The sequence below is a fragment of the Lytechinus variegatus genome, chromosome 17 (genome assembly GCF_018143015.1).
Source record: "Lytechinus variegatus isolate NC3 chromosome 17, Lvar_3.0, whole genome shotgun sequence".
Taxonomy (NCBI): Eukaryota; Metazoa; Echinodermata; class Echinoidea; order Temnopleuroida; family Toxopneustidae; genus Lytechinus; species Lytechinus variegatus.
This window is the reverse complement of record NC_054756.1, coordinates 3,228,595-3,298,961: the sequence shown is the minus strand read 5'-3', so window position 1 is coordinate 3,298,961 and position 70,367 is coordinate 3,228,595. Positions and strand designations below refer to the sequence as shown.

The window sequence follows — 70,367 nt, the reverse complement described above, 5'->3', positions numbered from 1 at the left end:
CCATTATTTTAACATTTTGTGCTTCAGGCAAGGAGGTCCTAATCGTTAAATTCGTAAAAATTGAAATATTGTATAATTCAAACAATACAAAACAAAAGAAATAGTGAGTGAGTGACATCATCAACTCTCTCATTTAGATGTAACTGGCTCAATCATATAACTTTTTTGTTGAAAATAAGCGAAACTTTGAAATGTCATAACTTTCTTATTTTACATCCAATTTTGATGAAATCTTCAGCATTGTGCTTGTCTGATTTTTCTCTATTGATTCAAATCAACATTTTTCTGAGGTGGACTTGACCTTTAAAAAGAAGTAACGGTGAAAAAGAGATTTCGGTTTAAACATCTAAGTTGAAATGAAAATCAATGAGAACGAGCATAGGACTTTTATGCTTAAGAACTACTCCCTGTACTACCCACCCCCCCCCCCCAACCGCGTAGCCAGGATTTCATTTTGGAGGGGGCGGTAAATGCACGCGAAGCGTGCCAACACTTACAGAGCGCGCGAAGCGCGCTCCCTAGGGGGTGGGTGCAGGGAGGGGGAGTTTCCCCCTCCCGCGCGAAGCGCGAAGCTTTTAGTGTTTCATAAATTAAAATGAAAAGGAGCCGTTTCTCTTGTCTCTAGTACCTCCAATTCGGTTGACTATATTGCGATTTTGAACCTTGTTTTCAAAAGTGATTGTGAACGCACAAAAGAGGTATACAATGGAGGAAATAAAATGATAATAACTCCGCGCGAAGCGCGGAAGCTAAAGTGTTTTATCAATTTTTCTTGCCATAAAAAGGGTCCCGAGAAAAGGGTATTCTCAAAGATATATTGAAACTTTCTTTGGAAAGATCAGATTTGATTACAAACAATTTAGCATCAGTGCATATTTTTAACTCGCAAAACAGAGAAGATTGGTAGAGGAAGATATTCCTCCCCGCGCAGAGCAATGAAACTCTGAAATTTCAAAGGGCGGACGTTTCATCAAATGTAGATATCTCTAATATCCAATCGTCTCTAATTTAATTGATTTTCTAAGATTATTGAACTTCATTACAAAGAAAATAGTGCGCATAAAGTTGAAACTTCTTGAAACTATTTATCTATATAATAAACTTTATTATATAGATAGATAGTTTCAAGAAGTTTCAACTTTATGCGCACTATTTTCTTTCAAGGATGATTAATTTTTTTGACTCATCCTGAAGCGCTTCATTTTGAATATAAAGAAACTTAAGTGTCATTCAAAATTTCAAACTGAGGGCGCAGGACAGGAGATGAATGTATACAGGGAAATGACATGAAGTTTAATACAATTTGATAAAAAAAAAATTGTACTTTTTTATTTAATACGACACGAATTCCATACCTTCCTCTTTAGGAATTAGGAATCTGTTTGCCCCAAATTATGGTTGTTTATAGTAATGAGCTGAAAAGCGGGAGAAGCTGACTTTATGGAGGTGACGGCAGAAACTGATATAAAGATTTTACCCGCTCGGAGCCGACCAGACCAGAAGTTGCGCGATCAATTGAAAAAAAAAGATAACTTCATATATTTACTTCGGAATAACCTTACTCAAATTCATGCCCTAATGTATACAATTTTAACTTTAACTGGCAAGAAGCACATAGCTGAGGTGGAAAAACAGGGTTAGAGAAAAGGTGGGGGAACAATGGAGAACTTCAATATTGTCATTTGACCGCGCGCAGCGCGGAAGCAAAATTCATATATGAATTTAGAGCAAGAAGAGTGAAGGAGTTTCTCTTTTGAGAAAAATAAAGAATAAAAAGAAAAAAACACAAAGCTACCTTTCTTCCCTTTCCTCCCTTCCCTTTTCCTTTTCTCCTCTCTTTTTTCCCTTCTTTTTTTTCTTTTTGGGGACGTTTTTTTTTTTGGGGGGGGGCGACCGCCCCCACCGCCCCCCCCCCTGGCTACGCGCCTGCCCCCCCAAAAAAAACACTCCATATTAAAGGGAAAGTTCACCTTGAAGAAAACTTTGTTGTAAAAATAGCAGAGAAAATAGTAAAAAAATTTGGTGAAGGTTTGAGGAAAATCCGCTAAAGAGTAAGAAAGTTATTAGGGTTCAAAATTTTGTATTTGTGACGTCATAAACGAGCAGCTGCCCCATGTGTTTATGTAATATAAAATGTATGAAATTCAAATTTTGTATGGCTCCTGATGACTTAATTTTGTTTTCTTTTCATAATCGGGTGTGAAATGATTTATCTATTGATATACAAAAGTTACAGTGAAAACCATTTTCAATTTTCTGAGAAAATGACATTTCATTGATTTTTTACCATTCGCTATGTAGGAATGCTGCTCGCATATGACGTCACAAATCAAATAATTGAAATTCTAATAACTTTTTAATTATTTGATGAATTTTTCTCAAACCTTCGGCAATATTTTCTATTATTTTTCTGCTATTTTTACAACAAAGTTTTCTTCAGGGTGAACTTCCCCTTTAATGCACTCAAATTTACCCAATTTATGAACAGTGATGTAGAAAGAAGGATACCAATACTTGAGATAAAAAGCACCAATGCTATCAAATAATAATCTCATAATTTCTAAAGAGACATACATTTAGATTTAGCAAACCATGAGTACAAATATCTACTTCTATTTATATCTTCTATAATAATCGCGGGCAGAGTATACTTATGTTTCCCTCTTATACTTATGTTTCCCTCTATTATCCCGAGTTGTTACAGGAAATAAAATATTAATTACATCGATCGAATTGGCAACTCAATGCACTTCAAGACTGAAGATCATGAATACGGATTGATACTGTATAACTGGAAATGTAAATATTTTTTTCTGTTGGATTTACAAAGTATTTCCACTTTCCACTTAAATATGCTTCATTCTATATTACTTTCTTTAATGTCAGTCATTAGATTTGTAACTGATTTACTTTCTATTACGATTAAAATAGAAATAAGATAAAGAATTAAATTGAATTGAAGTAAAACATAAAACTTTCAATTCATTTTTTTATTGTCATGTCATTTTGATTAAAAAAACACACAAATATTTTCGTCTATAAAAAGTGCATGGGAAAGAAGTATACATCATAATAATACATGTAAATATAAATATACAAACATACTCTGTTTGCGTGCACATGAGCACCCACATCGCGCACATCGTGTAAAATCAACCCTACCCTTAACAAGTATTGGAAACAAAACGATACTCTTGGCAATATTCCCTGAAATGAACCCCTAAACAAGTACAGGAATGTTTCGACCCTAAACACGTAATTTTCCTTGCGAAATAGATACCCTTTTTTCATTATTTTTGTGTTTTGACACCCTTATCACGTTACGTACGTAACGTGCCCTATCGTGAAAAAGACATCCTTTTTACGTGTTTTTTGGGTCGCGTATGGTATCCACTCGTCAATGTAAGTGCCCCCCCCCCGGGATGCAAACCATCAAGGAAATGAAAGTGGAAGTAGACCCTAACAAAAATTTGACTGTAAAAATAGTAGAAAAAATATTGAAGGTTAGAGGAATATCCATCAAAGATATAAAAGTTTATATACCAGCTGATTTTTTTTCTTTCTGACATATGCGGGCAGACTCCCCATAAAGGGTGCAGTAAAAAAAATCAATGAAATGTCATTTTTTCAAAAATTAGATTTTTTTTACTGTAGCTTTAGACAAATCATTTACCCCCCCCCCTGAAAGAGCAAAAACTCTCCCAAAAGTAGTCATCATTAACCATGAAGAAATTTATGAATTTAATGGTTCAGCTGCTGATTTGTAACGTCACAAAAACAAAATTTTAAAAAACTTTCTTAATCTTTGATCAGTTTTGCTCAAACCTTCACCAATATTTTTCATCATTTTGTCTGGTATTTTTTACAACAAATCTTTTTGTCAGAGTGAACTTCCCCTTTAATGACCTCGTAATTTGTCAGCTCATATGTAACTTTATGTTTGGTCGAACAGTCCCGCAGATCCTTAAATAAACATATTCAATGCAGTTTTGCTCCCAAATGATAAATCACATTTTCAAAAGAAAAAGAGGTCTTTCATTACCATTCCCCCGGTTACACTTCGTAATTCTGAAGGTTAGTAATTCCGAAACACGTAAATTGCCTATACCTCGATGTTCGTTAATCCGAAAACGTAAAAGGGTTCGTTAATCCAAAAACGAAATAAGGTTTGTTGTTCCGAAAGTTCTTTAATCCGAAAACGAAATAAGATTCGTCGGTCCGAAGGTTCGTTAGTCCGAAAAAGAAATAAGGTTCGTAAATCATTTCGTTTTCGGACTAACGAACCTTCGTAATTACGAACTTCATTTCGTTTTCGGATTAACAAACCTTCGGAATTACGAACCTCATTTCGTATTCGGACTAACGAACCTACGGAATTACGAACCTTCGGAAATACGAGCCTTCGGAATAACGAAGCTTCGGAATTACGAATGTATGCGCATCCCTCCTCCCTTTGATTACTCATTTCAACCAATCATCACTTTTTGTTTGATGGTGCATAATATTTGTCAACACTTTCATTCATTTTGAAGGGACAAAACATGGCATATACAAGGCAAATCTTCTAAAAATTCAAGTATTTAATCACACTCCAGTAGAAATATGACTTTATTCTCTCCATTAAAAATACACCAACGATTTTGGAAAAGTAACAAACTTGATGTTTTTATCACACCCATCCGGTTATAATCTTTATGGTTTAGTTTACCTGGTTATTCAACATGTACTTCTCAGAGAAAATTATGTGATGTATGCATAATAGACCATAAGCATAGTATTACATGTATTCCCTTCTCATTAATAATCTAAAGGCCTCTGAAAAAAAAATTGTTTTAAAGTCACTGACTCTTTGGTAGCATAGGTTAGAAAAGACTGTCTTTTAATCGTAGTATTTCACAATTCATATATATATACTAGTCATGATATTGGCTAATGACATCAATTTGGAATAATAATGACCACTGATATGGATTCGAATTTCATATATTTTAAACAAATAAATTACTACCACTACTATGCTGTATACAGGTGATGAGCAAGCAATTATTTAATTGACTCATCATTTCATTGGTAGTCAAATATTGCATTCTTTGAGAATTGTGTGACCAAAAAAATATTTTCCCTAAAAAATCACAAATTCTAAAATTGAAATGAAAATGTATACAATCATATACTCACAAAAAACAACAATGATCTTTGCTTGATTTATAAAAGCAGAAATTTTGTACAAATCCATAGAACACAATCAAACATTTGAGGCATCACAATAAATTGACAGAAAAAGACCTGCACGTGTTCAAAATTTAGAGAAAAAATAATTGACTTTGCATCACTTTCAAGTGTATTTATATACAAAAATAATACTGAAAACAACAATAAACATAATTATGGCGATGCCAATAGTAGTTACACACATGAATTACAGAAGAAATACCCCTACCGTTTTATTCAAACATAAACAAGACTAGGTAAATATATATATCAGCTATTAGTGTAGGCACTGTTATCGGAAAAAAAGTGAGAGGAGATAGGCAGAAAAATGAAATCAATATCTTAAAATACACAAGAACATTAATATTACAGAAAGAAATCAAATGACATTTAAAAAATGATATTCACCAGTCAGTCTACATTTGGCAAAAACAAAAAGAAAAGAAAAACGGTACACATAAATAGAATTTGAAAAGTAATAAACATGGGTCAAAATGAAATTTATCCACAAACTAAACATTGAAATCTTTCATGAAACTCTTTATTAGCTTTATAAGCTGAAAGACGTAGACAACATTGAAAGGCATCGTACACAATAATATTAAAACAGCAGGTTGGAAGTTCCTTCTGAACATTTGAGTTATGAGTGTTCTTCCTATAGGCGTAGAATCTTGACAAATTTAATTAAGAACCTGTGTGATATTCATTCCTAAGCATTACATGTATACATTATAGTCTGCATAAACCAACCTTCAATAAATTGAATGACTAGGTAGAAGCAATTCTTCAGACCGTCTTTCAGGGGGTGTGGAACAGTTTTAAAAAGGGGAGAGGGGGGGGGAGGACCATTTTAGAAATCATAATCAGATGCTCATTTTTATGTTTTTGTACACGATTTTGGAAAAAAGTGTGGGGGCTGTAGCCCTCGTACCCCCCCCCCTCCTCCGCTGTTTTCGCGACCCCTGTATGATGCAAAGCGTGTTCATTTATACCTCTTCATGGGGGAGTTTCTCCGAGGTTGTTCTTATTTGTTTGGTTCAAATTGATAGGCATTTGAAATAAACAGAATAACAGATAAGGAGCACTGACTATACATGTAGGTCAGTCTATGATCGACTGTTGAAGAAATGGTTTTTGTTTTGAACTACATGTACACGTGAAGAGGAATACAGTTCTCATATATATCCACTGTAGTATTCACAAGAAGATAAAGAGCTTTGGATATAAACAGTTGTACATATATATGGGTCTGTCGTACATAAGGTTTATTTCTTTTTTGACTGCTACACTTTCAGTGTAATACTCTACGGTCTCTGTTTGATTTATGTCATGTTTTTACTATATATATATATTGTTTTTATCCTGAGAAAAATAAATGTAACTGAATTAACTTTACAGGGTTTGATGTTTACAGCCTCTCTATGTCTCATTCTCCTAATGAGTTCTCCTGATTATGCAAATGGACGAGCTACAATTTACATGTCCTTATCGCTACTGATTTCAGGTAGATTAAAATTGTTGAATTTAACAATAAAAAAGGCAGTTATCATTCATTTTACATGTGATGCAACGATTCATAGACAGACTTTTTAAAGTGAAGGAATACATGCATATGTGACCAGTCACCCCCCAAACCAAAAATAAGTTGCCCCAAATGAAATTTTGAGAATTTCATCAACCTGGGAAAAGCAAATCTGAAGTTTTAAAATTGATATACAACTTGTAAAAAAAAATGATCAACAATAATCCAAACAAGCACTTGATTGAATGCAAAAGAAATTCAGAGGGAGAAAACTAGCCTTGAAAAATGGAGTTCCCTCAAGCATGAGATGTGAACACTGTGGAATCCAAGTAGACCGAAAAAATGGCTTTAAAGAAAGTCTTGTATCTTTTCACTTATTTAACTTTGAATTTTTACTTTAAGAAGAAGAAATACTCTTTCACATGACTTAATTTCCCAATTATTGCTTTTTAGAGACCAAATTTCTATTTGGGGCTATTTACAGACAACCTTCTTTATTGTTGGATTTGTGGTGGCTGGCCATATACAATTTCTTTGTGCTCTGAGCAGTGATTTCATATTACCCTGCAAATTCTTTCATTGTGACTTAAACAAAAAATATTCATCAACCTGAACCTGATCCCGCCTCCCCAACAAAAACAGAAAATTTTACGTTCTTTTTCCGGCAGGTTAGCAAGACATATTTGAGCTATTTTTTAGAAACTGGATCTTAGGAATACTTCCAAACTTGAATGATTGATTGATCAGAAACTAATGGACACATTCATCTTAGTGTCACTCCTACTAACATACATTTCTACATTTCTCTCACAAAATTTGACATGGATTGAGTGCAAAACAAGAACAAGTGGAATGCCTCTGGCCGTCTCACCTGCATCACGCGGTTCAATATAGCAGCAGTGCTGACTTTGAATACTACTCTAACTCGCACAAGATGTTCAGTGATACATGGTTACTCTTATGTCCACTTTTTATGAACTAGACCAATAAACTTACAGAGATTCACAAAAAAAACCCAACATGGCCAAAGTTCATTGACCTTACATGACCTTTGACCTTGATCATGTGACCTGAAACTCAAACAGGATATTCAGTGATACTTGATTACTCTTATGTACAAGTTTCATGAATCAGATCCATAAACTTTCAAAGTTATGATGGTAATTCAACAGATACACCCAATTCGGCCAAAGTTCATTGACCTTTGACCTTGGTCATGTGACCTGAAACGTGCACAGGATGTTCAGTGATACTTGATTACTCTAATGTCCAAGTTTAATGAACTAGACCAATAAACTATCAAAGTTATGATGGTAATTCAACAGATACCCCTGATTCGGCCAAAGTTCATTGACCCTAAATGACCTTTGACCTTAATCATGAGACCTGAAACTTGCACAAAATTTTCAGTGATGCTTGATGACTATTATGTCCAAGTTTCATGAATCAGCTCCATAAACTTTCAAAGTTATGATGGGAATTCAACAGATATCCCCAGTTCGGCCAAAGTTCATTGACCCTAAATGACCTTTGACCTTGGTCATGTGACGTGAAACTCATGCAGGATGTTCAGTGATACTTGATTAACCTTATGTCCAAGTTTCATGAACTAGGTCTATATATTTTCTAAGTTATGATGACATTTCAAAAACTTAACCACAGGTTAAGATTTCGATGTTGATTCCTCCAACATGGTCTAAGTTCATTGACCCTAAATGACCTTTGACCTCGGTCATGTGACATGAAACTCTAATAGGATGTTCAGTAATACTTGATTAACCTTATGGCCAAGTTTCATGAACTAGGTCCATATACTTTCTAAGTTATGATGTCATTTCAAAAACTTAACCTCAGGTTAAGATTTGATGTTGACGCCGCCGCCGCCGCCGTCGCCGCCGCCGTCGGAAAAGCGGCGCCTATAGTCTCACTTTGCTTCGCAGGTGAGACAAAAACTATTGGTTTTTAAGTACATGTAAATTATCAACTCAAACAACAAGTTTGTGTAGTAGTAAATAAACCTGAATGCAGCCTGGAATAATTAGAATTTTCATCATTGATGGAAATATCATCTTCTTAGTATTATCAGAACTCTTTTTGTTTCTTATTGCACGTTGGTCAGTTGATCTTCGTTGTGATTTTGTTTTCCTTCACTAATCTCAAGTTTACAACTACATTTATTTATTTCTCAATATCTTTTCAACATCCCTTGAACTGTCATACTTACACATGTACTAAATTGCTATTAAAGTGATTGGTTAACATTGGTTTGACTTTAAAAAAATCTGAGCTAGAAGGTGACACTTGTCACCTGTGTCTGTGATATGTTACAAAAATGAAGCCCAGAAAAAATTGCGTTCGAAAATGATTATTTAGTGCTTCAAAAATTGAAATATAAAGTGACCGGAAACACCATCTTAATTTTATCCCATACACTTATGTGTACTATTTAGGTGTCTATAAGACGCCTATTTACAAAATCGGGATTTGCCTTGTAATTTTAGCTTTTCATTCTCAATAATGGTTGTTTTCAGGGTTTATTAGTTCTAATACATGCACTTGTACACATGTTTCATCTTGGTTTGAGAATTTTTAAAATCAGCTGCTCACAAAGTTAAACAATACCTTTAAGTTGGAGGATGTGTCTAATTATGTAACAATTACACTCCACACACAAAGCCTTGCTGCCCAGGGGCCCGTTTCATGAAAGTTGTCAGCACTGACAAAAATGTCGTTCTCCGACAGTTACCATAACAGTCAGAGGCCCGAGCTTCTGAGCCGATCAAAACCTAGGATTTCATTGACATTGTCAGTGTTGACAATTTACACAGTGCCGACAATTTACATGAAGCAACCCCAGCAAGTCATAGGTGAATCACATAGCGAAGATTCACCTGTCGAAACAACCTGTGACGTGTTCCGTTACACTGACCTCTCATCTATTAAATCTAACAGGTTCAACTCGTGAAAAATATAAGGGATTATGGGTAAAATAAATTATGTTGCACTGTGTATTATCTTTGGTATAAAGTGCACTGCATTGTGTATCACTTGCAGTAAGAGTTCATTGCATGGTTCACTGTACCACTCACAAGAGCACTATAACAAACTAAAATGAGAATCAATAAAGATGCACTGTATGTGCATATAAGCCATGATGCCCGATGTACGCATGTGAGTACTAAAACACTTTTTTTTGTTTTTTTCAAGTAAATTTGCTCACTCAGGAGGGATTGGAATGATAATCTTTCGGGAAATCGGCCATACAGTTAAGATCAAAAGTGTGCATGCACCCAGGTAATAATTCATTTTCTAAAATTGCAGTCTACAAATCTTCAGAAATAGAAGTCCTATCGTAACAAGTGCAAGAAAATGCAATGCAAGATTTAATTTGCATTTATCCTCGATTTAGATTTGATAAATCGCCCCAAAGGGAATTTCATTATTTTAATTCATTCCTACCAGTGGCGGACCGTGACCCGGAGGACACAAAGCATTGGAGGGGCACTGTATTTTTTGTGAACAATGCTGTGCCCCTCCAATGCTTTGTCTCCTCCGTGTCAGGGTCCGCCACTGATTCCTACATTATATGATTACCGGTATGCATGCCCTGGGATAGGCAGGGTGTTAGGAGTATGAAAAAGAAAGGTCTGTTAATAATGGATAATTTTTGCAATTTGACATGAAAATTTATTTTGATCGGGTGTCAGATTGAAATAGAATATCTCATCTCTTCTCGTTGATACAAGCCCATTCCTTAAGCATGAACAAACTAATATTGAAAATTTAAGAATAAATTCCGCATTTATATAGTGCTTAATACATCGGGACGACGTCTTTAAATGCGTATTACCCCGATCATAGGATTCTTGCATGCCTGATACAATGTTTGCACCTTCTCCACTCCCTGGGGAGCATTCCAACAAGAATTCCAAGACTCAAGGGTAGCCAATTCATACGATTGCTATGTCTTTATGCTTTGTCTCTGATACCAAATCAACACATTTGTAGGATAAATATAGACAAGGGCACATGGGGCCATTTTTAAAGAAAATACAGAAATAATTACAATGAGAGGGCATTAGATATATCATACCAAATCAATCAAAATTGAAATTAAAAACACAAGTTGTAAAAGATCAAATGACCACTGCACAATTGTGAAATTGGAATGTTAGATGAATATGCATGTAAGTCACATTATATAGCCAACACAGACCTTACTGCTGGTCTGCAACCCGAGTTTGGAATAAAACGACATAGAATTTGGTGCTAACATTGAGACATGGAATATCTTACTATGCAATGTGCTATATCTTCATACCAAAACCTACGTTCAAATCTGTGACTATGCTATCATCCTTATTGGAATATAATTTAATATCTAGCCGTAATGAAGTCATAGCAATCGTACGACTGGCAACAATTTGAAACTTTTTTGGCCTTTACTCAAAAATAAAAGCTTGCAATCATCCAAAATCTGATCATAGACCAATGATGTGCAGTGCCTTTAGACCGTTTACCAAAAGCTTGAGACAGGCTTAAGAGTAAACTAAGCACTTGCTACATTTAGAAAAATATGCATATGTGAAAATTCAAAACAGTTGTCTCACATTTCTCCTTGAATTACAGAAACAATAGGAATCCTCAGGATATTGTTTCAAGACATCACCAAATATTTTGACTATGTAATTTGTCTTTGGTGGAGTGACTGTGACTAACCACTTATGTCTAGTCACTCTCGTGACTGGACACTCGACTCAATGACTGCCTTTGGCCATGTGTCACTGACTAACCAATGAGTCACTCTTGTGAGTGACCATGTTTGACTGTGACTCACTTCTGTCTAGTCATTCTCATGACAAGACATTGGTGACTAAGTGATTGTCTTTGGTCAATTGGATGAGACCAACTTTTTCTGGTCGTTCTCATGCATGGTATATTTTGCAGAGTAACAGAGACAAACCACTAGTCACTCTAAGTAGTCATTATATGGATTGCCTGTGGTTGAGTGACTACATGTGACCACTTTCAGTTAGTCATGTTCTACATATACCATCAATATCATACCTTCTATATAAATATTAGTCACCAAACCATTTTCAAAATTCAAAAAATGTACAAAAACAAAATCAAATTTGCAAAATGCAGCTCTCCTATAGTGCAACCCAGGCTATTCATCAATCACCCTCTTCTGATGAGAAAGAAAAGCCACGAAGAATAATCCATTGCTGCGTAAACGGTGCATAATAATCTGTGAGGTCCAATCGTTCTGGGAGTCAATATTCCAGTCAATAGTCTATTCTTTGACTCTGTCTTTTCATGATGACTATATATGTATCACCATGACTACGTGGTATAGCATCAGATAGCATCCCCGTTCTCTTCATTATCCACATTCATAGCCTGGAAGCTTAGAACCGGCTCCTCCATCTCATCAAGCTGTTTGCGAGGTCTGAATATATTTCCCGCTCTGCTTGGAGATCTGGGAGAACATGAACAAAAATATCACATACTAGTACCCAATTCGAATATCAATACATTTCAATGAAAAGAAATATGTTAACTGGAGGCGCGATAGCTCAGTCGGTAGAGTAGGGGATTCGTATTCCGGTGACCCGGGTTCGATTCCCACTTGGTGCGCTAGTGCCCTTTGGTAAGGCATTAATCCTCAGTACCAGGTCCTTCGGAGGGGACCTTAAGCCGTCGGTCCTCTGTGTTGCTTACAAGCATTCATGCTTTCTTAGCAATCAGGTAAAAAAATCACCAATCACCAATATGAGTCACAGCCAAAAGCTGAATAATAACTGGCTTAATGGGATATGAAACTTGACTCTACTTATGCAGCTTCATTTCTTTGGAACAGTCTCCCCCTACAAATTCGCAATTCCTTTATACTTCATTTTCCTTTCTCTCAAGTGCTTAGAGGCAATTTTGAAGTATATAAAATTGTTATTATTATTAATTGGATATTAAAAAAAACAAGTTCTACCCATAGAAAGTATATGATTTCTACTTTTCTTAATAATAAATTGAAAATTATTTTTAATAAGGCAAACGCCAAGCGTTGTCTCGCCTGCATATTGCAGTCATGAAGAGAATGTATGTCAAAACTATGCTATATGACTTCCGAGGCTGTCAGCAGTTTAGGGGGTGAATTGTGGTTCTGACAGTTTACATATGCAATAATGCTATAGGCCTACTTTATCCCTAGGAAATGAGATAACACTAAGAATGCTGTTAATACTATGAAGCTATAATGATTTCCATGGAAGGAAATGAATGTTAGTGAAAAAGAAAGTAATTCATAATGTGAGTGAAATAGTAAAATTGAATTAATTAAGGTGTTATGGCAAACTTATTGTCATGGAAAGTTCATTGACCTTTGACCTTAATCAAATTCAACTCACATTCGAACTTGACCTGCACCTTCAAAAGATGGACCTCTTGTATGAATTTGGCAATCCTACCTCGAAGCTGTAGAAAGTTATTGGGTGTACAACACAGCACAGTGCCAGTCATGGAAAGTTCATTGACCTTTGACCTCATTCAAATTCGACTCATATTCGAACTTGACCTGTGCCTTCAGGAGATGGACCTCTGGTATGAATTTGGTGATCCCACCTCGAAGCTGTAGAAAGTTATTGGGTGTACAACACAGCACAGTGCCAGTCATGGAAAGTTTATTGACCTTTGACCTTATTCAAATTCGACTCATATTCGAACTTGACCTGTGCCTTCAGGAGATGGACCTCTGGTATGAATTTGGTGATCCCACCTCGAAGCTATAGAAAGTTATTGGGTGTACAACATAGCACAGTGCCAGTCATGGAAAGTTCATTGACCTTTGACCTTATTCAAATTCAACTCATATTTGAACTTGACCTGTGCTTTCAGGAGATGGACCTCTGGTATGAATTTGGTGATCCCATCTCGAAGCTGTAGAAAGTTATTGGGTGTACAACACATTGTTGATGACGCCGACACCGGAAATAGTAATACATATGTCTCGCTCCGCTACGCAGGCGAGACAAAAATCCAATAAAACAACGATAAAAAAACAAAGCATTTTTTAAAAATCCATTAAATATTTCTTTGAGTATTTCGTGGAACCCAACTCGCAAATTTAATAAGCTGTGACCTTTGACATTCAGACTCTGAATTCGATCTTAGCCTGTATTTTGGTGTCATTTACCTACACACCCAAATTGTTTTTAATCTGTTGAATATTTCATAAGTTATCATGCGGAAACCAACTCGCATATTTCATGAGCTGTGACCTGCGGACTCCGAATTCAAACTTAGCCTGTATTTTAGTGTCATCTACCTACACACACAAAATAAAATAAAAAATTGAGTTATTGCGAGCAAACAAAGTGGGGGGACGGACGGACAGGGGCAACGCTTAAAGCCCCAAAGGACTTCGTCTGCGTGGGCATAAAAAAAAACATAACATAGTGTATGTACAGTGCAACACCATTTCCAAATACTCACGCGGGTCTTGTTGGCCGTTGTCTTATATACCAAATAAATCCAAATGCAATGGCAACAACAATGACTCCTACTATAAGACCAATGAAAAAAACACCAGCTGGGTGGATACCTGTAAGAAAAAGCAAAAAAACAACACCATTACAATAAATAATTCAATTTTTGAAGAAATAACAATCATAATACAACAATCCCACTTGCGAGACTTATCTGAAATGATTTGTTTCTTCTCTCTGCCTCAAAACAAGAGTTGTAAGTTTCTCAAATTAGTATGGCTCGAGGAGTTCAGAGTAAAGAACATGTAAGAATTCCCCCCAAAAGTTGCGTCAACACTGGTAATAACAGCTATCAACTGCATTTTGAACTTGTAAGCTATAAAAAAACGGTTGAAATATCAAGTCGTGGCTAAATTTATTTAATTTATAAAGACGGAGTGGCAAGTTATTTTCCCTTCCTGATAATAAAATGTACACACACAACCTGTTCATAGTAACCTATTGCTCAAAAAGACCATTTCTCTTGTCTCCCTTGCGTAGTCTTTGGTCAAAGATCATTTCTTGTCTCCCTTGCGTAGTCTTTGGTCAAAGATCATTTGTCTTGTCTCCCTTGCATAGTCTTTGGTCAAAGATAATTTCTTGTCTCCCTTGCGTAGTCTTTGGTCAAAGATCATTTCTCGTCTCCCTTGCGTAGTATTTGGTCAAAGATCATTTCTTGTCTCCCTTGCGTAGTCTTTGGTCAAAGATCATTTCTCGTCTGCCTTGCGTAGTCTTTGGCCAAAGATCATTTCTCTTGTCTCCCTTGCGTGGTCTTTGGTCAAAGATCAATTCTCTTGTCTCTCTTGCATTGTCTTTGGTCAAAGATCATTTCTTGTCTCCCTTGCGTATTCTTTGGTCAAAGATCATTTCTCCATTCCATTCCATTCCTTGTTTTATTTGGCAATAAGTCATAATTGACTATTTTTGCCACTCACTGTATAAAGAGTGGGGTAACAATTTTATTGATTGATATTATTTTTCTTTTTTATTTTTTCCCTTTTTTTCAATCATTTCTTGTATTCTCTTGTCTCCCTTGCAGTCTTTGGTCAAAGATCATTTCTCTTGTCTCCCTTGCATAGTCTTTGGTCAAAGATCATTTCTCTTGTCTCCCTTGCGTGGTCTTTGGTCAAAGATCAATTCTCTTGTCTCCCTTGCATAGTCTTTGGTCAAAGATCATTTCTTGTCTCCCTTGCATATTCTTTGGTCAAAGATCATTTCTCCATTCCATTCCATTCCTTGTTTTTATTTGGCAATAAGTCATAATTGACTATTTTTGCCACTCACTGTATAAAGACTGGGGTAACAATTTTATTGATTAATATTATTTTTCTTTTTTCTTTTTCTTTTTTTCCCTTTTTTTCAATCATTTCTTGTATTCTCTTGTCTCCCTTGCAGTCTTTGGTCAAAGATCATTTCTCTTGTCTCCCTTGCATAGTCTTTGGTCAAAGATCATTTCTCTTGTCTCCCTTGCTTAGTCTTTGGCCAAAGATCATTTCTCTTGTCTCCCTTGCATAGTCTTTGGTCAAAGATCATTTCTTGTCTCCCTTGCATAGTCTTTGGTCAAAGATCAATTCTCTTGTCTCCCTTGCATAGTCTTTGGTCAAAGATCATTTCTTGTCTCCCTTGCTTAGTCCTTGGTCAAAGATCATTTCTTGTCTCCCTTGCGTAGTCTTTGGTCAAAGATCAATTCTCTTGTCTCCCTTGTATAGTCTTTGGTCAAAGATCATTTCTTGTCTCCCTTGCTTAGTCCTTGGTCAAAGATCATTTCTCTTGTCTCTCTTGCTTTGTCCTTGGTCAAAGATCATTTCTCTTGTCTTTGGTCAAAGATCATTTCTCTTGTCTCCCTTGCTTAGTCCTTGGTCAAAGATCATTTCTCTTGTCTCCCTTGCTTAGTCCTTGGTCAAAGATCATTTCTCTTGTCTCCGTTGCGTAGTCTTTGGTAGGCCTACATGCTTTACTTACAAGTTATACATAAATCTATATTGATTTTTTTTAAATTAAGATTTCTGCAAATTTATAGAATCCTCTCCAAGAACACAAAAAGATAAGGTATAGATATAGATATATTGTACTTACCACTAGCTTGTTGAGGTTGGGGAATGGGTGTCCCTCCAGTTTTTGAAGCTGTTTGAAAAAAAAATGCAATAATTGAATAAATTTACTTTGTATCTGATGTATATAACACTGTTCTTGTAAGAAGATTTTCCTTTATGGATTTACAAATGTACTATCAGTTTTTGTAATTATTATTTGCTATATGGTGGAGATTGTCTTTATCACTCATGTTATGATTAATAATCGAGGGGGAGGGCATTATGGGAGACCTGCCAACCTCTGGGAATGAAAAATTGTATTCTGTGAAAAAAAAACTGTATTCCCCCAAAAAAGTGTATTTCATAAAAAAATGCGTGGCGCACCAACTCATTGCGGCGCTCAAGCTGCATGCAAGCTAAGATTCACCCTGGTTTTAACAAAATGATTGAAAAAAAAATTATTGTGGAAGTTTTATGAAACAGAGACATATAGAGATGATTTTTTTTTTCAATAAATTACAATTTTATTAAAAAAAAATTTTTTTTTTACAAAAATGTATTTAAAAAAATAACATACTGCCTTTTTATTACTTATGTTGCAAATATGTACTTAATACGCCAAAAAACGTACTGGTTGGCATTTCTGTTATGGTACACTCTTTGACCGTTCTTATGGTAATTCAATTTTTTTTAAGTCTTGCACAATATTTCATACAAATTTAAACAATATTCTAAAGTTACACAGGCAAACATTTAAAGTGCAAGTCAGGTCTAGCCTAACTGTCTAAATTGTGGTTTATTTACAAATTTCAATTGAAGCACTTCTAAGCAAAATGTATAAATGCATAAATTTATAAAATGTTAATGTATAAATTTACTGAGTACATTGCAAAACAAATTACATGTAAGTTCACGTTGTTAATGATCGGCATACGGATGTTGATGATTTAAAAAAAGACAAAAATAAAAAAACATAAGAATACATGTAGACATACAAATTAAATAAAAATACAATAGTGTATGAACAAAATGATATAATAATTTTTTTTTTTTGAGGGGGGAATGTACATTTATTCAGACAAAGTTGTTAGGGCTTGAAATAGGCACAAGCAGAGCTGCCAACCTGAAAAAGAACATTTCAGTATTTTTTTAAAGTTGAAATTCATTTTTTTTTAAGTTAAAAATCATTATTTCGGTGAGGAAATCAGTATTTGAAAAAAAAACACAGGACAACACATCAAGCTGAAACTTTAGAAATCAGCATTTACATTAAACTATCAGCATTTTTCTCACTTTTCAGTACTAAATACTGTAAATCAGTACTACTTGGCAGCTCTGCACAAGTCTCCATATGTGAACTTAACTTACGTTTACATGTTGGTATACCAGCACTCCATTCACATACACCCAAACATTCCATGAACGAAACCCCATCTAACTCATAGCCATCGTCACACGTGAATGAGATTTTACTGTGAAGTCCATACTGCTGTCTTCTTGGTGACCATGTACCGTACTGGAGGTAGTGGGGTGGATCACACCAATCTGGTCAAGGACAAGAAAAAGTAGAACTAGGATTATATTTTATATACAGATCAATGCTCAATTGACAGGTGAATGGGGGGGGGGGTGGATTACAGTTGGCATGTGCACTTTTTATACCTTATGGTACAAATTTATAAACAATTGGAACCCTTTTTTTATTGTTTACAAATTTTCGGCATTACTCCTATTTGTTTACGATCAGTAAGCTCGATCTGTAATGAAAATCACAAGTCAGAAAAAAATTGGAACCAGTGGGATTCGAACCTGCCATCTACTGCTTTCCGGGCAGCGACAAAACAAAAACAAAAACAAATAGTAATGCCAAAAATTTGTAAACAAATTATGATTTCCTCCTATTAAAGCCTCTTCATTTACTAATTAGAACCCTGTGATGAGTTGCACCCATTTTGCCCCTTGGTTATTGTTTTAGTTTGATTTTCTCATTATTAAAAACGATTTCCCAATTTCTTCTGTTTTGATATTCTGAGAAGGGATATACATCAGGGAGTAACAACCACCTCAATTTTTCTGTTTGATTTTTTCCCAACCAATTATTGGTTCCTTTTTTGGCACAAAACCATTATTTTCATTCCTTGTCAAAAGATTTTTTTTCCAACAAAAAGGATCTATATTCTCTGCAACCCCAAAATATGAATTCCTGGATATGCTCCTGACATGTCATAGATGGACATACAATGTAGTCTTCCAGAGACCAAAGTTTCATACAATCAAGGGACTGCCTGTATTATTCATTTAAAAATGCATGTTTTCTTTGCACAAGGAAGCACAAAATTGAAATTATTTCGAACTTGATTTTCATATCATATCATTTCAATTCAATTCAATTTATCTTCCAACAATTCAATAAAATACGAAACATATTATACTCCAGATATTCATTTTATTAAAAAAGCGAAAAGGTTTAGATAAATTTGAAAATACCCACTTTTGCATGTGACTGCCGCTTCAAAGTTGTACGAAGCACACGGGAAGGAACCCCAAGACTTTTGGCAATCTCGTAGTCTGTCCTCTTTCCCTGTGCAGTTCATAGAATGCCAGTGCATCGTTGTCCTCTCCTCGATCTTAGGTTCCCAGCCCCGACGGGTGGAAATGAGGCCGCAGTAGCCCAGCTGACGGCAGGTGACCCGTCCTTCCTCCGTGCCCCAGTCATAGCCACAGATCAACCCCCAGTCACCGTCTACAAGAACTTCAACAGCGCCCTCTGATGGCACAGATCCACCAATCAGTCTGATATCTGTAATGTATCAAACGATAAAGGAAAATACATGTATGATTCCCCCTATTGTCCACTACAACTGGATGATCCAGATTCATTATTTAATGGGACCAAGGAATAAAATTATGGGGGCTTGGAGTGACTTCACCCCCCGAAAGCTCAAAAGAGACCTGAAAAATTCCCATTCACCCTAATGCCCAAGTTTATCCAATGTTGATTTACACAGTAAGTTGTGAAAAGCAGCGCCCCCCCAAAAAGAATATACAAAAAATAAATAAATAACATATATTTCCCCTGAATGTCCAGACTATCACAAAGTCAAAGAGGTTGATGTTTTAACAAGCCATCCATAACTTCATGCACATTTTTGTGTAAAGCTGAAATATGAAAATGAAAAGCCTATGAAATGAAATGTCTGTAAACATTCCTATCTATTATTTGGTAAAACTATTCAGCTTCTACTGGGGTTGATGATAATCTGCAATATTATAGAATCTACATGTATAAGTACTTCTAGCTCATATAATAATATAAATATTGAACATCCCATTTGGCTTTCCATATTCCAGTTGATTATACAGTCATGCGTAACTCTTTTTTGACATTTTTGTAAAACATGCCCAAACAAACCTATTCATGGTCAAAGGACCATGGCCAGGGGTTAGTTACACAATCTCTTTACAATCAAATAAAAATCCTAAATATTTGCCTCTGATTGGTGGAAAACCAGATAAAACTTTCTAGCAAGTATACAGAGGCATTTGACTAAAATGAAACATGGACCCAAAGTCCTAGCAAGTTTTGCCCAACGGAAGATAAAATCATCTGATTAAGTAGACCATATTAAAGTGGTGATAACCTGACCTTAATACAATCCCAGCAAATTCTAAGCATAAAGTCCCATTTTTTTGGTTTCTAAAATAGGGATTCTAATTCCCTTGGTAACATGTATAAACCATGATAAAATAAAATGCTCATAGTAAAAATCTTTAGAACAGCACAAAGTTTCATTATCATTATATCCTGTACATGCATTTCATTATGCAGATATATGTTGACAAAGACTGCAAACAGGTTTAATCGACAAATATAACTATGAATACTCCATTAAAAAAATGATTTCCACTGTATATCTTTTACTGTAATTTTTTTTTTGGGGTGGGGGGGCCTAAAAAGTTCTGGGAAATTCTTTGTTCTGACTTCAGTGTTGTGAAAGCCTGAAGACTGTTGCTAAGCATATTAAAGCAAGATGCACTAAAAATTATATTAGAAGACAGTATATCCATTGACTAAACTACAGATAGAGAAAGAATTTACTATTCAATGATGCATATGAGAAAGCATTACAAACAACATGCACATAACAGGAGATGTATTGGTTTTTCTGAAATCAAAACAAAACGTAAAGAAGATTTTGACAAATAATATTACCATAATGTAATTCAGACTTCAGAGGAAAGATACATATAGTTAACAGACATCGATGGAAGGGGGGGGGGGTGTGGTGGAATGTGTGGGTGCACCTGTTAAATTTGAAACTCTAATGGTGCAGCAAGAAGAATCCATTAATTCTGCACCGTGTAAAATGAATGATAACAATTTTTTTTTGTTTTTTGCTTTTCAAACTTTATAAGTACATCATTTTGTACTCTGTCGAAGTCAGACTCTGGAATGCTTTCAAGCAAGGAATAACGGAAAACATGTTGCTTCTAGCGAAAACTATGATTATATGTGTACATGTATTCCAAACATGTAAAACGAATCTAAAATTGTATAGAAAAAAATAAAATAAAGGAGAAAAACAAGGTATTTGAGAGAGAGAGAGGGGGGGGGGGGTTCATGAGGAGCATCAGAGCAAATGTGGTATCAAGAACAAACTGAATAAAGAGAGACGTCAGTGGGCTGATAACATTTTCTCAAAATTTAAAAGTTTTGAAGGCAGGTCAGAAAAAGCTGTATTTCATAATTATTATTGTCTCCAATATTTGCAAAGAAATATACATAAAACAAGAGAATGTTGCCAATTATGTATTAAAAAAGTTTCTAAGCCATCCCTATTTTCTTTTCAAATTTTGAGATACAGTGTATGTGGGCCCATCTTACAATGAGTTATGATTAATCTGATCAAACACTATGAAAAGTCAGCAACGTCATCATATGCATGTTTGTTAAAAGAAATCTACATGTAGATATGATGTATAATCATACATTAATTTTCTTGAAAATTCAGTGTCCTCCTTGCTCTATGTTTACAAAGGACACTGTGCAAATTTCCTGGAGGAAAAATTATTACATTGTTGGATTTTCATATAGTTGACGTTGATTTGATCAATCACAGCTCTTTGTAAGAGGGGATCAAGTTTTAACAGCCCATCCTAATATGTATTTTACAAACTACTTTTAGGAAAGCAGAGGCACTAACACTGGCTAAAACTGAAAATAATAAATCCCAGTGGATAAAACAAGAATATATTTGAAGTGTGTACACAAGTTTCACCGCATACTAAATGCCGTTTTTAAAACTGATGAGACTAAACATTGAAAAGAAGTGGACACTGACTGACTCAATTATAAAGTGTAGATGATATTCTTCAAGAAAAATAACATATTGCAATATGATATCTAAATCTAAACAGTCAAATCTATATTGAATACAGGAGTGAATATATTCAGGGGTGGATCCAGGATTTCCAAAGGGGGCAGGCACTTTTTCCCGAGGAAATATTTCATAAACCCCACCCCTCCAAAAAGTTTCCAACCAAAAATAATAACATGTCATCCACGCATCAATTTGACAAGCAAAAAAAAAAAGAAAAGAAAAATATCACTGTCAAAATTGGGGGGGGGGGCACACTTCTGTTTTAACAGCATGTTTACATAACAAATTTTAATTGAGCCCCCCCCCCACCAGATCCGCCAATGAATATAGACAAATATATCATTATATCACATTATAATACTTTGCAATGTCTAGAGAAAGTTTAAGAAAAATGAAACTGTTAGATAATAAACATATTTTTAGTATTATAGCTTCTAAAACTTTGCAGTCATTAGCACAAGGTGGAAACATCTATTAAAGCTTCTTTTCTTTTAACATGGTTGTGAGATCTTGGCAATTAGTTATTACATGTACACGTAACTGTACTTCAAAATTGGATAAAGAAACAGTTGACTTAATTGTGGAATAGAAACAGATGGAGACTTACTAGGAATGCAAAAGGGAACAATCGTCCATTGCAAAAAATACTAATTATACAAACTACACAAGAGACAATAAAAAAGAAAACTAAAGGGAAAAACAGAGAGAAACAGAAAAATACACTCAGCAAAGAAAGACATGAACATGTACTGTGCAGCACAGAAATGAGGCACTTTTATGCCTCTAGTTCACAAATTCAACACAAATGTACATGTATTGTTTGGAGGAAAATAATAATTTGGTCCACCTTTTGAGAGGAGAAAAGGCAGAAACCACAGCAGATATTGTACATTTTGGGGAGTTTACTTTTGAAGGAAACATGCATCAGTAAAATAAATTAATAATTCACATACTGCATTCTGAAAATTTGTTAAGTAAAAAAAAATTATTTTCAGGATTAATAACAGGAAGATGCGTTGTGTCACTAACAATATTAAGAGGGAAGGAAATAGTACAAATGCATTTCTCATGTACATGTAAATCAAGGAATAAAAAATTAGCTATCATAGTTCCATTAAATTTGCATGTTGCTTTACTTGAGTATCATGATGTGAATTATAATGTAATAAAAACAAAATCAATTTTTTTTTCTCTGTGTAAGATGTTATTTTCAAATCATTAAATATTTTTTGTTCTTGAAATAAGTATCGTGTCATATCTTGCGAAAGTTTTTTATCCCTGGAAAAAAGTAACAATGGGATACACAAGGCTGGATATTAATAAGAATAGAAAAAAGGAAAAAAAAACCCAAAGAGACAAAGATAAAGCATATCATCAACATGTAGGACTGTTTCACAAAACTTGTTATCGATGACATGTTAGAAGCGAATTTGTCATTGAATACTGATACTGATAGTGAGTTTTATGAAACAGCCCTTCGGTGTAAGTGCAGAATTCACCGCAAGCAGAACCACTTTTCAAAAAGAAGGTGTTACAGAAATACTTAGACACTTGCCCCCCCCCCCCCCCACCTCTATCATTAAATCAAAATGTTAGAAATTTGGCAAGTCTACACAAAATAAAGCTTTATGGATTAGAAAACAAAAATAAATCCTATTGGAAGGACTTCCTACATCAAATAATGTGTATTTATTAATAATCCATTCCCCTCCCCCTTTAAAATAGTAAATTGAATCTTTTGCATACATGTACAAGTGTCATCAATATTTTCCACGACATACTAATATAAACCTCCTTGTAGAGCATCAGAATAAAAGTATTTTTCATGGTCTTTGGATGGGTTGATTTTTCTTGCAGTACATGAATTTTCATAACTTTGAAGGAAGGTGAAAATACTCAATTTCCTAAACTGGAAGGGGGCAAGTGATCTAATACCAGCACTTCTGTAACACCTTAGGGGAAACAGGGGGAGTTAGTACTGGATACATATACACTTCAAGGATAGTGGTGCTAACACTACACATCAGTGTTTTACAGAGGACCACATTAAGTATTTTACACCAATGTTAAATTTATAGTGTTCATTCAACTCTGTGACCAATTGGTGTTATCATAACACATTCTGTTTGTTACATGCATTTGAACACTATTTGGTGTCATGGCTAAACCCATGGTGTCTTTGTAACACCGGGAGTGTGGTCCTCTGACTAAACACTGACTGGTGTAATTTCTTAACACCATTTCAGCTAGCTTCATTCAGACAGAAAGGTTACCTTTATCTCTATGATCTGTAAGAGAAATGATCGTGAAACACAAAGAAACATTTCATATCAAAAGGCAGACAAAATGGCGCATATAACAAGAACAGACAATAACACACTTTTGATAAAAAAAATCAGAATCAGATTTAAAACCACCGTACTGTACTGAAATATTTACAGAAATGACAAGTGACAGAAATGGACCAAATTATTGCCATGCATTTGGGAAATATGTATGCAAGGATTTTTTTAAATTGACGCTTATTACATGAAACAGAAATACCGATCATACCTTTGATAGTAGTTTTGTCATATTTCCCTTGATAAGAATGTACAGTGTGCACATAATTGGAGTTGAAAGATTAATAAAGTTTTATTTACTTCTGAATAGTACAATGTGCAAAAAATTGTATTGTGGTAAATGTATAACAGACAGAATATACATGAACATGCATCCATGCATTGTTAGTTTCTCATATTGGATAAGGAGATTCAACTTTGGTATAAATGAGACTTGTGAGAAAGGGCAAAAAAATTAAGAAAAAACTCCTCTAGCCTTTGTACATGTACTTAAAGGTCAAGTCCACCTCAGAAAAATGTTGATTTGAATCAATAGAGAAAAATCAGACAAGCACAATGCTGAAGATTTCATCAAAATCGGATGTAAAATAAGAAAGTTATGACATTTCAAACTTTTGCTTATTTTTAACAAAATAGTTATATGAACGAGCCAGTTACATCCAAATGAGAGAGTTGATGATGTCACTCACTCACTATTTCTTTTGTTTTTTATTGTTTGAATTATACAATATTTCAATTTTTACGAATTTGACGATTAAGACCTCCTTGCCTAAAGCACAAAATGTTAAGATAATGGAATTCCATGTGTTTAGGGAGGAATGAAACTTCATTTCACATGACAGTGACGAGAAAATCAAAATATTTCATATTTCAAACAATAAAAAACAAAAGAAATAGTGAGTGAATGACATCATCAACTCTCTCATTTGGATGTAGCTGGCTCGTTCATATAAATGTTTTTGTGAAATGAAGCGAAACTTTGAAATGTCATAAATTTCTTATTTTACATCCGATTTAGATGAAATTTTCAGTGTTATGCTTGTTGAATTTTTCTCTTTTTATTCAAATCAAGTTTTTGTTGGGGTGGACTTGTCCTTTAAGAATCACCCTGCCTTGCAAAATCAGAACCAAGTTGAAGTATGCATGTACATGTAAATGACGTACATCACAGGAGAGAATTTATGAGACTGCTTTTTGCCTCAAGAAAGAAATTCCGATAAGAAATATACCTGTAACCTGAAATTTTCTTCCATTGTTATAATTGTTTATTGTACTTAATAACATGGGAAAATGCCATTCACCAGCTTTCAAAAGCTCTTATCATACACACGCACACAAAAACAAGCCAACAGAGGTTGAATGTAAGACCAAAGTATTCTCATTTCATTTTCTCCACATTACGCCTAAATTTATCAATTAAAACTTTCCATACCACGAGAGTTATTGAGTGGAAAAGCATGTCAAAAGCACAGTATATAGATAGATGAAAGCTTTTTCACACACACATTTTCCATAAGGTGAATTCAACCCTTTTCTGTTTCAGAACCATGCACAGCCAAAATGAATATCTATCATCGATTGAATAGTGTGTTTTATGCTGCTAAAATATGACATATACAATGTGCTTGAAACAGGCATGAATGTTCAATATTTTGTTGTTAAGACAGGGTTTAGAAATTGTGAAGAAAAGAGCAGCATGAAAAGGAAAGAGATATTGTTTGCCTGCATAAGTAAAAACGTCAGTTTAAAAAGTAATACATTTGGAAAGGGTTCCCCATATTTGCTGTTGGAAATGAGGTGAAAACTTTAGTTAATCTATTAATATACATGCCCTACAAATGCAGGTTGACCTGCAATTCATTCCAAGAATTAAATTTTTTTATCATTACTTTCTTATAACTTAAGTCGACTTACAGTTGATTCCAATTTCTTACAATCAATTATTGGATTAACATGTTAGATTTGAAATATATATTGCCAGAAAAAGAAGCTTACTTTTGCACTGGACAGCGGCTCTGGTAGTGTATGGACAGACAACATTTGATGTTTGGGATGGGCAGTCTGTAAACATCTTCTCCGTCCCGAGGCATCGTAAGTTTGTCAGTCCAGTGTCTTGGTTTGGTTTAGCTGGTACCAGTGTAGCCTGTGCAAATTAAATAAAGATTATGGGAGTCAGGAGTCTGTGTCATACAATTCGCTATCATATAGCAATTGAGTATCTAAGTGTGACGTCAGTTGCCATGGTGTCATGGTGGGCTGGTTCTAAACAGTCGCAGCTGAAGATCGTCTGTACACATTAGTATAACTTTGGCTCATCTGAAAAATAGGTTCCAAGTGATCAAATTCCGACACCAGCCATTTTCTCCTATGAGAAACACACGCTTTCATTCCGCAGGTTCATTTGTTTAGAACCGGGCCACCATGACACCATGGCAACTGGCATCATCGCTACGGTGCTCTATACAGATCTATGGGAAATATTATCTTGGCTGATCAATAAACATAAGGAACCCTGTAAGATTAACCCTGCTGAGCTGCTGCTTCTTCAGTGCTACTTCCCCCTTTCACAACAATCCAACCAGGTACATGTACCTATGCACCTCAGTTGGATAGTATGCAGCACAACATGCATAAACTTCTTGCCTACGGGAAAATGCCATGGCTTGGATCCAACTCAAACCCCATGTTAAGATCAGTAAAGTTACACCATGATATGCCAAGAGGCACTTACACTTTTGGCATCAGTATCATACAGTTGGCTGCAAACGACCTGAGCTGCATGCATATCCCACCCTTTCGGACAGATAGCTTTCCATTGACCATCCAGGAGGACCTCTACACGGCCTTCAAGGGTGTTGGTTGATTCCGTTCCATTCGGGGCGGTCAGTCTGATGTCTGAAACAACCAAAACATATGGTTTTTCAAATAAATTAAATATTGGAGAAAAAAATATTGAAGTTGAAGGGATAAGGGGCGGCAATGGGAAAATAAGACTATGATTCGCCTCTGTTTTTGCTGTATTTCTTCCCATGTGGAAGGCTGTTGAATGATGCCAAGATATTCACAAGATCTCACTGAGACTTACATACCAGGGGCCTGTTGCATAAGGCTTTTGCCATTAAAACAACCCTCTGGCAAATAAACAAAAACTATGGCAAACAAGATTATGCCACTGACACTTATCACATAAGAAAAAAACTCAGGGAAAGAAAAGCCTTTTTTTCTTTTAGGCAAGACTCCCCAAGAGGACCATAACACCAGAATCTTCTGATACATGCTTGCTTCATTTGATTATTTGTTTGTTTGTCCGTCCATCCGTCTATCCATCCATTTACCACTGGGATGGAACACCCTACCAGTAAATGCTGTGTTTCATAGGGGTCCATACATTATTATTCTCACCTGAGCAAATGGCCGAAGAATCCTCATAGTGTTGACAATTGTGCGACTGCCATCCTTCATGTGGGCAGCTTTCAAGGTTGGGTTCAGTTCCTTCGCAGCTGACTCCATCCATTAAGATCTGTCCTGTCCCTGGTCCGTAAGCTTGGCAACATTTAGCCGCGATGGTGGCATAGCCTCCAAGTTGCCTACACACCACCTGCAATGTACAAGCATTACATCTGAATGATTGATTCTCATCAACTCAGCAGGGTTAGGCATGAATCTCTTTGCAGGATATTGCATAATTTAGACTTTATAGTAAAAATGTTCAATTAGCACATCTATCAGCACAGCACTGAAAAATGTATCCATCATTCCAACTATCCATCAATTCGGCCATCCATCACCCATCCATCCATCCATCCATCTATCCACCCATCCATCCATCCATCCATCCTTCCGTCCGTCCATCCATCCACTCACCCACCCATTCATCCATCCATCCATCCACCCACCCATCCATCCATCCATCTATCCTTCCGTCCATCCATCCACTCACCCACCCATTCATCCATCTATCCATCCATCCATCCATCCACCCACCCACCCATCATCCACCCACCCACCCACCCACCCATCATCCATCCATCCTTCGATCCATCCATCCAAACAAGATATTTATTTTGTCTTCGCAAACATGATTAAAAAGAAATTTGTTTTGGTGTAAAACATCCATCCTTCTTACCCTTGCATCATTGATATCCCATCCATCATCACAGATAGTTCCCCATTGTCCATCATAAAATATCTCCACTCTCCCTTCCAATGGACTCTTTCCACCGACAAGACGTAAACCACCTTCAGGTACGAAACAGAGAAGAAGAAAATGTGGTCTTTATATAGACCAATGCAGTTTGGATGCTATTCTTTTATGGAAATTTTTCACTTGGGCCTTCAAGTATACCTAATGATAATAACAATAATATATAGTTCTTGTATAGCGCATACCACATTATGAATAATATCTCTATGCGCTTCCAAAGGACTTGGATATTATTACCCCAGCTGTAGCTTCGCACCCATACAAGCATTTCAAGGAATAAGTTCCTGCCAGGTACCCATTCACCTCACCTGGGTTGAGTGCAGCACAATGTGGATGAATTACATGTACTTGCTAACGGAAACTACGCCGTGGCTGGGATTTGAACCCACGACCCTCTTTTTCAAAGTTCGGAGAATAATCCACTGGGCCACAACGCTCCACTAACAAAAGATAATGCATGCATTGACATAGAAACTCACTTGGCTCATTACATAACCCATTGCAAGTATTTTTATTCTTCTTTGGAAGAACCTCCTTACGGTCAATATCAGTTGCAGAGATTTAAAGTCGCATTCATCTACAGACAGGCAGCCCTTCCCAAGTGGTTTCATTAATCAGTTTTGACTGTATTTTTATTCATAACACGGTTTATTCACCTTTGCATATGACAGTAGCATCTGCCTGGCAATCGTTGATCTCTCTTTCTTCGTGAGTGCACTGAGTCAGACTAGTCTCATTGCCTCTACATTGGAAGTTTGTCATAAAGGCCACACCGGTCCCAGGTGCAAAGCTTCCAACTCCATCAGCAGTGCTGTTGTACAACTGCCTGAAAATAGAGAGAGGGGAAAAAGAGTTGACATTCCTGTACCAGACTATTGCCATAAAAACAGTCCCTCTGGGGTCCGTTGCAGAAATAGTTACAATCAATCGCAACTCTAAAAATTCATGCGCAACTTGATTTTCAACCAATCAACAGCGCGCATTTGGGACTTGCGATTGATTTTTTTGGCTTGCGTTTAAATGCAACTCTTTCTGCAACGGGCCCCAGGTCATACATGCATAATCAAGTAGGAAACATAGAGTTTCTGTTTAATGTAGACGATAGGAAAAAAAAATCTGCTGTACAATAACTCCTATTCACTGAAACCCCCTGGTAGGCCAGGTTGACACTGACTAGCAGAATAAGGTCATGACAGGTCAAACATTGACAAAAAGAGAAGTCAGTTTGTAGAAGTTGGTTTAAGGTTTCAGCTACAATGCTGAGGGACTTCATGTAGTACTTGTATGTAAATGTCCATGGACTTCACATGGAATTTTGAAGACACGAGATGTAGAAACCAGAATAAAAGAGGAGACATAAGACAAGGCAAGAAAGGAAAAATGAGATACATTACCAAGTCAGCACCATGTCTTTTCAGACGGGTTTTCCCTCACATCTCATTATTTTTTTTCTATGATGATATGTAAGGATAAGTGATACATTTGGTAAGAAGCCAAAGAAAACAATACTGGTTGACTGAATAGGCTTTACATGGAATGCAGAAAAAGAGGAAAACTGGGCGTTGTGGCGTGCGCCTGTAATCCAAGCTGTGGGGAAGTTACAAATTGATGCAGAGGTTCGAGCCCTGGTCACGTCTTTCGGATGGTGACGTTAAAGGTCGGTCCCAGACGTAAATAATCATTTCTGATTGATACACGTCTGACAAAACTCAACCACACACAGGAGAAAGAGATGAAGAGCAAAAAGGAGGAGAAAGAGAAAAAGATGCAGAAGCAGAAGGAAGAGAGGAGGATGAGAGGGGGAAGAACAAAAAAGACAAAGAAATAAACAATAAAGAGATGAAGAAAAAAGGGGATATAGGGATGAAGGAACCAAAAAAAAAGACAGAGAAGGAGATATTGGACGTACCTGCAGAGAACATTTGCATCTGCCCTATCCCAGTTGTCTCCGCACACACGTCCCCATCGACCATTGTGAACGACCTCTACACGACCTTTGGGTACGCTGGAGTTGTGATTGTCTGATATCAACCGTAAATCTAGGTAGAGGAAATCCATGTTTGGAAGGAAGCGGGTAAGTGTCTAAGGACCAACATGCTTGATAGAAAAACCAACTATGAACCACAATTAATGACCTTTTCCTGTGGCATATCTAGTGCAATCCATTCAAGCCAGTATTGCATACATAAAATCGAGCACATGTAGCATGTTTCTGACCTTAAATTGGCATTTTAGCTACTCTGTAAGTTGTAGCCTAATATTACCCGACACTCAAAGAATTCCAGATGCAGTCACTATAAGAAATGTCTTCATTAATCTAATTCGTTCATTAATAATCATTTCCTTGAATACGCAATAAACATTTGTCTTCATTCAACTCTGATCATTCCACTAAATCCTGTGATCATGAAGAGGGGGGAGTGGAGAGTCAAGTTTAATTTTACAAAGTGGTTGCCTGGGCAAAAGCCAATGCAATAATAGTTTCACTTTGTATCTTCTGGCAAATAGCATATAACTCAAGGGGCCCCGTCTTACAAAGAGTTGCGATTGATCCTATTAATCGCAACTATGGAAAGCCAGCAAAATCAACATATAAATTGCATGTTTGTTCAAAAAAATTCTAGAAAAGAATGTATATCCATAAATTCATTGATTTCTGAACAATCTGGTGTGTTCTCCTTTGTTAAAAAAGTGCATTTTGCAAATTTCCTGTAGAAAAAAAATATGACACTGATGGATTTCCATAGAGTTAAGATTGATTGGATCAAATGAAACTCTTTGTAATACAGGGCCAAGCTAACATTATCAATATTTTCATTATCATTATTATTATTATCATATCAAAGTATTTAAACAATTGCCTCTATACATACTTCTGCAAGACACCCCGGCTGCCTCACTGGTACCACAGTTATGTGTTCCCCAATCGCTATGGTAACAATCCTCAACCCTGACCTCGTTTCCTTCGCATCCTACATCATCCAGGAGATAGGAGAAACTAGGAGGGCCGTATTTACTCCCGACAGAATGAGATTCCACCTCATAGTTTCCAAGCTGACGACATATCACCTTGGGAGTTATTCACAAATGAGTAGAAACACTCAGAACATTACATGAAGAGTTATCTAAATGCTGTATATCATTAGTATCATTATCATCATTATCGCCATCTCCATTATAATCATTATCGTCATCACTAAAATTCAAAATATGCCTTACATGTACTTAAAGTTCATGTAAAGTAAAAAAAAAATTATCTGGTAAAAAATATATTAAAACATATTGCAAATTTATATTTAATTTCTTTACTTTTGATTCAAATGACCTACATTTACACATATAATGGCTGTATATACATGTATGATTGCAACTGTTTGCACTCCAGCGGCCAGTGTAATCATTCCTTACACCCTTTTCACATTACAAACAGGAATGGTCAATAAAACATGACCTATACTGCTAGGAGCTTTGTCAAAACTTACATGCACAGTACATAACACCTGGCACCCATTACAGAAATTGTCGGGGTCAAACACAATCCAAGAAATCGAATGCAACTTGACTTCCGCTAATAAAATGCTTGTGTCTGGAACTGCATTTATTTTCTTAAGTTTCATTTAAACGCATCTCATCCTGCAATTAGCCACTGATCAAAGTTCATTGAACCCATGACCTTTGACCTGGGTCAGATTCATGCACTGACTCATGGAATCTTACCTTTGCCTCCTCTATGCCCCAATTGTCGTCACATATATTACCCCATTGTCCTCCTCTGGAGATCTCAACGCTCCCCTCTAGATCGTGCCCACCTCCAGAAAGACGAACGGTGACTGAAAAAAAATTAAAGTGTGACCCTCGACATCAAAACCAACAATAATCTAAAACAAAGTTCTGTAATAAGCCAATATGAGCATTTCATGAAAAGATTTGTCAGATGTTTTATCAGACAAATCCCACTTTATCCGAATTACCATTATAGTAACAGTGTTTCTCAGCCAATCAAAATCAAGGAAAGTTGTCAGACGAAAATGTTGATAAAATGATCCTTTGGTCTCAAAAATTTAAAATAAGCTACACCAAAACCAGGAACACTACCCTTCCTTTAGCCAAAGTGGTCATTTGAGGCAATTTGGCCTTTCTTTACTATCAAATATCTGCCAAAAATACAGTAATTTGAGAGATTTTGAAGACGTCAACAAAAGGGAAAGAAACGTGAAAAACAAAATTTCTTCATAATGATATTGGCCATATTGCCCTTTTACTTGCCAAACAACAACGTGTAAACTGCTATGACTGCAAGCATCTCACCTTGGCATTTAGCAGTAGCTGCTTTACAAGAGGTAGGAGGAGATGAGCCTGTGGCAATAGGACAATCCTGAAGCCGTTCCTCATTACCGGTGCACATTAGATTATACAGGGATGGGTTCTGGACAGAGTCTTGGGAAGGCTCACAGCAGGAGTCGTTGGCTAGAGGATACTGCCCGAGTTGACGGCAAACGACCTTGGCATCCTGGGGTCCCCACTGGTCAGCGCAGACTCCACCCCACTGACCATTCATGAAGACCTCCACCTTGCCGTGTAAGAATGAGAAGTCGTTGCTTACGAGACGCACGGCAGCTGTGGGGAAAATATACAGATTTATCGATTATAAACATGGTAAGGTAGCCTTTAAACAAGGCAGAGGCAGTGCTGGTCTTTGCAAGTCTGATGCTGTAACACAAAACGTTAGCAGTATGACTGTGTGACAACCAATCTTGGCTTCTTCGCCCCGCCTATACACTCCTGTACTGCATTGGATGATGCTTTATGTTTAATCAATGGATGTCCGGTAACAATTTTTCTACCTGCACCGAATCCCAGCTGATGAAGAGAAACTCCCTTCCCTCACTAGTAAAACCACTTACATCATTTGTTGCCATTTAACCTGAATCCAGGATATCACACCTAGACTGGCCCCCCCAGATACATCTAAATGAGACTGAAAATAATTTTATATTCTCAAAAATGATAAAATTACGCCCATAAGCTATGATTGATGCAATACCACAATATACTCACGAGCACATCGAACTCCAGCCAAATTGCTTGTTGCATTGAGCAACGTTGGATTTTCATCTGTCGGAGTAAACCTAAAGCAGTCTGCATCACCAGTATTAGTCGACGGACACTCGTCTAATGTTGCTTCTGTTCCCGTACAACCAACACTGGATGCAAGGTAGCTGGCATCTGAATTTCCAAACATCATTCCATTCACAGCTTCAACAACTGCTAAATCTCCAATCTGCCTGTAAAAGAAATATCATAGTAAAATAATTAATCTGTATTTCCCACATGTTTCTTGAGGGACATCTTGCAGGCAGCCAGACAGTCAAAATACTGGTATTCTGCTCATAATACAAAACCCCTTATCCTGTCCCTACAGTGTATTTAAAGCTAAATGAAAGTAGTTGCAGTAAAACACTGATTTTGTGAGAAAGTCTGTAAAACCAAGGTTAAGTATTACTATATCATCATGGATCTAGATCTGCTACAATTACATAAACTGAACTTTGTGAAATCATAAAATCTAAGCTGAAAAACGAACACACTGAAGATCGCCAACACAGACAGGCACACGTGGGACAGTGTATTATTATTGTTGGAATAAAGACCCGACAGAAGTGCCCGAATCCGCGCTTATTTTGCTTATTTCTCAGCAACGACTCAATTTCTTCCAGAATCATTTGGCACATATTTTTTATTCATACAGTCACTTGGGTGGTCATTATATTGGATTCTGTAACAAGTCATTTTGAGATCATTACCACAACTGGCATTTATCTTTTACTTTAAAATCTTGTTGATTAAAAAAGCAATAAGTCAGTGAAACTCGCTTGGGGGATGATTCATGGTATACTCAAGAGAGCTCCTGAATCATTCTGGATTATTAGACACATTAATACAATGTTTGAGCCAATATTTCTGGCAGATTCTACAAAGCTTTGTTTCCCCATTAACCCCTCCCCCCTTTTGAGGGCCATAATCAAAATTTTTAGTGTAAATATACCATTTTTCCCAAGTATGCCTCCCTCCTTTTTTTTTTTTTGCTTTTCCAATTTCCCAGACAAAATGACCTAAAATTACAGGTGAAAACCTTTTTCTCTCTTTTTTTTGCTTGTCAAATTTTCATTGGAAATATTTGCTCCCCCCCTTGGAAAATCCTGGACCTGCCCCTGGAGGAATGCTTGGCACAGTCAGAGTGAAAGAAACTGAACATGATTATCAAGACTGAGATCCTGCTAAGAGACTAAGACAGCAGAGACTTTTGTTATGATGGCTTACAAGTACTACCATATGATACTTACTTGCATACAACTCTGGCATCATCTATGCCCCAGTTCTTGGCGCATATCGGCCCCCATCTGTAGCCATCGTACACAGCTACATAACCCTCCATTGGGTTACTACCACCCATTAACTTGATGGGTTCTGAAAGAATGAGACAAAAAAATTCAGTTGAAAAATGTGCTTGCAAAATTAAATTCCCAGTTGTATAGCAGATGTGACCAGACATGGCAAACCCCACAAAATGAACGCACTGTGTAATTTTCACTAAGACATCAAGTAAAATTTCAGGTTTTAGTATAAATTTCTTAACAGAATATACAGAACCATTTTCAATATACTATACAACAAGTGGAATGCCTCTGGCAGTCTCATCCGCATTACGCAGTTCGATGTAGCAGCAGTACTGACTTTGAGAACAGCTTTTGAAAATTATTCACAAAAGAACACATTCATATGATAATACTATGTCAACTGACCAAAACTGACCTTTGACCATGGTCATGTGACCTTAGACATGTGCAATGTAGTCATTCATACTTGATTACCCTTGTTTCTATGTTTAATGAACTTGATCCATAAACTTTCTCAGTTACGATGACAATTCCATATCCCCAATATGGTCAAAGTTTGTTGACCCTCAGTGACCTTTGACCTTGGTCATATGACTTGAAACTCAGGCAGGACCTTCAGAGATACACCTTTACCATTATGTCTAAGTTTCATTAACTAGATCCATTTACCTTCTAGTTTTGACAACATTTCAAAAACTTAACCTTGGTTAAGATTTCGATATTGATTCCCTCAACATGGTCTAAGTTCATTGACTCTAAATGACCTTTGACCATGGTCATGCCCCCTGAAACTCAGGCAAGATGTTCAGTAATACTTGATTACCTTTATGTCCAAGTTTCATGAACTAGGTCAACTGACTTAAGATTATGATGACATTTCAATAACTTAACCTTGGGTAAGACTTCAATGTTGACGACACCGCTGCCGCCGTCAAAAAAGCGGCACCTATTTGGATGTGCCAAACAGACCCCAAAAGGTGTTTTGACTCTAATCAGACTCATAATTCATAATTTTAGAATATAACTCAAGTTGTTCCTCTTCTTGAAAAGCAAATTATTCCCCCTATTATGAACCCTACTACATTAAAAAGTGGATAAGCTCTTGCATTCATGGACAGGATGTGCCTAATTACTGTGACACCTTTGGACCTAATTTGATTACCCCTTCTATGGAAATTCAAATGAACTCTTTTTTGTCTTCTTTACACAATAGCATAACGGTTGATAATTGTGACTCAAAAGTCATTATCTTTAACCCCCTTTTCTCAAAAGCAAAGTTCTTTAGTACTGCACATTCTCTTTTAATGAGAATGATCCAATAGTGGCGAGTTATATACATACTTTGTATCATTTTTTAAAGCAGAGAATCCGCTTCATAAATGGATATTTTATTGAAAGTTCATTTCTGGCGACTGTTGTGGGTTCTGCCATGCCTGGTCACAAATAAAATGTGTATTCATGGCCTCAATGTAGCTGGGCAGGTCTGTGTTGTAAGTACATGTAGAGAGGGGGAAGGAGTAATGGGGTAAAATAGAGCGACATACATGTACACCATGTTTACACATACATTATGTTAACTAGCCTTGGCTTGTGCATGTTTGCAAACTTCACAATACCATAGCAATTGAAATCAAGAAAAGGGGGGGTGTAGTGGTCTAGTGGTTTTGACTCTTGTCTCTCAATCAGAGGGACGTAGGTCAGAATCCTAGCCATGGCGTGCTTTCCTTCATTTTGCTGCACCCAACCCAGGTGAGGGTGAATGGGTACCCAGCAGGGTAATTCCTTGAAATGCACTGAGCGCTGGAGGGCTGCTTGAGCTAAAACTAGGGACATAATAACAATGTGCCTATTGGTTATTTCTAGATAGATGGCACAAAATAAACGCCTATTATTACTATCATTAAGAATTCCAAGGCAATAACATGTAATGCGATTAATTTGATGCAAATTGGTCCATCGTTTGACTACTATTCAATATACTGAACCAAATTATGGATGGAAGACACCTTACTTTTACAAATGACAGTAGCATCATTAGTATGATTGGTGCACTCCGGTCCAGGTGTACTGTTCATGGAGCAGTTCAGGAACATATCATCTTCGCTCGTACATCCTACCTCGCTAAAAAGCACCGGTCCTGTCGCGGGAGTGAGAGGCACATTGCTCGTGGTGGCGTTAGCTCCTGGAAAGCCCAGCTGTTTGCAGACCAAGTCTCCATCGACCAAGTCCCAGCCGGTGTTGCACACACTGCCCCAGTTGGAGTTTCTGAAGACCTCAACCCGGCCTTGAATAGTACTGTTGGTACCCCGTAGGCGAATATTCCCTGTAAGGCAAAAAGTATTCTTGTGTTATCAAGACTGAGATCCTGTTTTTGAAAATCCAGAGTAAAACATGGACAATTTTCCCTTTTATGGTAATCGTAATGAAGTAAAAATTTTTGGTAACTGAAAAATATGAATTCCAGCCTACCAGAAAAGGTATAAGGAGCACACAGCTTTCTTTCACAGCATTATGAAACTACCAAAAAATACAACTGTATACCAAAATGAATAGATAAGCTAGCCTATTACATTCAGTTGTTTTGGCCCATTATGAATGTTGGGCATTTGCAAGCGATTTCAGTGTCGTGGTCTACTTTTTTTTCTAAGATAACTTCCCTAATATGGAAAGAATTTTAAGCTCCCCATAGTTATTTCCATCTTTCCCACAACTTGATAAAATTTGTCAGCAACTTTTACCGTATCACGTTCCTAGAAATTAGCTGGCGGTGCAGCTTTCTCAAATTGTCACTAAGATTGGATTACATTTTATTCAAACAAAACTTGATGACCTTAATACTTTTCTAATATCCTTATCACTGTATGCACTGGACTTTAGAACACTACTGTCACTGCCTGGTACAGGTATAAATTTATTTTATATACTGTGTTGACCAGGGCCCCGTCTTACAAAGAGTTACAATTGATCAAATCAATTGTAACTCTATGGAAATCCATCCGTGTCATAATTTTTTCTTTCAACAGGAAAATTGCAAAATGTTCTTTGAACACCAAGGAGAACACACCAAATTGTCAAGATGTCAATGAATTTGTGAATATACATCATATCTAGAAAGCTATTTGAGCAAACATGCATTTAGTTTGTTGACTTCGATGGCTTTCCATAGTTGTGATTGATTGGATCAATCACGAGTCTTTGTAAGATGGGGCCCAGTGATGGCATCTCAAAGTGCTTTGAATCTCGTGGAACATGCACTATATGAACTACAGGTATTGTTGTTATCATCAAAAAAGAGCTAGACATACGACCACCTGGGTCCCGTCTTACAATGAGTGATCTAATAAACCTCAACTATATGGAAATCCATCATTGTCATAATTTTTCTGACATGAAATTTGAGCAATGACCTTTGTATCAAAGAGGAACACGTTAAATTGTCAAGACAACGTGTGAGTACACCTCATATCTTGAAAACTCTTTGAACAAACAGGCATTTTAGATATCGCCGCTGCTGGCTTTCCATAATTGTGGGTTGATCTCGATAATCGCGACTCTTTGTAAGACAGAGTGCTCCCTGGTTACAACTTACCATTGCATGTGACACTGGCATCCTCAGTATGAGCGCAGTTATGTTCAGCCCATCCTCTGTTAGGACACTCACTTATCCTGCTCTCTAGACCCGAGCATGCTAAGTCGTCCAGAAGAATCGGACCTTCTCCATGCGTAAAATGAGCACAGCAATGAGACCTGTTTGCTGATGAATACCCAAGTTGTCTGAAGAAAAAGGAGAAAGAAAAAAAATCACTGTCAAACAAGGAAAGAGGCTTCCTTTTGCATGATGTATCACATGATAATGCAGTGAAATCATTCTACGAAGAGACCACCCGAGCGAAAAACACAAGAGCAGGGCACCGTTGCATCAAAGTTTCTATTATGGTAACTTTACCTTCCAATGGTATCCATGGTGGGGGCATCGAGGTCTAGTGGTCAAGACTATTCATTTTTCAGTTTGAGGGACGTGGGTTTGATTTCCAACCATGGCGTTTTTTCCTTCAGCAAGAAATTTATCAACATTGTGCTGCACTCAACCCAGGTGAGATAAATGGGTACCCGGTAGGAAGAATGCCAGAGAGCCTGTAGGCAGCACAGCTATAGCCAGGGTAATAACATTATTGTAATGCACAGTTGAGTATATACATATTAGAAATTGCGCAATACAAATTTACAATCATATTTTCATGGAATCCTTGATTCTGATTGGCCGTTGAGCATCGTTACCGTGGTAGTTACCACTGGATGGCAAAGTTACCATAAAAGTAACATTTATGCAACGTGGCACAGATCGTCTTTATGGGCAAGTTCCTGTAACGTTAGTCATCCATGTTTCGTTCCGGTTGAATTCCACACTATGTGGGGTGGGGTGCATGGATTCACCCACGCTCAGAGATCACCCCCTCCCTCCACTTAACTCTATTCGGAGCATCCTCCTCCCTCAACCCAACCCTCCTACTCTCCTCCACCACTCGCTTAAAATTTTGAATGGGGAACCACAAATTACAGTTGTTATACAGGTGACATCGATGAAGCAGGTTTGGTTGAAGATTACTCATACAGCAAATGTAGTTTTAGGAGTGCACGATAACAATTGTGAACGTCTGTACTTTAGAGCAGACCTGCCAAACTCTGGGAAAAAATTGTATTTTGTGATTAAAACACGGGCAATTCCATAAAATGATCAACCTTTTCGGACACCCGACCCCCATTTTTCTAAAGTCTTACTTCACATAATAAACCAGCAAAGTTATGGTCACTTGAATGCATTTCACTACAGACTGTCAAAAGTTCTAAATATAGGGGGTCGCATGTTCATATTTTATGGAATTACCCACAAGTGGAATGCCTCTGGCAGTCTCGCCTGCATTACACTATTCGATATACATACATGTAGCAGCACTGCAGCCTTTGAGAATTTAGCTCATGAATAATTATTCACAGGAGAAAACACTAGTTAACATGATAATGAAATATTATGTACATTACATTGTATGATGCCAATTCAACACACACTCCCAACATGGCTAGAGTTCATTGACCTTTAAATGACCTTCGATCTTGGCCATGTTCCTGAAATGCACACAGGGTATTCAGGGATACATTGAGCTCTTATGTCCAAGTTTCATGAATTAGATACATAAACTTTTACATGACAATTCCACAAATACCCCCAACATTACCAAATTTTTTTTAGTCTAAAATGACCTTTGAACTTTATAGTCATGTGACCTGAAATTCGCAAATGATATTCAGGGATACATGGTTGCTCTTATGTCCACGTTTCTTGAACTAGATCCATAAACTTATGACGATAATTCCTCAAATAACCCTAACATGGCCAAAGTTCATTGACCCTAAATGACCTTTGACCTCGGTCATATGACTTTAAACTCAGGCAGGATATTCAGTTATGGCCAAGTTTGAAGAACTAGGTACACATATTTTTTTTAAGATAGGGTGAAACTTCAAAAGCTTGACCTTAGGTTAAGATTTGATGTTGATTCCCCAACATGGTCTCAGTTTATTGACCCTAAATGACCTATGACCTTGGTCATGTGACCTGAAACTTGGGCAGGATGTTCAGCAATACTTGATTAATCTTATATAAAATTTTCATGAACTACATGTAGGTCCATATAATTTGTAAGTTATGCTGTCATTTCAAAAACTTAACCTTCGGTTAAGATTTGGTGTTGACGCTGCTGCCACCATTGGAAAAGCGGCGCCTATAGTCTCACTCTGCTATGCAGGTGAGACAAAAAGGATGCAAATAATATCAAATTTCATACCAAATTCGAAATTCATGAATGTCATAGAAACTAACCTGCAGATGACGTTTGCATCAGCTAAATCGAACCCATCATCACATAGCGTACCCCATTCTCCTTGATAAAATACTTCTACCCGGCCCTCCCCTGGCTTGTGACCATCACGTAACCTCACATCACCATCTTCTGTAGAGGGAGAAACAAAGTTAATTAGCTCTGGACGTAAATTTAGAATAAAAAATGCAGATGGTAGATTATAACAATCTAAACAAGAACAATGGACAAGAATCTGACTGTCCTGCCCTGTCACAACAGCATTTTGTTGTACATCTATGTTGTTAGAAGTGAGTTGGGAGTAGTTGTCTACACATTCAATAAATGCAATTTTGCATGTCATCGATCATCTTCACTCAAAGATATGATTTGACTCTAATGAGCTTTGGACAAACACTGAGGCAGAAGTTTGCTCCACCCAATTTTTCTGATTCATTGCCACAATCTGCTGTTACCATGGCGATGTACATGCGGATTGTGACACATTTGAAAAAAATATATGTCTTGCATACTTTACTCCAAGTGTAAGGTGGGAGCCAAGTACATCATGAGACACTGATAAAACCAAGGCAGAATTTTGCGTGCTCTGCATGACTTTTCTGTCACACTGAGATGTTACCATGGTAAATCAGTTTATGACACTTTTAAAACAAAGATATCCTGAATGTCTTCTGTCCAAAATCAATGGGCGATTTCAAGTTTGTTGATCCACTGGCGCTGGTGTTGGGTACATTTTACATCATCATAGTCCCGGACCTAAAATGAAGCTGGGGTCCATTTCACAACACTTAATAAATTTACAATAACAGTTAAAAGATACTAAAATCCTTCAATCTGACTGGCTGATAGTAAATTTGTTATAGAAAATGTGAATTGGTTATCATAACAAGTCTTTATCATGAGTCTTTTAATAGGAAACGGGACCTAGGTCTTTAAAAGTAAGGATTGAGCTACATACATGTAAATAGTATCAATAATGTAATTTGGATAATTTTTGAAAACTCAGATGCACCGACACCGTACTTTATACCGCCCAATGTGGGAGTGTTAGACAAAAATGCCCATGAAGTAAACTCCTCAAAAAAAGTTTGGAAATCTGACTTTGATCAATAATCCCTCCTCGGTTAGAGTAAATATCAAATTAATATCAATGAATAGAGCACCTAATTTTATTTAAAATGATACCCTACATGACATGATTATGGTTCACATAGAGATGGAGTGCCTTGAAATATGGGGCAAGGTCAAAATTCAAAGTTGCAAAATGACACAAGTCACTCTTCTTTTTTACGTGGTGATGAGTGAGTTTTTCAGCGGTTTCTTTTGTTTTCATGCACCTAGCATCAACATTAACATGGAATCAAACACGCCTCTGCACAAGCAAACACATAACAAACAAACATACACAGGTATTTAGAACCCACGAGTCAAACCATGTTATCTCACAGAACCATCACTACAGAAGCAGGGGCTTGATTTGAATGGATTTTCATCTCTATTGACACAGACAAAAGAATCATGTTCTGTATTGACCCTTCATGACTATTTCTGCTCCTTTTGCAGCTTTTCAATTCAGACATCATCCAACACTTTTAAATCCTGCTCTTTTCATGATGGCATGATCATGACAAGCATGGTGTCATTTTAAAGAGAATTAAAGAGAACAAGATGCACAAAAACTTAAAATTAGGATAGACATGACCTAGTATCATTTGACCTTTTTACACCTAAATGACCTTTGTCCTCATTATCCTCATGGACACACATGATGTAGTGCCCAAGGATCATAAATGAACCAAGTGTGAACATAATTGATGCTGAAACAAAGAAATGAGACGAAGTTGAACGAAACACGACCTTTTGACCCCATTGTGACCTTTGACCACAGCTTCAACTCCACACAACGTTAACATTTTCGAAGACCAACAGACTAGGTCTCTGCCGAACATCGTTCAGGCGAGACAAAAATTAACCTTGGTTAAGATTTTAATGGTGATACACCACAATCTCATGTTCAAAGTTCAATCATGTAAAACGTAAAACTCGTGCAACATGATGAGTGATGCTTGAGTACCCTTGCGCATAAGTATCATCAAGTTTTGATGACACTTCAAACACCTTGGTTATGAAAGGTCAAGTCCACCTCAGAAAAATGTTGATTTGAATCAATAGAGAAAAATCAGACAAGCACAATGCTGAAAATTTCATCAAAATCGGATCAGAAAGTTATGACATTTCAAAGTATCGCTTATTTTCAACAAAACAGTTATATGAACGAGCCAGTTACATCCAAATGGAAGAGTCGATGATGTCACTCACTATTTCTTTTGTTTTTTATTGTTTGAATTTACAATATTTCAATTTTTACGAATTTGACGATTAGGACCTCCTTGCCTGAAGCACAAAATGTTAAAATAATGGAATTCCACGAGTTCAGGGAGGAATGAATCTTCATTTCACATGACAATGACAAGAAAATAACAATATTTCATATAATAAAATACAAAAGAAATAGTGAGTGATGTCATCATCTCTCTCATTTGGATGTAACTGGCTCGTTCATATAACTATTTTGTTGAAAATAAGTGAAACTTTAAAATGCCAAAACTTTCATATTTTACATCCGATTTTGATGAAATTTTCAGTGTTATGCTTGTTGATTTTTTTCTCTTTTTCTCAAATCAAGTTTTTGTTGGGGTGGACTTGTCCTTTAAAGATTTCATTGTTGATACCGCCGCCGTCAGAAAAGCGGTACCGACGCGATGCCTCGCTTTTGCTATCATCAAGTCGAGAAAGGACACGCCTTTGTCATCGATTTGCCGTAATTTTTTTCATGAAAAGATGGAGAAAACGGTCTCCGGTGTCTAAATACCTAAGTATCACTATATAGGAACAGATGCTAGTACTGGAACAAAATGAGAAAAAATCCCTTTAATATAAACGAATTGTTTGGTTTCTCGAGAGTCCATGCTGCCGGTAACCGCACATACTGCAATTTGCCATTCTTTGCGCCAACCTTCCAAATTGGGGGTTTCAGAACGATACGACCCCCAGTGATGGGCGTACACTGCAAAAATTAATTGAACACCAGCTCGATATCTTTTTAGGAAAAAAATGAGAGAGGTGTTGAAACAGCATCACTTCAGCTGTAGGCTAACTCCAGATTTTAACAAATCTAATCAGTGTCAAACCGATTTTCCGATATAGACACCGGGCTAGTGTCAATCAATACCGGTGTATAAAAGTGTACGAAACGCTACGACGTCTATCGAGCTGCATCTGCGAGCACAACGTGGTGATCGTACCATGGAAGGAATGGTTTCCTATAATTCTTGGGTCATTTGCGCCTTTTAAGAAAAGAGGGGAACTACAACAAATATACACAGTTCAGTGTGAATATTATTTCTTTCAGGAATTCGGAAATGTAGCATGGTCTTTGGTGTAAGGGCGGCATAACGTATTTTCGTGGGGGGGGGGGGGCAAGCCAAAAAGGGCAAATGCCAAAATAGGCAATTTGGTGCAAACGGACGTTTTCACCATGATTCAAGATTTATTAATGAGATCATCTGCGTGAGTCGTTGTGTGTTTTGTAGTAATTGAGTTGAGCAAAGCCTTTTGATAAGATTTCTTATTGATAAGATATACATATTTAGGCTTTCTTCTTTCCACGAGAGAGCGTAGTAAGCGAGAAATTTGGAAAAATATTCACATCGGAAGTTGGTATAGCGCTAATTACATACTGTTAAAAGGGCACCCTTGCGAGATGTTGCGAGTGCGCCCTGTATTGTCGGCGTTAAAAGAAAATGAAGAGAAAAGAAAAAAGGGGAGCAGAGGAGAAAAAGAGGAGGAATGGGTTTCCCTTTCAAGACAGTATAAAAAAATATGCCCCGCTGCGAGCTCGCAATAATAGTTTACTGGGTTACTCGGTACACGTGTTCTTTATTTTAAAAAATGCTTACAATGTCACCGTCTCGGATTCAAAACCAATCAATCGCGATAGAAACAATTATTTAGGAAGATATAAATTTCAAAATAATTTTGCTCAAGCTTCGCACTCGCATAAAAATTAATATAAATCCTGTTCATCGTTCCAAATAGTGCTCCGAATAACTTCATTCTTTAGTTAGGAATACAGCAACTCCCTTAGAAATACCAACAAAACTCAGCTATTTGCGGTTAATCGGCGAACATGAGGTTGACAATATTTTTCACCTCTCCCCCTTAATTGGCTAAGCTGGATCCGCTCATTCCCCTTTGTCAGATGTAATATGGCAATATCTACTCTACATTAGTCGTGAGCAACTCCAGTTTATTTCAGTCGTAAATTTGATAGTAGAATTACAATACAACCCAGTATTTTCAGTACTGAGCTCAAACATGAGGACTGTATTTTTCTTACTTTGATTAAAACAATATTACCGATACAATTACCGGGATTGCACCACAATTTATCCTACATTAAAAGATCGTATTGATTGCATAACCCATTTTCTGTTGTAAAAAAAAACGAAACAAACCAGATCGAAAAAAGTGATTTGCTACAATAAAAACTCTATGCATTTATAAAATGCATATTGATTGCCCTTGTTACAATATACGCTACGTGACCTGTAAAAAGCGCGGGAAATTGTAGGTCGTCTCGTGACTCCGGAAATGGTCTCCTGACCTTTCATACCGGTGCTCTCTCCGTGTGACTTTAAACTGACTTCCGAAAACGAACTTACAAGACACCGTATAAATAAATATAAGGTATTTACACCATATTTTAACTTTCATGTCACAAGATTTATAGTTATAAATACGACATACGGAACACGTGAAGACAATGCAGCCAGCATGAAACGGCCAATAAATTTTCGAGAAGGAAGCTTTATAACATAACTGTCGTGAAATAAAAGTGGAGCTCTTCTGGCAGTCTCGCCTGCATTACGCAATTCAATATACAGCAGTGCTGACTCTGAAAACTTTTTTTTCACAAAAACACCATTCGTATAAAAAATAATACTATATTCATTGATCCTAAACGGCTTTTGACCTTGATCATGTGACCTCAGACTTGTGCAAGATGATCAGTGATATGTCCATATTTCATGAACTACATGTGGTCGCATGTCATTAGGTGGTCCAATTTCGCGAACAGGGTAAAAATGTCAAAATTTGTTTTTTTTGTTATAGCTATTACCATTCTCTAAATAATGAAAAAGTTTTAAGTCTCGAATACCTTTATTTTTTCCTTAAAATGACTAATTAACAGCTAATTATTACATAGACGTCAATGTAAATGTGAATATTGAAATGCGTTTTTCTCAAATTGGACCTGCTGCACATAATATGGTGTCAAAAGTTAATGTAACATTAGATCATCCTAGTAAATTGCAGTTGAAATCTTGAAACACCAATAATTATATCTGTACCAAAAATCGAATGATTGTCTATTATTGTATGCATATTAATTATACTAATTAATTAACAGTATTTAATTTCACATTTTTGCCCCCAAAATACCTGTCACTGTATTTATATGCTTGGCAAAATGACATCATGGGTAGAAATGTTTGTTGCAATGATACACATTTGTACTAAAAATTAAGATTACAAATTTTATGGTTTATAGTTAAGATGTAATATAAAATACTTAACCTGAGGTTAAGATTTCGATGTTGACGCCGCCGCTGCCGTCGGGGAAGCGGCGCTTTTGTAGTCTCGCTCTGCTATATGCAGGCAAGACAATATGTTGTTAAAAGTTACCTTTAAATATACCTTTTCGACAAAATGAATCGACTGATGAGAGAAAACAAGTGAAATGCCTCTGGCCGTCTCACCTGCATCACGCGATTGAACATAGCAGCAGTGCTGACTTTGAAAACTACTATAACTCGCACAAGATGTTCAGTGATACTTGGTTACTCTTATTTCCAAGTTTTATGAACTAGACCAACATACTTTCAAAGTTATGATGGTAATTCAACAAATACCCGAATTATGGCCAAAGTTCATTGACCTTTGACCCTGGTCATGTGACTTAAAATGCGCACAGGATGTTAAGTGATACTTGATTACTATTATGTCCAAGCTTCATGAATCAGATCCAAAAACTTTTAAAGTTTTGATTGTAATTCAACAGATACCCCCAAATCGGCCAAAGTTCGTTGACCCTAAATGACCTTTGACCTTGGTCATGTGACGTGAAACTCATGCAGGATGTTTGGTGATACTTGATTAACCTTAATATGTCCAAGTTTAATGAATTATAATTACATTTCAAAAACTTGACCTCAGGTTAAGATATTGATGTTGATTCCCCAAACATGGTCTAAGTTCATTGACCCTAAATGACCTTTGACCTTGGTCCTGTGACATGAAACTCTAATAGGATGTTCAAATACTTGATTAACCTTATGGCCAAGTTTCATGAACTAGGTCCATATACTTTCTAAGTTATGATGTCATTTCAAAAACTTAACCTTAGGTTAAGATTTGATGTTGACGCCGCCGCCGCCGTCGGAAAAGCGGCGCCTATAGTCTCACTCTGGTATGCAGGTGAGACAAAAATCATTCATTCAAACCTTTACTATGATTATAAATCGATGAATGAGTTTTAGGCGGAACGTTTAACAGTTGAAGTAGTTTGATCCGCGAGTTTTGCAATTGATGACCGGTCGACCACCAATCGATACGCTGGTTCACACAACACGATACATGTAGTTAAAACGCCTTTACTTCCAATGAAGCGAAGAAAACGATGAATAATAAAACTATCATTAATTCTATCGACCGATCAAGGTGGTGCGAAACAATGATTCACGTCAGTATGTTATGAAACATAATATCAATTACGCATCACTTTGCTCGTACTTAAAGGGATGCTCTAGGCTGACGATATTTATATTTCAATAAACAAGAGTAAAATTCACTGGAAAAAATGCTGAAATTTGATCAAAATCAAATAGCAAATAACAAAGTTATTGCAATTTTAAAGATTTGCATTATTCCGGTGAAACAGCTCTAGGCATCATCCCGCATGTCTGTTTTATTATAAGAAATTATGTTTGTTCAAAAATGTTCTACCAAGAACTAAAAACAAATGGATTGACAACAAAAAAGTGCATTAGTAATTTATTAAATGCAACTTATTTCATCATAAACACATCATTTACACAAGTATGAAAAAGAAACATTTATGATTTCATGTTATAACATAAGAAAAAGAAATGTGGGGCTGTGACATCATCAGCCCACCTAATGAATATTCATGACGACGTGCATTGTTTTCAAAAAAAAAAATATTGCTGAACTTCAAAATTCATCACCCACGTTATTTGTTATCCGATTTTGAAGAAATTATCAGCATTTTGCTCTGTGAATTTTACTCTTTTTTATGAAGATATATAAATTCTCTGCCTAGAGCATCCCTCTTAATAATCATTACACCAACTGGTTCCCTTTGAGACAGTCCCAACGCCGAATGCAACTGGCTTGTGGAACTGTTCTAGAGAACCTCGTGCGTGCAACTCCAACGAGTTCATGCTCTACGCTGCCCTTCAATCCCATTCGCTAGCTTCCAATGAACCCTTAATTTTCGTTGGCTGTGGCACAAATAACATGAACGGCAAAGTTATCATAATAGTAAACTTTACACAAAGGGGCCAAGGAGAAAAAAAAGAAAGGTGTTAGAACAAACAAATGATATACACGTAGGTGTTGTTCACAATGGTTCAGATTTTCGATATAACTACCATCAGGCCTGCAAATACCAATAGTTGACACATATTAACTATAACTCATAGATCATTAAAATATTCAGGGAAGTGAGGGAACATACATGTACACGTAGGTATTTTACCAAGGGAACTACAGTATAAAAGCAACCGTTACAATACAATAACTATTAAAAATAAATCAAGTGATACATAACAGATACGGTATATGGAAGCAATGAGGCAATGTGTCAAGCACAGTATATCTAATTAATCATGAAATGAAAGTAGGTAGAATGACCCGATTAATTCATGCACCCATTATTTTAATAGACCCCCATATCCAAAGCCAATTGTCCGTGTATATCCTTCTGTGTTAATCCTCGTCACTCTGTATGGCCAATATTAGTCTTCTGCAGTGTCAAACCATGGAGCTATTATGGTCAAACATTCGTGATGTTATAGAAAACGCGATGAAAATTCGTAGCAACCGAAAATATTTCCCAAAATATGAAAGTCTTGATAACATCGCAATGTTACTGTTTATCTGAATCCTTACGTGTCGACATATACCTACATTGAACATATCAAATTATTTGTTATTTCTGAAAAACATTTGATTTTCAGCGGGGATTACATTTTCAAGGTAAAATTGCTTGATTTAACAGAAGCTGAGAAAATGATTCACGCTGACAATTTCAACACAGAAATAAAACCCCAGACATTCACCACAAAATGAATTTTCATTGATATCAAAGTATGATAAAAATACACAGAAGTGGAGGAGAAAAACTACCTGGGATTAAAGCACATCATGACGGCTTGGCAGACGAAAAAAATACAATAAAAAAAGTAAACGTATATGTATATATAACAAATTTTGAATTTTATGAATTCATGAATTTTTATGTTCTGATTTTCGTGGTACCACATGCCTGGGAGCAGCTCAGGGATATATGTATGTCAAGTAACACGAGTTCCATAATTGCTCTTTTTGTGTCGTAAGTCGGACATCGAATGACATATGACATATTGAATGCACTGGTAACATACATGTAATTTCAAATTTGTGAAAAGGGTGGGGGGAGGGTGACTATGTAAAATTCTTTTACAATTCTGAAACTGTTCAACTTTATAAAATTTTTAGACAGCTTATAATACAAAACTAACTCCCAACTTCAGGGTGGACACCCCTTATAAATTCAATGAAACTCCTTACCATTTACTGCCACAGCGAAGTGTATGATTGAAAGAAATGCAGTCAAAACTGCAATACAATATCGTAGTTCCATCACTGTCTAGTCTTTAATTCAAAGCACTGCTATCTCCTCCTTCCGTAAGTCATCTGTGTTCACACTCCTGCTCCAACCGCGTTCACACGAATTTCACGTTGAATGTTTTATAGAAAATACTCGAGTAATTACCGGTTTTTCTCTGATCGAAGTTGAATTTTTTTTTTGAAGAGGAACGCTGCTCACTAATAGGGGCAAACAAGCGTTTCCTGTTGTTAATCCCGTATACTTATCCACTAATTACTAGGATTGGTTAGCATGGATCAAGTTGGCGGAGCAATTAACAATCCTAGCGAAGAAAGCGGCATCTGAAATGACAAACCAAAGTTATGATCGTTTAAAAATAATCATGATAATAAACTTCATTGTATATGACCTCTTCCATTTTTGGTGTTCCCGTTTTGTTTCCTATTACGGCATTGATACAGTCCTTGATTTGTTTTAGTATAGTGTTATTTTCAATAACTCTCTGATTTTCCTTTTTGCTTGTTTTGGGAGATAATGGTTGTATTCGAAGGGGAACCAAAACATATTACCTACGTACTTCCTTCTACCTTCCAAGGGTTATGTATGAAGTACAGCTGATTGAAATAAATTTGTAAAGTAACCGAATTCATATTTTCTGGAATGCAAGATTGCGATTAAATTTAGAACGAAAACATTGGAAAAGGCAAGACGAAGTCGAATTAAAATAATCAATGGTCTTGTACTTTTATTGATATAATATGAGAAAACGAGATTATGATGAAGACAAGGAAACGAATTAGAGATTGATTTTGGTCTTTTTCTGTGTTGCACACTTTTGCAAAATTACACATCCATTATAACTTTAACCATACATGTACATGTAGTCCCCTCATTGACTGTATATTTTAGCGGGAGAAAAGCTTTTAATAGTCTATGTAGAATTTCAATGAAAAACTTGACTTGAAAAAGTAACCCCTAGAGTTTCATTAATTTACCAATTTTGAGGGCTTTCTAACGATAAAAACGTGTCAGCAATAAAAATGACGGATACTAGGTATTCATGTTTCAGCTTTTGTTTGTCATGTTTAAAAGAATGACGGATATGAAGAGGAGGAGGATAAATGATGATGATGATGGTGACTATGATGATGCTATTGATCAAGATGATGATGAGCATTATGATCATGATGATAAAAATTCAAATAATGATAATAATAAATAATGAAAATTGAGAAGCGTTAAAAACTATACGAGTCATACAGCTTACAATAGTCAAACTGGGATACAGTGACACGAAATTTGGCTTGCCATAATAATAATCACATCTTTTGTTACGTCATTCATTTAAATCACCTATGAGATTAATTGCCAAAAAATGTAAAGGGGGGGGGGGTCGATGTTATGTGCATAGAAATAATTTTGAATGTGTGAAATGGGACTCGAAATTGCCTTTGAATGACTGATATATAACGAATGAAAAGTCGTCAGGTTTCGCTTCAAACATCGCTGAATGTAAGTCTTAAAATCGCTATAGGTGCCGATTTATCATACACTGAAATAACATGATCAACCAGCTTTCGATGAATATTGTGGAAATATTCATCGCAATATTTGGGAAATCACCAAGGTTATATTAAACACTACCATGCCTCAAAAAATATATCTTAATATAGGTTGCAAATAGCCTACGTATAGCCTTCGTATCGCAATGATAACTATATACACTTGGCAAGCTTTTAGAGAGGCTTAAAGTGGCGGCGCTGACATGCTTAACATGCATTTCAATCACCTAAATTAAAGCGCTGCCAAGTGTACATGAAGGACCCCCTGCATGGGGGTATACTGTAATTATATTCCTTTACAAACTCTTTTTTTTCAATATTCCAATTTCATCATGTTATCAACTACTAGTATTTTTCGTAGTCTTTTTTCAATACTTTACATTTAACTTTTAATACCGGTATCGAAATGAAGCATTTCAAATATCACTTAGTGCAATGGCTTTACTTGAAGCTATATTTTCTTTTCCGATTTGAATTGTGTTCTCGCAATTACGCTAGTCTAAATTGAGCCCTTTGTTCGTATAATCGTGAGAACATTTTACAAATTACAGCATTTTAATGGCTTGTGTAATGTGTTATCGATAACACGGTTTTGAAACAGATCTCATTCACGTGGTCTGTTATAAGAGGTTGATGTTGTTTTGTACCAAAACCGATAGTCTAGATACTAGTATAGTTTAATATCCGATTTACTTGACTGACATAACGAATGCAAAGTCGCTAAGTTTCGCCACAAACACCGCTATATAACTCCGGCATGTACGTTATAAAGGACTTCTCTATAATTATAATTGATATGAAATTTAAAACCTGTTTATGATGCCATTCGTATTCCCATCTACAACTATGCACGCGAGGTTTTTAATAAATTCATGTTTAAAGATCAGGTTCACCTCGAAAAAATGTTTATTTGAATAAATAGAGCAAAATCAATCTAGCAGAACACTGAAAATTTCATCAAAATCGGATGTAAAATAAGAATGTTATGGCATTTTAAAGTTTCGCTTATTTTTTTCACAAAACAGTGATATGCACAATTCAGCGATATGCAAATGAGAGTCGATGATGTCATTCACTCACCATTTCTTTTGTTTTTTATTGTTTAAATTATACAGTATTTCTTTTTTACAGATTTGACAATGAGGTTCAACTTGACTGAACCAAATACTATTAAACAATCCTAATTCCACATGTTCAGGAGGAATTAATCGTTGTTTCCCTTGACAATGAGAAAATTAGAATATTTCATATAATAATATACAAAGAAATAGTGAGTGGATGACGTCATCAGTCTCCTCATTTGCATACTGATCAGGATGTGCATAGAACTGTTTTGTGAAATTAAGCGAAACTTTAAAATGTCATAACTTTCTTATCTTACATCCGAATTTGATGAAATTTTCAGTGTTATGTTTGTTGGATTTTTCTCTTTTTATTCAAATCAACTTTTTGTTGGGGTGGACATGTCCTTTAATATAAAGTAAGCTTCCCTTCTAGTCTCATGGAATCTCTCTCTTTGGCACAGGACTCTTTAGTTTATCAAGAATATCTATACTCATTATTGGAACACGACGAGAAGCAACGAGGCACGCGCCAAGGTATACCTCCAGGGGCGTTAAAATGCATAAGTACGAAGAAAAATGCAACAAAGACAGGAGGCAGAAGGAGCGCAACTTTTTCTCCCCTTACCACTCTAAATAAACTAAAAAAGGATTTGATACGAATCCATTGATTTTATTTGAAATCTTAAATGACTAAGATTCAAATCTTTAAACTTTCGGAATATCTAACATGAGTACTCGGAGTGTCCCTACACTAAAAACAGCCGATCCGGATTTAATAAAACACACGAAATTTCATAAACATAACTGCCCGATCCTCTATGCAATAATAATGACGACAGAGCGAGCCGATAACAAATTTTAAGAGTCAACCACAGACAGTAAACTCACCAATCAAATCCGTTGACCATCAAGAATGGTGGCGTAATATAATCAACAAAGTTCTGGAAAGAAATGGGGAAAACTCGTAACTGAGCTGAATATATCCGTTTACAACCGCCAATAGACACGATCGATACAAGAAAACATTTTGAAGTGAGATTTTTCACTGAATTTTAGCGTGTGCGATCGCGTTAATACGGAAACGCTTTCTGAGTGGATATAGACCTCTCTCTCAAAATAAAGCAAACGGGGGAGAAATTTCAAGTTCACAGCGATTTCATAAGTTGCTACGCGGCAAGGTATTACGGAAGTAGGATAGTCCCCTGGTTTCAGTACCATTCTTTAAAATCCAGGAAATGCTGAGGAAATAAAGGCCATTTTGACACCCTGTGATAAAATCTGGATGCCACTGATAGTGGAAATGCAGAGTGTAAAATAACGTTAGGTCTATTATCTCATTGAGAAAAAACCTTAGAAGTCAGTGACGTCTGCAGTTGGACTACTGAGAAAAAAAGGTGTGTAAAATTCCATGCACTTCGTTAAAAAAAATCAATCTCTTTCGAATTAGCGTGCAGGTCAATTAAAAGTGATACAATTAAGCCTTAACAAGGAAAACAAAATTCATTTTTGAAAAAACGTGGGGAAGAAGGCCCCCCTCCCCCTTATTGACGAAACCTGGGAAGCGTTTCATCAACAATGTCATCTCACAAGTTGCCAGACCTGACAACTTTCCTTGATTTTGATTGACTGAGATGCACTGTTACTATGGTAACTTTCGGACAAAACAGCAGTCAGGACTTGTCGGATAAAACGTCGGATTTTTAAAACCAAGATGTGATACATAAATGCACATGGCCTTAAATTCTGGTTGACGGAAAGTCCTTGCCCTTGAAAACGACGCTTTGACTGGAGTTAGAAATGAGTAAGAAGACGGGAACGGATTTTTTTCTAAAAAAGTAAATTCCCCAAAGAATAACAGAAAAATGCCGACATTTTTTTTTTGTTTCTGCTTTATTTTTGTCAAATGTGAAATGTCGATTCTTTATACGCAATTATTTTTTCCTTGGCCAAAGTGAACCCCTCTGAAAGTTAATTTGTTTATAGCCTACATGAATTTGGCAAACAATGTTATCCCAATGGTAACCCACACGATCGTGCGTTACAACACGTAGTAAATGTTAGGAAGTTTAAGTTCCTTTATTTGACCTCTTGAATCAAATTTACAATCTGTGAACGGTGTAAAAACAACCTAATACTTCCTTGCTTTCCTGTTCAATATTGTTCTAGTTTGTGCCATAAAAACCCTGGAAATCTATGCCAAGCAGTGTACATGTGTATTCACACTGTACTGAAGCAATATCGGGATGTTGGCAGCCCATTTTTTTTAATGTCAGAGCATACAGTAGATTGAGAAATGTAAGTGAAACAATCCTTCAGTGATCATCTAAGAAAAAAACATAGTAAACTTAAATAATCGAAACAAGAAAATTAGTGTGTATACTGTAAGAAGGCTTGTCTGTTTGTTGAGCTCTTAAAAGCAACATAGAAAAAAAAATAAAAAGGAGAAAAAATAACATCGATTTTCATCAAGTATTAAAATCTTAAAGGGCGATGTTATGGTCAGTCGGATTACACTTTTACGTGTCTTTTCTAATACTTGGTGCTGTCAGTTTTACAGGGGTGAGTCTTTCTGTCAAGTTTATACTGTCAATTTCTTGACATCCGAGGCATTTTAAACAATGCATATACAGGAAGGTTGTGTGATGTAGGCCCTTTGTGTTGTGGACACCATGGCGTCCCAAAAATCGGCCAGTCGCATTTATACAGAAACAGGACATGCATGGAAACAAATTGATTACTTTTTAATAGTTCTTTAAAATCAAAACATACCAATTCAATACCTGCAAAACATTACACAAAGAAGTCTCAAATAAGAGATTTTGATTTGGGAACTAGAGTTTTTTTGTGGATACAAAAACTCAGGTCAGTTGCCTAACGGTCAATCGCATTATACTTTGTCCGGCACCACAAATTGTTAGTCTAGATTCTAGACGTCGGTGTACTTGTTATTTCTCTCCATTTGCTTCATTCTCCATCCCCTGCGCGCCTTCCCCAGTGATCGCGCTCTCCCCTCTTTCACGCCCTTCACCAATGATGATGGGGGGAAATCGCGCGGCTGTTTTCTTTTCGGGCGTAGAGGTCGAAGATTGTGTTATTGATCAACAACATAACTGAAAAGTAGAACAGTCCTGGCAAAGGACTACAAAATGTAAATAAACTCTTTCCGCAACTTTTATTTGAAATTTTTTTTCAGATTATCCAACTGAAAAATTTTCCACAACAAACAATCCTGTTAAATTGAAAAAAATAGTCCCATTTATTACATTGTATGGTTCAGATTCTCCTTTAAGGAGACATGTAAGAAAAAAAGGCCAATTATGATCATCCTTCATGTCCTTTGTATTTATGAACTTCCATACAAGTTTCAATAGTAATCAAGTATGAACTTTCTCTGACTTCTTCAAAAATACTTAAAGTTATACTATATTTTCAATCATCATCTGTTCTTTTTGTTGGCTAAAGAAGATTTGTAATCAGAAGATTGAATTTGCGTCTTCTTTGTTTTAAAAATAAAACGAAGATACACCGAGATATATTACATGCCATCCCCAGGGGTCATCGGATATCATCCATGTTTAAAACAGGAATGATTACCAGATATTTGAAAATGAAGAAATGAAAAGTTGTTATCTGATAATCCAACCCAGCCGCTGATGTTCTCATCATCATGATCATTAAGAGCCTCGACCTCCAAATGGACCTTCATTTGAGGATGTTGTTTCAACAAAAATAATAATATACAAATTCAATTTCTATCTCCCATTTCCTTCACGGAAACGCAGCCAGCCCAATATCCTTCCTATGATTTTAATAGTACGATGGAATAATGGATTTGCGCGGGAAACTCTTTCTAATTTCATAGAGGTTCGATAATTTCATAAGTTTGATAAGATCATAAAGTGGCCTTCTCTTTTAATTTGTATTCAAATCAATTTTCTATGTCTCCGTATAAGTTGGAGGTCACAACCTTTAATGCACGCGAGTGAAAAATAATAGTGCTGTGCTCTATCTCGATATTAACAAAATTATGCGATATTGATTAAATATATTGATATTCGATAACAGTCATGCTTATGATTATGTTGGTGATATCGCACTAACAATATGAACAAAAAATGCAAATCATTTTAAACGTTTATCTATTTGACCCAAAATGGTGCACGGTATTGCTTTAAACTTTAGCTCAGAACTTCCTCTAAAAAAAGTGGCCTGCTTTTCATGGAAATCATGCACCGATGAAAGCTTTTCCTACCTCCCCCTCCCCTTCCCCGTTCTCACTGAAAATGCAGCTCATAATAAACTTGTGAAATTAATTTTCAGACTTGGCGATATTTTGTTGGCGATAATCGACTAACATTTCATTAAAATATCGACCAGCACTACCATCATAACCATGTATTGTAATCATGTTGAGACAGATTGGTTGCTCGCTTTGCTCACTTGCGAATGTATACATATATAAATCAGGAAACATATCAGAAGGATTTTTGTTGATCAATAATACAAAAGATACTAAAACAAAAAACTTTGACCTTCGTGAACAGAGACACAAAAAATACACAAGTGACCGATATTCAACTCCCCTGACGGATGCCGCTTTCCCGACAAATTTCCTGACGTTTTCTCTTTCGCTTTCTGTCTGCTTCCTTCCACTCATGATAAAATATATAAAAGAAGTCCACTCCAAACAATGAAGGAAAATTGATTTAGGGAGGGTCAATATTAGCTTTAATCCCAGAAACGATTGAATTGTGCTTCAGACTTGAACAAAAGGCCAGACAGGGATATTTATTGAATCAATAAAGATCACTAAAAGTGGCAGAACTGTGATGTACGGCGAAATTATACGGGCAAAGGGCAAAACAGAGGTAAAGCAGATCACTTTCACTGTTTGATATAATTTCAAAACTTTTGACCCAAGGAAAAAAACATTTACAACCAAAAAATCTCGCTTTAGCAGGAGGGCCCTGGCTCATACCTGAGACAGAAATAATGAACGCATACTTTTTTTTTATTTCCATTAAAAAAGTGTTTTTTTTTGGGGGGGGGGGTGTTAACTCTTTAAATCTGAAAAGTTGAAATAATCAGTGCTATGGGAGGCAGGGAGAACTTTATTCCCACTCACTCAACACCCAACTTCTCCGCTCTTCAGCGTTCTCACTGCTGTGGCAAACCATCAGATTCAACTATACAAAAGCATATACAGTGTACATATAGGCTAGGTATCGAGTGAGGGGTCCACGAACATGACAGCCCTTCGCTTATTAAGCAAGGCATATTAAAGATATGTTGTCTCGCCCTCTTGTGAAAATAACCAGAAATATCGCGATTTGCGACGGCACGCGACAGAATTGTATCAAAATTTCACTGTGCAATAATTGGGATTAATTTGTCAAAGACAGTCACGCACGTACACTGTACATGTCAACTTCACAGTTAACCTTAAATTGACATTTGACGTGACCCCCGACTCCAGCATAACATACAGGTCTCCAAGTACATGTAAATCTTGAACCCAGGTTTGGGTGAAAAGTGACTTACGGTTGCGGAGTCATGTTTCAAATGAAAGTCTTGAACGTAACTTTAACGTTGACCTCAACTTGACCTTTGACTTTGCCATGTGACCTCCGACTGCACAGTAACATGCAGGTCTCCTAAGTGCATCTATACCACAACCTAAGTTTGGGTGAAAAGTGACATACGGTTGCGGAGTTTTGTGTCTTGTACATAATCTTTCAGGTTGATCTGAACGTAAAACTTTAACTTTGACCTCGAAATGACCTTTAACCTTCCAATGTGACCTGCGACTGCACCATAATATACAGGTCCCCTAAGTATATCTACAATCCAACAATCCAAGTTTGGTTGCAAAGTGTTACAAAGTTATGTGTCAAAATGTTTTGATGGACGGACGGACGAAATTTCGTCTCTGGTAGGCGAGACAAAAATAATTAAATGCTACAATGCTTTATAGCGCGGGAAGGTGAAATCAATGTACATGTACTTGTCCCATATTCATGCAATGGCCCTGGGAATGATTTTTTAATAGGGGTTGCTGGTTGGAAGAACAAGATTTTCTTTTTCAAAATGATGGTTCATTTGGTCAGGAAAAATTTGACAAGCCCCCACCCCCCCCCAAAAAAAAAATAATAATGAATAAATAAACAAAAATAATAAATAATAATAACAAAAAACAACAAAAGGATATTACCGGTACTAAAAAATGAAGATGATTTTGTTAAATTTCTAATTTTTAGCATACATGTACAAGCACCAACCTGATTTCCAGCGGGTGCTGCCTATGTAGATCACACGCTGCATCCCCATCACCCCTGCATCACAAGGCCAAGCTTAACGGCAATTGCTGTGTGCTACAGTACAGTAAATGTAGCATTAGCTATATTTCTCATTAAAAATAATACGTTCAGTGAATTAGACCAGACTGTGTACCAGAAACTTATCAATCTTGCTGATAATAGCGTGAAAGGGCAGGGGGATGGTGATTTCTTTATTCCTACATGTACTTCACACACTTTTACTTTCCCTACCTCATGGTGAATACTACACAAGTGACATATAATATATTGACATAATTTACATTCGTAATAGTAATATCTCTGAATTTGTCTTTAAAAAACTGATAAAAATATCTGTATTCAAGATAATTGAGTGGTCAGTTCTCTCAGGAATAAATCAAAATATCGCTGAATTCAGAATGTGATCCTTTTAGTGTTACCATGGCAACACAATTTCCAACAAATGCAAACGTGTGCCTTGCTTACCTTTATCTACACATGTAAAGACTGATGTGTGTGACCAATTTTATGAGAATGGGTTAAAAAATTACATGTAGGAAGGATACAATATGCAACAATTGTACACATTGCTCTAATATGCCGTTACCATGGCAATAGAGTTTGCAACATATGGGAGAAACGTTTAACTTCTGAGCTACATGTATTCTTGAAAATTCATTGAGCAGACTGCATAAAACTGAATTGTTTGTGAGAGTATTGAAGTCCTTCTGTTTGAGAAATATTGAAATGATGAATTATCACCATGGCTACAAAATCAAAACACAACTCCACCCCTTCCTTTTCATTCCATTCCATATTTAGCAGGTGCAAAGGATGAAGTAAAAAGAAAAGAAATGATCAATATATTTAATAAAACAATGCATTGAAGATCGGCATGCGCATCGCATACTATGTATATTTTATCACTACCCAAACACACAACCATGGAAGGGGTATAAATCCCCCCCCATCACTTAACACAATATATTTGCGAATACACCACTTCATTATAGTGTCTTTCGCTTAAATGCAAAAACAGATAAACAAACGGAATGTATTCTAAATCGTTGTTTTGAAAAAGAAGTAATTTGGAAACAAGCAGATTGAAAACATAATTAGTTACTTTGCACAAAACTTGACTGTGATCTGGATCCAAGGGTGCATAGGCCACAGGAGATACATGTACCGGTATGTGAGCTCTTCAGGGATAGAGCCAGGCTATGAAAGTTTCACGGTGTGGGACAGTGCCTAGAAGTGACGATTTTATTTTCAATTGAATATGTTGTAATACCAGTACATGTTTTCAGACTCTTCTACCTTCTTTCTTCCTTTTTATTCCCGTTTCTTACCTTTTTTCATTATTTTAAAAGTGGTGGTCCCTCATCTAGCCCTCTTCTGAGGAACCGCCATTGGTCCCCTTTCCAAAACATTAGGCGAATGAAAGTATGTATTGTTTAACCCTGTAAATACGGTGGTGTTATACTCCTATAGAAATGAACACCCCCTTTAAGGTAAATTTTTGCAAATTTAGGCCCTTTTTTCTATGTTTCTTGTTTGTTTGCTTGCTCATCACATATTGAAGCGAGGCCCTCTTCATTTGCAGGGTAAATTGTCCTTGGGCACAACTTTAATACATGTAAACCTCTGAGAGTGCAAACACTTTTTATCTAAAGATGGTTGTCAGAAAAATTATGCAACAAAAAATCATTCAAGAACCCGTGTCCCAGATCCTCCCCCTCATTCACGAATGTTGATCAGCACTGAAGTCTCACACATATGTTGAATAATTTCTTTACAATATTTGTTCTTTGTGTCAAACAAATATGTTGATCTCTATTCTAAAATGTTGGCCATTAACATTGCAGAATAAAGTCATGCATAACTTTGTAAACAGCATAATGAATTGCAGTATAACACGATTCACTGAACTGGGAGTGTTGTATGTGTTGGATATGCATGTACATGTACATGTAGCAGGAAGGTTGCAAGTGTAGTACAGTGTAACATGGAAAAGTGCTAATCTGTGTTAATAGTGCTAATCTGTTTTAGGCTGTTTTTACTTGTTAGTAAATTGGTAATCCAAACAATTGCGTCATAGCAAACATTAAATAAAGGACATGTTAGAAAATCATGTCTTCTGTTTGTCCTTTTAAAAGGAACCTCAATAGATTTCAGAGTTGAATACTTTCAAGAAGTGGACCCATGACCATTTCCAATTCCAACAAACTTGTACATACTGAAAGAAATGAGGTACACAATGGCCTGTAGTAACATCCCAAATTAAACTATATTACCTCCATCTTTTTGTTCTTTGAACTACTTAATTTGTTCGTTGGGTTCAAATGCCCAATATACTTTTCTTGGAATCCAGTATCTACATGTTCTACATTTTATTCAAAGCAAGAAATGCAGTTCTGTTCTGTGCAACTCTTCATCAAAGGTTAAAATTATAAAGTTTCTTTCATGTATTTTTCAGATTTTGATGAATTTCTTGCGTTTTAGAATCACCATTGACAACAACCTTGACTACCTCCTTGCCCCTTCATAATCCCCCAAACCTTCCCCAAAGGGGAGGCGAGGGGGGGATTTTAAAATGACTAGTACATATGTACACATGCTAGGAAAGGGGGAAGGGTCATGCTCAATTTAAATGGCCTACAAGTACATGCATGTTTTCATAACTTTAGATTGACTCAAAATAAATAACTTGAATAGATAAATGTAAACAAATATCATGAAAATTGAGAAGTCATTAGTTACCATCCAACATACATGTAGAACTTCCGAGAGCAAAGGGCCAATGACGAGAATTGATTTCAGTTGGCCTGTAGTGGAAAGAGAGAGGGGAAAAATTGAAGAAAACAATTCTTAAACCAAAAGGAACCACTTATCTATAAAAGGAACATATTACTTTTCCCCAACACATTAGGATCCAAGAGGATTCAATTCTGTGTGTCTGTTAGAAGCTTTTTTATCAATTCAGCAAAGCAAATGTTTACCATGTACAGCAAGGGCAGATTCAGAATACACATACATGTATGTACATGTAGAATAGTGATCAACAAAATGACTAAAAACTCTAAATTGCATTTTTACTAATTCATTTACAGTAGAGAGCTGAATCAATCAACTATCAAAGTGGTGTGACAAATTGACACTGTATACACGTACATGTACTGTATGTTTCAATTGGAAGATGGGAAACATTCAATTGTAATTGAAAACAGATGTTGGAGACACAAGTGCTGCTACATATGTAGTCTAGTTTGTCTCTGCTGAACAGGTGACACCAGCTATTCAGTGAACTTGACCTCAACAGAGGTCATTTGGTCTGGTTGAGGTCTGGAACATCATTTGCTAACTCACAGACAGGATTCCCACTTTGTTCAATTTCTCAATTAATATGATCATTTATTTTAACTTGAAAGTGATAAGACATGTACATGCATACAGTGTACATTGTAAAGAGGAATCTACATAATATCTAGCTCAAAGACACATCCAGTGCTCATGGAGCTGGAAGAGGTTCCCCGACTAAATGACGAATGGTGCAGACAGAGTTTCTTCACTTTTGAGATTGATTTTGTAGAGACAAAAGCACTGGAATCTACATGTACAAAATTGAAGAAACTTCTGGGTCAAAATGTACTTTATACATACATGTACTTTAATACAGTACTGTACAATAAATACATACAGAATGAATCATACATTGTAACCAATTCACTGTTTACCTTTGCTGATTATGTTCAAAGTTCAACATACATTCTGTATTAATTTCTGTGTGCTTTAAGTACATAACCCTCACAGTACAATGTAAGGTTCCCATTTGTCTAATACCAATTGCCAACTCCTCTATCATTTGGTCTACTCAGTTCGTCCACTATCCGCATGGTCTAATTGCCAATTTGTCCACTCAATTTCGTCTAATAACCAGTTGGTCCAGTAGCCAGCCTGCCATTGACATATATATATATGGTCTAATTGGACTGAGTGTTAATTGTGCAAAATGAATGAAATTGAAATGGATATTAGAACTTAACTGGTTATTAGATGAAATGGTCATAGATGAAATGGTGATCATTACCAAATGGTTATTAGACCAAATGGTAGTTGGATGAAATGTTGATGGACTGAATGGTATTATTAGACTATTGAAAGTAGACCACGTGGTGAGTGGGCGAGATGGCAGTAGACATATTGGTAATTTATGCAATGTAAATGGTTGCACTGTTTGAGAATACTACATGTATATAGGCCTACAATGTACATGTACAGTGTATAGCAATGCTCTGGAAGGACCAGGTATAAACAAGGTCTAGACCAGATTCATCATATTCCTGTGAAAAAATTTGCACGATTGGCGTAGGTATGCAGAACAAAGTTTTTGCCTATCATCATTCCCATAATAGCCTGACGCAAAGATCTGTTTGTTGTTGAAGTGATGATTACTGGTATTTTTTGGACTGATTTATTTTTTAAGTGGCCTCACACAAGAAGTCTTTCTGCTTCTCTTGAGTTCATACTGAAAGCAAATGTCACTGTTTGGTGCAGACTAATGTACATGTAGCTTGGGTTGTGTGGTCCAGTGGTTAGAGCATTGGACTCATAATCGCAAGGTTGTGAGTTCGAATCCCAACTCTGCCATTGTCTCCACTTAAAAAGGCCCGAGAGTGATATCTGTCGTCTATAACGTCAGCCACTATGACTAATTAACTTAGACGTAAAATGTTTCATAGGTAATTGGTTTTATACCAGCTTGGCGTTTACCAGCAAAAATGCTGTCCTGCCGAGTTCCTACAGGAGTTACCACAAACAGAACAGATCAGAACCTGAGGCTCCTCTGTTTCTTCATGAAGAGTAGAGACCGACAATTCAGTCCACCGGTGTACCACAAATGATACTTTGGGATTTTACTACCGGTGTACCACAAATGATACTTTGGGATTTTACTACTTGAAGAACAAATCTTCTTCAAATATTGTAGAATTCAAAATCATCTCTCTCAAAATTCAAGAATACCATGCTACACATATCTATATGCCTTCTTTTCAAATCTTACAATAACATGCATACATGTACACTTTACATACGTGTACCACTTGTATTAAAGCTGAATTTCATTTGCACTTCCCAAGATATATCTAAAGAATATTGTTTTTTCTTTCCCATCAGGAAACAAGACACCAAGATCAATACTTCATAAACAGGCACTCATGTTCATGATCCTTATTCCAACAGGTTTTTGATTTATACTATTTATTTCCCCTCCGAATACACAATACTCATCATATATTCCAGACCCTGAAGATGATCAATATCCTTGAAAGTATCTTATTTCAAACAACAGTTCAACTAAAATTTTAAAGAAGAAATAAGCGATTACACTCATGTAAAATTTGTAACATGCTTCATTTGGCGCGAAATTTGTATGAATATAAAGGCAAGAGACTTTCAATCATATTCATGCATTTCTTTTTCTTTGTAAATCCAACAACATGTACACGATGTAACAAATCTTAAAATGTGTAGGTTTATCAGTGACCCCGTTCTCATTATGCTTTCTAAAACTACTTTACTGAAAACAAGTTCAGGAAACCAGTTTTGAAGATCACTTTGCTAGCGTTCCCATTTGATCACCCAAAAGTGCTTTCCAAAATCACTTCACTGGAAGCAATCTTGTTGCTTTGGGAACACTCTTGGGTGACATTCTCCACACAGTGTGCACATTTTGCGCATGCTACTCCACACAGTGTGTGGAGTAGCGTGCGCAGAATGTGCAAAGATCGCTTCCTGAAGAAAGATTGTGTCCTCACTTAAGCTAAACCATTTTAACGAGCCAAAACAATCTCGAAAACTACATCGCAAGGAAGTTTTATGAACTGGTTTGGAAGATCGCTTCTAATACCCCTTTCATAAACCTATCCTCCAATTAGCCACCTAAGAGTTATGCGGATAATTCAATAAAAATTGCGTTCACAAACTCCGAAAATAAGCCGCATTATTTTTACGAGCGCCCGTCCTGAAAAAGGCGAATAATCGTCATGACAACTGGACACGCCCCCTCCGATGCGGTTGTGTTGGAAAAGGGTGACCTTGTGACCGCACAATGGCAATTATCTGCATTATTTGGAAATGCGTTCATAAACTCAAAATCTTGTCGTGATTCTGCTATTATGCGGATAATAGCAGCATCAGAATAATGCGGATAACTCTGGTCCTCCTATTTTACGACCAAATTATGCTGCTATTAGCTGCATAATTGGGTTTATGAAAGGGGTATTAGATTGCTTTGACTGTTCTTATTACATGTACTTTAAACTAGTTTCCCCTATTAAAACTAGTTTTAGTAAGGTAAAGAGTATGGTGCCAGTGTTATACTTTTTTCTAATTACCAACCCCTCATTCGACATACCGGTTAATCGTTTTCTTTGTTTTTCTCTTATGCTAAGTTATTATCTTTAATGATATTTTTCTATAACCATGTTATATCTTCATCATTCTTTTTACTTGTATGTATTGAATTATGTGTTTTTATGAAGAATGAAATAAAATCAATTCAATTCAACAGTATGATGAACATGTACCATGTACAAATTGCCAATCTGAAAGTAAAATGGAAGTCAATTCAAGTATTTTCAAAGAATTGTTTTCCCATGATCTACAGACAAATCCACCCTAAGAAAAAGGTGACTTGTATGAAACAAGAAAAATCAGACAAATATAGATTGTAATGCCAAAAAGGTCATCAAAAATATTTTTTTGTGTAATTGGAGGGAATTTAGGCTGCATTTATTCAGACCATTTAACAGCAAACTACCAGGGGTGTGCAAACTATGTACAGAATAGTGAGTCATGAGTCATTACCAATAACTTTAATTCTGACTCATTCCTAAATCACTTCTTACTCCCAGGCCAGTCTCCTTTGAAGGCAAAAGCTACAGTCAGTGCAAACTTGTACAACGCTCATATCACACAATAGACTAGAGCTGTCACAATTTTAAAAAAGGGACATCAAAATCAATTCAAAAGTTAAAAACATGAAAATTTGCTGTTAATACATCATACATGTAAGACAACCATTTGAGACAAGACTCAAAAAGCAGGGAAAGCAGGTAGCCTTAGTAAAAATGAAATTCAAAAGACTTTATAATTTAGAATCACTGTGATTTTGCATTCTATTTTTAAAAAAAATAAAAGCTTTTTCATTGAAAAAAAAAAGAGTTGACGGTGACATTTTGCCATCCAAGCCATCATGCATACAACATGTATTTTTATGGAACAAACATTAAAAAATTTGCCACTCCGTCCCAAATTAAGAATGCATAGTGTTCGTACAAGTATGTATAAAGGCAGCAGCAGTGCTGAATTTGGCTCTAAAAAAAGAAAGCAATTTGATAACACATCCATTTGATAATAAAATCTGAAGTTTGTAATTTCACATCATTGGTAAAAATCCAAACATCTCTTAAGTCATGTACATTGTGATTATATCTTAATCACAAAATATCAATCCATGAAATACATGTAGGGATTCTACTGGTCCGAATGACAAAGGTGTTACTGTATGGGGTATAAAACTCATGTGCCTACAAAATGACCCTATAATTCATTTATAGACAACTCATCTTCACATTTTCTCTTGTCGAGGCCCTGTCGGCTGCTTTCCGAGGGGAACATGGCTAAGCAAGGGAGAGAGCGAAGCAGAGCACCGCGAGACAGGGCCTCTTGACATCTGAGCCGAATTTCACCGACTTTTTTTTGTTATTTTAGTGTTTTTACCATTATTCCGACCCAAAACTGGTTGGTGAAAATCATCCAATGAGAGCACAGGCTGCTAAGACGTCATATTAAATATTCATGAGCTCATCTTGAATGGCGACCCATGGATTCTTGGCAAAGAGTGAGGACGAAATATCAAAGAGCATTGAATATTCCTCTAAATGCTGAATATTGACCGATTTAAGGATTTGCAAGTCGATGAAATTAAATCTGCACTTCTTCTTCTTCCTCCGCTTATGTTATATCGGAGATCAGCAGCAAGGTGCTGCATAAAGAATGTCCATCAGCAGTTAATGATTACAGAGGAAAGAGATGTAATACGGTAAGTAATATGGAGTTTATAAAGGAAAGTCAATGTAAGCAAAAAGCCAAAATAAGCACATCATTATGTTGGGAGGTGAGGTAAAGAGAGCATGGGAGTAACACCGCTGTTGTGAATGCATCTCCTTTGGTTGTATCATAGAGGGAGTAGATTTCATCTGGCAGGCGTTTACTTTAGGGGAAAATATGGCACATTTTTTTCGGGAAGTTCAGGCTACTAGAAAAATGTGATCTGAATTGATTATTAACTTGTGTTTGGCATGTATGGAAAGAGAAAATTCAGGGGCTCTTTTGACAGTAAGGACAAGTTTATATGATCATTTTAAATAAGAATTTAGAGATAAATTGCAAACCCTTATTTTTGTGTGTGTTGAGGTTGACATTTCCCCATGCGTTTTCTATGGGAAAATGAAATTTTTTGTTTTGCACAATTTTTTTCACTTTGTCGCAATTTTTCATTGTGATCTGGTTTCCAAATCTTTATAAAAATCATACCATTAGAAAGAGCATAAAAAATCCTATTTGACTCTTTATGGACAAGTTTTTGGCATTAATAATAAATTCATAACAGCTCTCGGAAGCTAAAAATTTGATTTATGTGTGTCCATTTCTTAACTACATAGTCTATGAGTATGACAGAAAAATGCTGAAAATTGACCTTATTTCATTCTTCTTTTTTGCAGCCAATAATTGGATTTTTTTCAAAAATTTACATTTCTGTCAGTCTGAAGGTTATTTCTCTTCAAATTCACAAAGAAAATTTGATATTTTCTTAAAATAAGAAAAATAATTGTTTTCTCCAGACACCCTACTGCTATACTGTCTGATCGATGCCTGGGTCTGTTACGGCCAGTACATGTAGTACTAGTACATGTAGTACCATTACTTGTAACATTTTGCTGGTTATATCCCCTTTAGAGCTATAATTTAGTGTCCCGCAATTAAATGAATCCCCTGCACAATAGTGGACTACTATAGTCTGTAGAAAAAAGTGTAGATTCTAGAGTATAGTATAGTATTCCGAACCCCGGACGAAATAGCTTCGTTCATTGGTAGGCCCACTTGTTCACTGCTACAGTACCACCCTGGCAGAGATGTCAAGTTCAAAAAAATGTTATGCGTGAGATTTTCATGACTCGACTTCTCTGTGCGCGCGCGGCCAGTACTTACACTCGCACGTTGCGAAAAGGCGCGCGCAACGCGCGCGCACATGAGAAATGGGCTTCAAAACTATGCGATGCACGCACGCGATTCATCGTATCACGTACTAGCTGTGCGCTGACTGCACTCTCGATTCGTCTCGCGTGCCTGGCTAGACGCGAAGGCGGTCGGCCAGTCGTATAATCTGGCGAATAATGCTACTTTTTCTCCTTTTTCTCTGTCGGGTCCCGATGCGTGAGAAAAATGGGTGCTATGCGTGAGATCGTGAGACGGACCCTGAATGCGTGAGTCTCACGCACAATGCGTGAGACTTGGTAGCTCTGCCCTGCCTGTGGGGAATCTACAGGTAGGACTATGGTATGCCAATGTTGTACAGAGCACACACTTTAAAAAATCATTAAAATATCACTTTTGTGACCAAAATTATGTCTAAATTCCATACAGTTGCAATTTATTTTTCATAAGTAACTTGGGAATAATATTTGTATTCACCAGAGCGCTCAAAAACTTGAATTTGGGGCCTATTTTTTGGTACGCCCTCTATTGGTGGAAAGTAATATGGCAAGAAAATATTCATTTTTTATCTCTATTTTTAATTAAGAAAAAAATATTCAAAGAATCAAATTTAAATAAAAGTCAACTTGTTACTTTATAATAGGTGTAATGGAGACTGTCAGTGTAAAAAAATCAAGCATTTGCCCCAAAGAAAAAGAGAAAATATAAAGCCAAACATTGCCACCCTTATTTTGCCACACATGGAGATATAACTAAAGTGAGAACAAGGTTATAATATATCATAACCTTGTTCATTGAATGAGTGGGTAGGCCTAGTAGTAGGCCTAGGCCCTAGTACTAGTGGTACCGGGCGTAATCGGTGATATCAATCATGACACGAGTCATGTATTAGGAAGACTTTCCTCATGAATATATGATTCAGCTCAGATGTCAAGAGGCCCTGGCTCGCGCCAAGCCTAATTCGTTCGCTAATTAGGAAATCCCTCGCTTCGCTCGGGAAGCAACCGCCAGGCCCAGTCGGAGTCCAGGGCCTCGACAAGAGCCTCTTGAAGAAGCTAGCTCCGCCCAGCTTCGTGTACCGGCCGGAGCTCCCTGGGCTGGGTTACCGTACCGTAAGCGTAGTCATTGATTGCAACGGCAACGCCGACGCTATAACCATTTCCATTCAATTTAACGGCCGAAAATGATGTTATTTCAATTGATCGACAAAAAAAATATTTTGAACCTTACCTCAAAAAGTCCTGTAAAGTCTTTTTGACGTGACAAAGCAGTCATCTAGGGGCAAACAGTGGTTTAGTCTAAAACAAGTCTCGTTTGTGTAGACCCGGCCCTATTACGAAAGCAAATAATTGACAGCAGATATAAGATCGATCCACTGAATTAGTCTGCAGACTAGACGTAGACACAGAGAATTTGTTTTCGTATACCAGTACACGTGTTTATAATGCCCGGTTATAAATGCAGAGTTGAAATCGAGAAAAAGCAACTACATGCACTCGTGTTATGTGAATTTTTGTACCTTGCCTAATTAAAGAAAAACATTGGGTTTGGGGCCAAATCTTTGTCCATGGCATTTTGTTACTTTTGTCTTGTTAAAATTGAATCTATCGTAGACTAATTTTTACCACTGATCTCTCCCCTCAGTGATCAGTGTGTGTGTGTATTTGAGTTTTGTCAGACGTGTATCAATCAGATATGATTATTTACGTCTGGGACCGACCTTTAACGTCACCATCCGAAAGACGTGACCAGGGCTCGAACCTCGAGCCTCTGCATCAATTCGTAACTTCCCCACAGCTTGGATTACAGGCGCACGCCACAACGCCCAGTTGTGATTTTTACGCGTGTCTACTGTACGGTGGCTTCAAATTTTATTTTATTAAAAGTCTCATAACGAAAAAGGCCTACCCTTCCCCCCCCCCAAAAAAAAAAAAAAAACTTTGTAAATTAGGGAGCCATGGCCGGGGGTCCTTGGCAGGGGCCGCGGAACCGGGGGGCTTCAGCCCCCCACTTTTTTTTTCCAAAACAGTGTACAAAAACGTATTATGATTGTGAATTTTAGCATGGTCAGCCCCCCCCACACACATACACACTTTGAAAACCGTTCCACGGCCCCTGCTTGGGTTGGGTTCCGAGGAACCCCACAGCTTGCCTACAGCAAATAATAGTAGTAATAATAATGACACGTTAAAATAGGGGAAAAGAGAAGACGGAGAGAGGAAAATTAGGTAAATAAAAAATTAAGAATAGTGAATGAAACGAGGCGCTTATAATTATATGCACAACTCATTCTGCTCGGGTGATTTTAGTTACAAGTTCCTAATTTTATTTCAGTGAGATAAAGAAAGATATAAGGCACATAACATGTATAAAGTCTATCATAAGCTTGCTAAATCTCCAACGGCTACCGGGAGCTCGACCTGCCCAAGACCCCGTGCAGTGGGTCCTCTTTATTTACACTTCAGTGGGCTATCATAATTACATGTATAACGAACCCTTCCTGTATTTAGCTATACGTTGAATCACTGGCCTACAGGGCGGGAGGGGGGGTTCCAAAGCCAAGAGGGAAAAAAAATAAAGGAGGCAGCGAAATGAGATGATTGAAAAAAAAAGATATACTACATAGTTATTTGCTATGAAAGTAAAACTCTATCACATGATTAGAATTTGATTTTAAAAGGCCATTTTCTTTCTAGCTCGCTTCGCTAACTGGCGACTAT

The 70,367-nt window shown here is 36.6% G+C and overlaps 1 protein-coding gene across 6 annotated transcripts; it reads right to left on the bottom strand.

Annotated features, from left to right (window-relative positions):
* Positions 1-10,436: 10,436 nt before the first annotated feature.
* Positions 10,437-68,963, bottom strand: LOC121430492 (scavenger receptor cysteine-rich domain superfamily protein-like). 6 transcript variants are annotated; one of them, XM_041627770.1, is made up of 24 exons: positions 68,878-68,963; positions 61,129-61,193; positions 52,961-53,013; positions 49,407-49,787; positions 40,493-40,622; positions 38,204-38,388; positions 36,626-36,937; positions 34,561-34,684; positions 33,275-33,501; positions 32,525-32,833; positions 31,934-32,046; positions 31,090-31,285; positions 30,126-30,255; positions 28,873-29,042; positions 28,139-28,251; positions 27,415-27,610; positions 26,744-26,907; positions 26,008-26,155; positions 23,944-23,958; positions 18,781-19,089; positions 17,658-17,834; positions 16,333-16,380; positions 14,225-14,333; positions 10,437-12,215 (listed from the first exon to the last, which is right to left on the bottom strand). In XM_041627770.1, exons 4-24 carry the CDS (start codon positions 49,477-49,479, stop codon positions 12,095-12,097), a joined length of 3,369 nt encoding a protein of 1,122 aa, XP_041483704.1. In that variant the 5' UTR covers positions 49,480-49,787; positions 52,961-53,013; positions 61,129-61,193; positions 68,878-68,963; the 3' UTR covers positions 10,437-12,094. The 6 variants fall into 6 exon arrangements, with proteins under 6 accessions (XP_041483704.1, XP_041483702.1, XP_041483705.1 ...); XM_041627768.1 differs by lacking the exon at positions 52,961-53,013; XM_041627771.1 differs by lacking the exon at positions 52,961-53,013 and having other exon boundaries at positions 61,141-61,193.
* Positions 68,964-70,367: the final 1,404 nt, after the last annotated feature.

Bases quoted from the DNA above. Each gene is read 5' to 3' on its own strand.
- LOC121430492 (XM_041627770.1), bottom strand. From the start codon at position 49,479: ATGGAACTACGATATTGTATTGCAGTTTTGACTGCATTTCTTTCAATC. The intron at 36,938-38,203 runs GTAAGTTGTAAC...TTTGCCTTACAG, and splicing joins TGCCAGTGTCACATGCAATG to GGAATATTCGCCTACGGGGT. The intron at 34,685-36,625 runs GTAAGGTGTCTT...TCATTCTTTCAG, and splicing joins TGCTACTGTCATTTGTAAAA to AACCCATCAAGTTAATGGGT.